Here is a 58,121-nt window from a genome sequence, read left to right as displayed (position 1 = left end):
GGGTTATGTCTATTACTTTCGTAGGGCATCTAGTATTTGAAGCTGAAATATCCGGACATGACAACAGGACAAGTAAAATGTGAAGTTTAGAGCACCCACTACCTCTATGTGCGAAGTCATGGGTTCGAGTCACCATGAGAGCAGGAGTGAAACCCTTTGATCCTCTTTAAAAAAAAAGAAGTAAAATGTGAAGTTTTTTCTCTCTCTCTCTCTTTAGATCATTATCTACTTTTGCACACACTTTTAGCGGTAAAGATACAGTTCATTTTGTAATTCTGTAGTCTATTAGGCAGCCGATTTAACCAGACAAAGTGTTTCACTCGGTTGACATAAATCGCCATGCAAATTTTTTCGCTCATCCTAAGATTAACTTTAACAGAAAGACGAAGGATCTGAGCAGTGGCGGAGCCAGAGTTTCATATCAACTGGGGCACTCAGAAATTTTAGAGAAAAAAAATTAGAATTTAAAATATATCCTAAAATTTTAATAAAAAATAATAAATTTGATAAAATTATAGTAAGATTAATATTTTTAAAATGACATATTTTATTAGTAAAATTTATTACTTTTAGTTATTAGACAATTTTTATATTATGGAATAACTTTAAAATTATAAGAAAAAATTGTGCTAATGTTCATAAAAGAAAAGGAAAATTGAGAAAACTAATATTTCTAGATAACAAGTGTGATTCGAACCTGGGACCTAGCACAATTCATGCAAGCCAACAGCCTTGCCACTGCGCCAAGTTGGCTTGTAGTGAAACTAATAGACTCTCAGTTACTTATATTGATTTTCATATAGAGAAATTAAAAAAAATATAGAAAACTCAGTGAGGCACGGGACCCACTGGGTCCCCACGTGGCTCCGCCCCTGGATCTGAGTATCATTTTATACACCTGCTGCAATTATATTCAAGACCTAAAATTTAATTAACATATGTGCTAATTTTGATGGTTAACTCAACCAAAGCACTTGACACTCGCAAAACCTCAGACCAAATCGATCTGACAATATAAAGTAACAATAAATAAAAAAATTATCATAATAATATATAGCAATATATACTAGCCTTCTTACACGCACATACGCGCGTGGAAGAGCTGCGCTCAAGCGTGCGAATTATGTTTTTGACCGTGGTATGGTTCGCATGTGTATCACATCATTCATTTCTAATAAAAGCCAAGTGCATGCCTGAGATTAACAAATATTCTACCAACTTCACAATTAATCAAGATTTGATAACTGGGCTTCTTTACATTCTCTTCGGGTTTTTTCCTTCTTTTCCATGCTTCTTCAACCGTTTCTTCTCGGCTTCATTTGTTCTCTTCTCATGTCTTTTTTCTCCTCCCCCTCTTCTTTTGCTTCTTTTATTTTTATTTTTATTTTTTTTCTCTATTTTCTGCAATGACCCAAATGATCTCACTATGAGAGGGATTTTCTAAAGGAGGATCAGAAAAAATGTGTGTTCAAATAAGCATTAATTACTTAAGTAGTGTATAATCATATTAAAAACAAAAGCAAAAAAGACATTACAAACCTGGTTAAGTCGAAGGATTATTTGTCCAAAAAAAGTCCAAGCAGGCATGATTATCATATATGCAGTTTATTCTTATATCAATTAATGAAGGGGCTACCAAGGCAGCAACTCCAAACCTCATAAGGCAATAACATAATTATGGCAGGGAGGAACCCCTTCCCACTACACTTAATTAAGGCTCATGAACTGAAATTTCGCCATAATGAAAGTTCAAAACCATCATTTGAAGAACACTAATTATATTGGAGTTTCCTATAATCAAATTGTTAACTTTCGTCAATAGAGTCACTTGTTGCTTTAACACTAAAACAATATCTGAAGCACAAATCAAAGCCAAAGTTAAAAAATATCATCGTTTGAGATGAAATTCGACACTGTTGGCACCACTCCTTTGCCAGTCACTACTTAGTTTTTTCATTTTTTATATGCTCAAAAAAAAAAAAATTCAGCAAAACCAACCTTATATGAACAATCTTCCTCTCCCAGAACCCTTGTGAATTCCAATTATCGAGACAAAAAAAAAAAATTGCGCAAGATCAGTTCAAGGATGATTAATCATCCCAATATAACAAACAGTTGAGAGATGATCACACATAGAAACCAAAAGGGAAAGAATTTCTTATCTTAAAGTACGTAGTTGCCATCAATCATTTCACGGGGAATTTGCTAAACACAATTGGGATGGAAGAGGTTAAAAGTACAGAGCTATACAATACAATTGTTACATGTAAATTAGATGAAAGAACCTAGAGCTTTTCATAATCTATGGTAACATGCACATCCCCCGTGGCAATGTTTTCATTCTATTCGATTATTTTTCTCGTTGGAGACTTCTATCGATTGAAGTCTACGATCTTGAGCGAAGATTGCTCAGGAAAGAAAAAGAAATTGTTTTCTGCTCGCCAATAACAAATCTTGAAAGGAAGAGAGAACGTACGTAAGAGAAGAAAACTGCAAATCAGTTTTTATTCCTCCAACTGCTTGTGGGAGAGAAGAAAACTACTTGAAAGTGGTTTATGTTGTTATCTTTTTACTCTTTTACCCTCTTTGAATAAATTTCTCTATATTAAGCAACTAATAAACCAAGGGCAATTGCAGGGTTTTTTTTGAAAATTTAACCTTAAGCCTTATTGGCTTAATTAATACTAATTTATAAAGGTTTTACTGTAATTTTTTAGGGGAAATGATCATTTACCCAATTTTACCTTAAAAATTGCCCACTTACCTAAACATTCTAAGAGATTATTTCCCTATTACCCAATTAAATATTTTTTTATTCTTTTTTATTTATTTTTGGGACAATTTTGCCCCCTTCTTTGTCACTTAGAGAGAGAAGTGATAGGAGACCTTGCCGGACTCCGGTGACTAGTGGTTGGACGCTGACTCCGGTGATGGGACTCCGGCGACCGGTGACCATAATCCCGAATCCTGCTATCGGACCGATTACCGGATTCTGGCGTCTGATTTTATTCCCCCCCAATAATATCCAGTAATCATATTATTGCCCTCCAATAAACATATTATTGCTCCTTAATAACAAGTTTATTGGGGATCAATAATGAGTGAAAACTAAAGATGTTTTGAATTTTGAAAGCTTTTGGAGGTTTATCCAAATAAACAATCTTATTATTGCCCCCCAATAATCTTATTATTGTCCCCCAATAAAAACATTACTGTCCCCTAATAATATGATTATTGCCACCCAATAATGTGATTATTGCCCCTTAATTAAGCATGCAAATACCAACAAAAAGCAAACCTCGTTGATCCAAACACTAACACCGTCTCAAATTTATTCACAGACCATCTAATAAACACTCATCACAATCCACTTAAAAAAACTCAGAGCTAGAAGCCAAAATCAAAAATAAACTCTTCTTCGTCTTCCTCACATCGCATTCTCTCAAACTCCCACAGAAAATGGCAGCAGCGTCTTCTCTCAATCATGGCGGACCTGTACGGAATGCCGCTAAACTCGGAAGAGGAGGACAACCGCCGCCATTGATGGCCTCTACTCGCCATTCTTTCTGGAAATTCTCCCGGCTCCGGCCCCTATGCAGCTTCGAATAACTCTTATGTTGCTTCTCCGATCGCTTTCGCTTTGCCTCCATTCTCCTCAAGCTCTGCAGCTCCTTCCTCTTCCTCCACTCATCCTCTGTCTCTGTCGAAAGCAAGCAAGTCCTCATCAGAGGCACCATACACGGCCAGGGTACATGACATGTCGTTGCCTCCTCCTCTCTCACTGGAGTCCTCGCCGCGGGCGAGAAGTCTGAGACTGAAGACGATCATTTGAGTTGCAGCCCCGCCTTGGCCTCCGGGTCCACCCCAAACCGACCGTTCAACGATAGCCCCAGGCTCAGCTCAACTTCGTTCGAATCTTGCACCTGCTCGTCAACGACGACTTTTCGAGATAAATCGTCGCCGGAAACAATTCTCCTCAACATATCTCCCTGAAAATTACTCACTGGAGAAAGGAGAACAGAGAGAAAGGAGAGAGAGAGAGAGAGAGAGAGAGAGAGAGAGAGAGAGAGAGGAGCCGGCGGAGTGGAGAGTGAGGAGAGAGAGGAAAAAGTGGCATCTATATAGTTTCTTAATCATACGAAGGGCAAAACTGTCATTAAATGTTAAATTGGGTAAATGAGATTAAAATTCTTACTGGAGTAAGTAGACAATTTTTAGGCTAAAATTGAGTAAGTGGTCACTGCCCTTTTTCCCTCACTTTTTCTCAATGGCAATAATTTAATTCTTTTAAATGACCCCGAGTTCATTAACTCTGGTCTTGTTCCAATTCCAGCACTATAGAGACAATACTCTACAACAAGCAGACAATCGTTTAGCCAAGAAAAACCAGCATTCACAGATTATATTCACATGTTGTCTCCATGCCAACTGATGCATATATAACTTCAAAGAGGTCAAAGGGCCCTATGATCTTGGAAATATGAATTTCCAACAAATCCATCATCAACAAACAAAACCATCTAATTTGTTACTACCGAGTTCTTTTAAGGAATATCTCCACACAATTGAACTACCCTAAGATGGACGATTATTAGTTGAAGCAAGCAGATATGTTCTTCTTTTCCCCACTTAACTCAAATTCAACTCCTGAAGGTTGAGCAACAGACTATCGGAGTTAAGATAAACTTTATTATCTGAATTGGAGATGATTTGTGCAATTTCTCTTCCAGCTTCAATCTTCCTTAGAGTGACAAATGCTGGGTTCTTGGCAGTGGCTTCACCTATCAGCTGGGCACTTTTTGCTTCACCCTGGAAAGCAAGGGAACATAAAACAGCAGACATTAGATTCAGAGGAGCAAACAAACCAAAACGAAACTCATAACCAAGAAATCTTGATGCATTTTGATAACCATTGTCTGGGGAATGGTATTATTAGAAACATTCTTTATCTTCCTCACCAAACAAGCAATTAGAATGAAAGAGTGGCTCATCAATACAGAGTGAAGTTGTGGGAGCGGCCATGACTTGGCAAACTAACTAACAAGCAAATGAGACAAAGGGGTTGACAATTGATCATGAGGTGGAAGGGATCCACCGTTTTCTTGACCATGTATTTACTCAATAACAAGCAATTTCTATTTACCGTGAAATCAAAGGGCACCGGACCAATGCTAACAATTACCATGATTTCTTTAAAACTGGTGCATTCTAAGTAAAATTAGAGAAATTGCAGATATCTGTACCAAACATATAAACAAATATGAGGATTAGCATGTCTCTGTCTCACCTCGGCTCTGATAATAGCACTTTTCTTGTCTTGTTCAGCTTTCTCCACAACATACTTGGCCCTCTCAGCTTCTTGAGCAGCTACTTGTTTCGCTTCAATTGCAATCATAAACTCCTTCCCAAAAGTCAGGCTGGTAATAGATACATCATCCATTGCAATATTGAACTTGGCTGCCCTCTCTGTCAAAATCTTCCGAATTTCCCTACTAACGGTCTGAAATAGAAAGAATACAACAAATCAACAATCACTGACGTTGTCCAATCTTCAACTTATCCTTCAGACAATGTACAAAGACGAATGTTACAAAACACAAAGACCCTTCATCATGGGTATAAATATAAATGATTTGGATGATAGAAATAATGGTATTAAAAAACAGGGTTATCTCACGAACATATATCTGGTCATTTCTTTGCTAATTAACTGAACTCATACCAATCATTTTCACTGAATTACCGTTTTGGTTTGTTAAAAGAAGGTAACCAAAGAAGAAAAAAGTCTGTAAGAAAATTGGTGATTTTTAACTGAACAAAAACAGTCCTATAGTTCAAAGAAACCAATAGGCCTTACTGCATACCTCTCTCTGAGTAATCAGTTGGCTAGCATTATATTGTGCAACTACAGCTTTCAAAGTTTCATGAATGATTGACTTCATGATCCTGTCAACATAATCCACACCTAAAGTACGATAAATTGTAGGTAATTGGTCAGGCACAGGACGGACCAGAACTCGAAGCCCTATTTTCACCTGCAATGCAAAACCAAGAAATACATTTACTATTATTTTCTATACCAACAATAAAGTGTATGTATCAAATACACCAGAGATTTGATCAAAATCATCTTCCACAACAAAAACATAACTGCTGCATATGTAAATTCTTTTACCAACATTCAAAGCACTCCACTAGAAGTCTCTAGGCACAACCAATTTTATTTAAGACAGGAGATATCAATTTCAATACATACAAACAGGATGAGATAGAACAGTTTACCATATATATATATATATATATATATATATATATATATATATCTTTTAAGAATACCAACATTTCATATGAAATCTGATATTTTTGAGGCAACAGATATGAAATCTTTGTACTTATATCATGATAATGATTTCATATGTTTAACGGTTTAAGTTCCATTCATATCAACATAAAGACCTTCATGTCAAGTGCTCGATGGTCTTGACAAAGAGATGCGCCAATTAAAAATCACTATAGATATTAGCCACCATCACCATTTCATATCAGAAGATTCATATGGCATAGAAGTTTGTATGCAACAAGAGTAAATGATTTTTCAGCTCTAACCACACCTAGCTGACTAAAGTATAAAGACGCAGTACTGCTCTAATTTCAGACTTTAAAGACATGTTCTTCAAAGTTTGTGTCAAAACTTTACATAAGGTAGTTGGAATAATGGTGTTTTGAAATGGACTGAATATTTGCAATCCGAGTATTTAAATGTCCAAACCTTATTATACAATTTTCAGAGTTTTTCCAGAAAAGGTTTATTCATACCATCTGGAGGTCACGGCTTCCAGCAATGCTGTCCACAAAATGGGGTCGTGCGCGGACATCATAGATGATTGGCCTCTCAAACCATGGAATTATTAGGTGTGTCCCTTCCGGATAGACCTGCAACTCTTAAGATATCAGTGGATTATATTGACATAGTAGATACAGAAAGTAGAACATAAAGGACTTCTATACTCATAAGTCATAACTAAGGACTAGGAAGGTATCCAAATATGCGACTGCAGAATCCCACATCACATGCATACTCGGTCAATCTCAGTTACAGAAGATATTACCAGGAATCTCATCATAATTCCTTTCAAGGTAATGTGTTGGACCCAAGTCACCCAACACATCCCTAGTTCGTAATAAAAATATTTATCAACAGCGTTCTAAAACAAAACAAAATCAATTCTCTACCACGTATTTCGAGCCTCAGTTGAGATCAAATGGTCATGATGTTTAAAAGCACGAGTTTAAGATAACAAATAGGTTCTTTCATGTGTCCACATAAATTTTACCCACAGATATAAGAACCTACAAAAGAAAAGCAATTACTAACAGCAACTTTAGTACAATAATAATCTGAGAAAAGCATAACCTTGTCTTTGACACCAGTAATGCGGTTGAACACAATAGCCCGGCTCCCTCCTTCAACATTGTAGAGACCATTGTTAAGTCCATAAACACCAAGACCACCAATAACTCCCACAGTAAGCAAAGTACCAATCCCCCGAACTGGCACTTTCGGAACTTTCATATTCTTGAAATTCATGTTTGTGAGTGCTGAGAATCTGCAAGATGAATGCCATTTTAAACGTGAGCAGAACAGAGATAATTAAAATAGAGAACAGAACATATCTCTTTGCCTTTGGATTGCTAGAAAATAGAGCAGAACAAAAGATATCGGTAATCACAATAACTCCCACAAATAGATAACCACAACTCTACTAAGTTCAAGAATACCATAGCCAACGAACTAAACGCTTGGTAGTAAAATTATGCAGGTAAAATATCTCTAGTTCTGTTTTCCCACAACTTTCTGTGAAACCAAAAATCACCCAATAACATCGAAACACAAAAGAACGAGCCCAAAATGTGAATCTGCTAGATGGTTTTCAAGAAATCAAACTAAACTTTATCAAAAACCGATGCTCATTCTTACTATTCTTAACACCAAGAAACAACACAGTAGTGTATATACAACACAATTGTAGGAGATCGACTTAAACAAATAAAGCAAGCCCAACTTGAACGATCTCTTTTTTCACCACGCAAACGCTAAACCCAGATAGAGAGAACACACCAACTGGTTTCAAATATTTGATCCAAATTGCTGATTCTTCCCCCAATTGCGTTGTGTTTTGTTTGCTAAAGAACTATTAATTTCACCACCCAAATACAAATCACAAGTAAATGCAGAAATCAACAACGAACAGAGACATTGCAAGCCCAACAATAAATCGAAAAATAAATAAAAAAGGCAAAACGAAAATCACGATACCCAGAATCCAATAGTCGCCAACAGAGAACTGTAGAGAGAAGAAGGGTTTAGGGTTTAACACTATTGATAATAAAAAAGCGAGAGAAGTTTATCTCTAAAAGAAATAGGGGCAGTATGCGTGAGAAAGGGGTTAGTACTCCTCACGTGCTGGCACGTGCCAACTTCTTGCTCTTTATCCAAAAAAAAAAAAAAATGTCGTACGCTCCACTGTATCCAATAAAACGACACGTCGTGTAGAGGGAGAAGAAGTTTTGGAGCTGACGACGCCGTTTTGCAAATTACAAAAGCCCAAAGTAAAACCACCCCACTTTCCCCATTTCCTTTTCAAATTGCAGAAACTTTCCCACTCTCTCTGACAGAGAGAGAGAGCTTCTTCTATGGCGAACGGTATCCAATCGCCGACTCCGTTCTTGTTGAGCCCGAACAACGACCAACTCGAACGCGCGCAGGTACGCGCCGCACGCGCGGCCGCCAATCGGCGCAAAGCTGCAGCGGTTACCAGTCTTCCTTCTCCGCCGAACGATCCTTGCCTCAGCGACGAACAGGTTGCCGAACTCTTCCACCGCTGCATCAAACTCGCCAGCGAAAATGTCCGTACACAGTCTCCCCTCTTTGTTTTTATCTATACGTATATATACACGTTGCTGCCGTATATAGAAATATGCTTAAGAAACTGTGGTTTCTTTAATGCTCAATTTGTAGTTTTAGGGTTTATTGCTTGATTTACTTGATAATGCTTCGTTTGGTTGACAGAAGAACAGAGCTCACAACTCTCATACTGAGTCAGTTCTTTTGTTTTTGTGCCTTTTTCTTTTCTGTATTGTAGAAAATAAACCAGAAGAACAGTTGGGAGCTTAAGCTTATAGATCATCTCAGCGACATTATTAAAGTCGAAGCGGGAAATGACTCAGAGACAAATTTCCAAAAGGTTTGGAGCATTTATGATGAAATTAGTTGGTGTTGGAGATATTGTTGGGAATTATTGATTTTATGATTGTATTGTTTTGAGTGGTCAGGCAAGTTGTACATTAGAAGCAGGGGTGAAAATTTACTCTCTGAGGGTGGATTCAGTGCACGCTGAAGCGTATAAAGTTCTGGGTAGGATCAATCGAGCTGGTCTTGAAGATGGACAAGGTATCTCCCTTTACTCATTGGTTTAGGTCTGTAGATGTTTTTGGATTATTGGTTTTGTCTCGCTCTTAGTTTTGGCATTTCATAATGTGGAGGTTTAATACTTTTGTTGCTTTGGTAAGTACCCTAATACGGTGCTTTTGTGGCAGAGACCACTATGGAGGATGGCAATGTCAGCGATGGGAAGGATAAGAGTCAGTGTAAGAAAGAGGTGGAGCGGAAGGTATGCATTTTCAATTAGATGAATAGTATAATCCGACTGCAAGTGCAAACTAACGGATGTGGTTTTTGAAGGTATCACCACTATCGACATTGGAATCGTCCTTTGAAGCTCTAAACTTGAAGAAGTTTGATGGTATTTTTACAAGATAGCTTATTATTCTGGTCATTGACCTGCCATTTTTTCTGCCTTATGAATTCTGAGTTATTGTTATTTCCTGGATTTAGTTGCATTCGTGGTAGATCCCCTATATCATCAAACATCTGCACAGTTTGATGAAGGTGGAGCCAAGGGTCTGCTATTGAATAATCTTGGAGTATATGGAAGATGCCAGGTGCTTTTTGATTCTTCAGAAATTCCAGGGAAGTGCAGATCATGTCGATTGAAAAATAAAGCCTTGGATTTGATAGATTTATCTTTTGAGAAAGGTGTGTGGCATTTCTGATTTTGACAGTAAAATCTCTCTGGTTTATCTGCCTAAAATACAACCTTATGCCCCCACTGTTTTTGGTTTCTTTGTAGAATCAATTCAGCAGATGGTGACTCACATGCTTGGAAAAAATGAAATTTCTCCTACTCTAAATGATATACTATGCCGTATTGATAAAGATAATCGACGACCAGCACAAGCTTTTAATATAACCCAGAATCCAGATCTTCCTGCAGATGCATTTGATGATAACGAAGTTGGGTTAGACTTTTCATCTGGGAGATATGACACGGCGACCATTGAACATGAACGTGGTGATGATATATATGTCAGTCATGAGGATGTAAACTTTGGAACATTTCAAAGTCATCAGGAGGTATTTTATATAGCTATTCTGAATTCATTTAGACCTTGATACTTGCTTGTCACATGTAACATGCTTCAATAGTTTTCTAATTCTCTATGGATCCCTGCTAAAAGGAAAAGATAATATGAATAAGTTTGCTAATTTGTGTAGGATAATAACTCGTACACATCAGTTGAAGCTGATATGGATGCCAGATTTGAGGAAGTTTCCACGTTTTTGTTACAAGGGTTGGCAATCACTTCCAAGAAAAATGCATGGGCCGGTCCTGATCACTGGAAATATTGGAGGCCTAAGGGTTGGTATTCAAACAAAAATGCCAATAAGGTTGCTATGTTGTGGGTAAACCTTGACTTTTCTGTCTTTGGTATCTGTTCTGTAGGTTCTGAGGATGCTCCTGCCACTCCAAGTACACCAACTAATAAGAGATCAAAGAACAAAAACAATACACAAGTTGAGCTTGTTTTCACAACATCTATAGACAAAGAATTTCCAGATATATTTTCTCCACCAAAAACTTTGAAGTCCTTACTCCTATCTGCAAATAGAGTACCAAGTCACAGGCTTCCAGAAGATTGCCATTATCCAGCTGACGATCTTGTCAAGTTGTTCCTTCTTCCTAGTGTTCTGGTAATATATACTTCTTCATGTTCTCCAATTAGGTTGTATACATATCCATGACAAAATTTGTAAATTAACATGGGCATTCTGATGCAATCATGATTCCACTGTTATAGGATCCCAATATGTTAAGCATACTAGATAAGCCATGGGTTTTGATGGCCACAGCATAAGTATCCACAAAACTATGGTTTGCTAGTTAAAGAAATGAATTGAATTATATCCTTACTTGTACCTTAACATGATACTGCTCAAAATTTGTTGACTTGTACAATGCCATGTACTGTACTGTTTTCATGCTTAATTTCATACAGAAGTAAGCGCTGGTTTTGGTATTTGCGAAGCATAGGTTAGGTTAAGCAGATTTTGAATTTATTATTGGGGGTAAAATCATATTGTGGTCTTGTCTGGTTGAGACACCCAAATGCTTAGTGTCCCCTAGCTGCAGGATATTTGCGTTTTGCAATTTTCTCGTGTTTTTGCATAGATTTTGTAGATGTGATTGAACCCCTGTACTGCTTGTTGTGGCTAAAGTTTAAGTTTTGATTGTAGTTGCTTGGGAAGAGAAGACGGAATCATATAGGTATCAACTTCTTTCCTTGGAAATGTTCTCTCTTCTTAATTTATTGGTGGATGAGCTATATTTTTGTGTTCTTCATAAAATCTAATCGAATGCATCCTGTCATACCGTAAGAATGATATTGAATCTTTATCAAATTCATGCATGTTGTACTGCTCTCTCTCTCTCTCGACTTCCATCTTGTGGCTCAATTTTTATGAATTGTGGCATGTTGTGCCACTACTTTGATGGTCTCTGCTATTTTTTCAAGAAGAAAAGGCTGATTTGTCCCATCTCTTTGCCTTCTTTGATATCATAGAAAGTATCTCTACGAAGATTTGGAAACTAAACATCCTAGCATTATTTTTTTTCAGATGATAACTCATGGGAACAAAGAAATAATTTTGATGAAGCATTGCCATCATGGGGCAATTTGAGTGTGGCTAGTGATCAATATAATGATGGATGTGCTCATGGCAGTGTGGAAGATTTGGATACACTAATCCCTCAACCTCGCCAGGTTGGTTTTTCTTCCTTATTGGTGAATTTAAAAATCCATCCCTGATCTCATTTGGATTAGGCAGTAGGCGTTCCGTTGATTGGGTGTAGTGTAAAATTTAGCATGCTTTGCCAAACTGCAAACTTCAATAATTAGTTAGAGAAACGAAAAATTTCACTAAATAGACTCTTTTTAAAAGTTTTTCTTGAATGTTATCTTCCTTTTAATTAGTTTTCCTGGGTTTACTGTATCATATATATATTTTTTTAATCTCAAAGTACAACAGGGTTGCATCTTTCTTTATTTTGTTTTCGGAAACGTAATCCTCAAGGAATTTTCAGTGATTTTTATCCATCAAGAATAATGTCTTTACTTGTGACTTCTGACATCTCAGGTAACCAGAATTGAAGTTCAGTGTGACAGAACTTCAAAAGGAGTTGATCTTCATGCATTGAAAAAAACTCTTTGGGATCACATGCAAGAATTTGTTAAAGGTCCTGAACTGGTGAGCATATTCTGTTAACTCATGAGATTTTTTTTTTTTTCAATTATCTTTGTTAAAAATGGTTTCAATCAATTATTCAAGTTTAGTTATTAAACCTGTGTACAAAAACCTCGAAAGAAGTTACTTGCTTTATCCTTCTACTTATGTGTTAAATCTCATTACTTTAGTATCTCTTTGCAAGCTCTTTAGTGAACTTTCATTTGTGTCATGTTGTGTTTTGATATCTACCATATGAAGTTTCTGGTGTGTGCTGAGTTATATTTTCATTACAATAGGAGTTGAAGGATACTATATCTTTCAAAGTTATCCTGTCCACCTTTCCCATCAACTGCCAAGCTACAATGCCTGAGGATATTTCACCCCATTTGTGTTTCATCTGCCTTTTGCATTTGGCAAATGAGCATGGGCTAAGCATACATGGCTTCCCCAGTTTAGATGACTTGAGCATTCATCTTCCCTCTTGTTTAAACTCATCCGATGGAGTGGTCCAGCCTTCATCATGGCCTAAGATGCAGTGTATATATTGATATGTAAATATTTGAAGGTAGCATGTCTTCACCTTATGCAAGTTGGCAGGGTCTCAGCATCTGTGAAAGCAAAGTAAGCCTATTTTAACCGTCTTGATCCACATATTTTGTTGCATGCATTTGTCTATAATGTGAGCATGCCACTAAACATTGCTTAATCTTATCCAGATTATGTATATGCTGTTCAATGTGCCTATTATGAGTATCTTTTAAGTATCAGTTTCAGCCAAACGTTGCTTCCAGTGTTGCCTTCTGTTTGATTTTGCCTCTAAGCTATCAACTTTTTTATCTACGCATCTAGTTTATTAAAAGCTTCTAACCATGTTTTGTTTAGCCAATTGTTGAATTTGATTCAAGGATAAGCTCTCTTGAAGTAAGCTAGGTTAGTCTTATCGGACCAATTATATGCGCTACAGCTATCGATCTCTGCTAAGCTCTCAACTAAATAGGCATTTTGCAGTCAATACAAGTTATGGTTGTCAATGATCTGTTGCTTAGTTGTATCAAAAGGATAAGGGAGTATCTAAGTTTGTTGGCAAAAGATCTGATGGTGCAATGCACGTTGAGCTTTGCTTTTATGAGATTTCTGTTTTGAGCCTCACATCTATTTGAAAGCCAGAAAAGTGAAATCGTCGAGCCTCCGGTCTATTCCAAGCAAAAGTGAATCCTATAACCTAGAAAGTGACTGAGAAAGACAAATCATATAACATAACTAGGCAAAGGACATTTACAGAAGGAACATGGGGGGAATGCTTTTGTTTTAGTTATTTTGGGTTGGATGCTTTGTCTGCATTAGAGACGCTATCTGATCTGGGTCCCTTATCTGTCTGCACAGTAGTATAATTGACTGGATTAGTGATCTAAGAACTTTGAAAACTTAGGGGTTACAGATTGTTTCACGTCTAAAAGGAAAAGGAGACTAAATGCTTTTGCCAAATTGTGGATAAACTTAAACCTGGAGATGGAAAAGGATTGCCATATCTCTTGTTCTTTTGGAGACATTGGGGTGATAAACTAGAAAAGTTTGGATAGTAAAATCATGTGCAAACATCATTTTCTTTATCCACCTTTTTATTTTGGGGGCCTTTGAATTTAATTTTCTTTGAATGGAGTAAAACCCTTTTTTGAGGATATACAAGAGAAAGGGACATATAAATTCCAAAAGAAAATGTGGGTTTCATCTTCAAACTAGTGGCAAAATCCAGACATTTTCCTGGAGCAAGACATAGAAAAGCAATATTAGCATATTAGTTTCTTTTGTGTGCCCATGTTTGAGTTGAGTTCTCTAATTATTGAGCGTTTTAATTATCAAGCGAAAGAAGTACTCAATAGTATCTCTAAATCCATTAGTGCTTGAAAAACTATGCTAATGTTCTACGTATCATATATACCGGTTTCATTCCGTTACATCACTCCGAATACAGATAATCCGATCAATAATAGGGCACGTATGCTTGTTGATACTTTGGCAATTTTTTTCTATACAAGTTAGAGAAAAGGAAAAAGTTTTGAGGATCCTTGTGGAGGACCACAGCAGAGGCGCACTAGTACCAGAAGAAACAAGTGGGATCGAAGTTGGTGATGAACGTAAAAGATTCTCAAAGGGGTCCAACGAAAATATTAGACCCCCCAAAAAAAAATCAAAGGCCTCTCTGGTGCTAGTTAGTTAGTTAGTTTATGTTGCCATCCGAAACAATTAGAGAATATCACGCTTTCCACCGACCCCATCAAAGCAGTGTCCAGTTGTATTCAAAGAATCTTTCTGCCCCTCTTGCATACTCTGATTCTGTTCTCTCGTCTTGCTCTACTGTTTCTTTCTCATAGCAACTTGAGCTTTCTTAAACCATGACGGCTAACATTTGTTTACAAAATTATGTTTCAAAACCGAAGCTTTATAAGATAAAATGAAAATTCATAATAATAGAATAATCTTGGGCCATTTACATTAGGATGATGAAAGTAATGCATGGTTTAAAACTCAAATGACTTCTATAAGGGTTTGATTATTTTCAACTGTATCAGGTGTTTGTAAAGCGCAAATTATAAATATGTTGAGCATGTTTATTTACAAAGAATGAGGACGGAATGAGTTTGAAGAACTCAGGAAAGCTCAAATACTCACCTAGTAAGCTATTTTGAGCATTTTTGCTTGCTTATAATGAAGAAGGAATGAGTTTGAAGGAATTATGGAAAGATCACATGTACTCGCTCAATAGGAATTCTTCATTTATTGTATTTAGAGCCTTTTTTCTACCCTTTTCTAAGAATTTGTATCACCAAAATTTTCTTGACTTTTGCTTAATTTAATTTATATTGAAAATGCCACGCAGGAAGAGGTGAAATTGTGTAGTGGTTAAGAACCTCATTTCCTATGAATTTCTTTGTACTTGTGTTGACTGATCTGTAGAGAATATAATAATATACTATAGTGCAGCCATATCATCCTTAATCCAAGACAAGTTGCATCTCCCTTACTCTTCCTATAAATATGACCACAGGCTCTATTTAATTTCTACTCCATTCCTCTCATTTCTCCAATTCTCATTCCCTAACTTCTACCCCACCACCTTTCCAGTACCTCATCAGCCACATCAAGCATGAAGAACTGTGAAAAATCTCAAATCCTAATGCTTTCTCTGATAGCTATTCTTCTCATCGTCACACCTCTTTTATCCTCGTCAGTAAGAACTACCTATCTCTACATCATCACTAACCTCCTCATCATTGCCCTCGGAGCACAGGCTGGTGTTCTCAGAGCCTTTTCCAAGCCTATAGATCATGAGAAGAAGAACCCAGTTTCTGTTCCTCAAAAACCTGTGTTGGCGGTGCCCTCAGAATTAGCCTCTACTGAGAAAAGGGTTGCTGGCCAAAATGATGAAGATCAAAGGGTTGCTTCGGAATGTTCCGAAAAGAATGGTGCTAATAAGGTTGTTGCAAAAAGCAAGTCTCAGAAGGTTACTGGCACTGTGAAAATGGAGACCGTGAAGAAGTGTCCTTCCATGCCTAGCCTTTTCTTCATAGGTGGTGGTGAGGCTGAGACTGAAGGAGCTCATAATGATGATGATGAAGTTGAGGACTTCTATCAACTAGAGGAGGATGAAGATGTAGCAGATCTTAGTGGTCAAGAGCTTTTAATCAAAGCTGAGACCTTCATCGGGAACTTCTACAAGCAGTTGAAGATGCAGAGGGAAGAATCATGGAAAAGGATTCATGGGATTTATCACAAAGCCTTCTAATGACTAGTAACCTCTGGCTAGCTGCTCTTCTTCTTCTGCTAGCTATATTCATATCTTATATTTGCTAGCTATATTCATATCTTATATTAGTTATATGATATATTTTCTTCTTTATTTTTACTTTTTTAGGGTCATTGGTTTTTGGAGTTGTGATTTGTCAGTGGGGAACCGTATCGTTCAACTATCATGGTTCTTTTCAAATACTGGTTTTGTACAGAATTAAGTTACTATCATGTGCAGGGGTTATGCTAGATTATTCCTGTTTTCACAACTGGGGGACTAGCTTGTCAACAAAAACAAAGGGGATATTGGTTAATTACATATAAAATTTCTTGTATTGAACGACTATCATTTCAACTAATTTATGAATATAAGTTTTGATTTATGTCCTTTTATTATTCTTGGATCCAAACTGCTTTTTAAGCTTTTATTTTTTCAGAAGCTAGCAATTGTTGTTGGTGTTGCCTTTTCTGCAATCCAAGAGCAGTTCAAATAAATATTAATTTATATTAATTTTTGAATATCAAAGGCAATTAATGCATCGGCATTATTTCCACCATCTGTAAAGGTGTTTCTGAATAAATGAATGCCAAACAGGTCCAGATGATAAATATCTGATCTGGGATTATCTATTATACTACCAACTTGCATTCAAAAATGAAGAAAGAAGAAAACCTGAATTCATTGGGAAATTAGGCTCATAAGTATATAGTTGCATAAAGAATAACAACATGTAAACCGATTTTAATGGCAACTCTATATAACCTCTCAAGTTGAATCACCACTTAACTCTCTTCATAGATTAATAAGAATGATTAAAGTACATGAGTGACTCGAGCTACTGGAAAAGTGACTTGTTTATCTAATGGTTATCCAACCTGGTCGATCATCTCATTGTTTACATTCGTGGATAGGAATTATGTAGTGTGCTAATTAGCACACTGCACACTACATAATTCCTATCCACGAATGTGCTAATTAGGGTTATAACCCTAAGGAAAGATAGCACTGTACTTCGATGCAGAAACTAAACAGTAACTAATACCTAGCCAGTTCCATCTTATATATGTTCTAACAGGAACAGATGGCGAGACTGGATCAGTGACTTTTAATTTGAGTTCTTCATTTACTAGTCACAAGACAACGTGGTGTGAACTAGCTAGTGCATGGATAAATGACGAGCAACGGGCTTGTTATGCTTGGTCGATCTTGAAGAAGAGAATTTAAACTTGACATCGCTACAAATAAGATCTCAATTGCTAATACTTCTTGCTTTATACAATTTATTTAAGTGATTGTTAGAATGTTAGGAGAACATCTTTCTTCATTAGAAATGCATATAATCGTTCGCTGTTACAATTTGGAAGAATCATAATTAGGTGACAAGTTGCAACCAGAAGTAATTAAACATGGTTATTCTTCTTCCCAAAAAGAAAGATAGATAGTACCATTCGCAAAGCTAGCAAGTTATGTCTAAAAAAACTAGTAGTTTCTCTCCACCTGCTCTTGGAGTGTTGTGTGACTGGAATGAACTTGTTGTCCAAAGATCTTAATGATATATATATATATATATATATATATATATATATATATATGTTCAATTTCATCATTTCTCTTTCTGCTTATAAAAAATTGAATCCCTTTTTTAAACCAAAAGAGAAAAGGGTTTAGATAGTCGAAACCATTTTCTCTTTTTATATGTGGTGGTAAGTGAGAGATGGAACAAGAACAAGAACAATCGTCATTGGAATATGTTTCTGATTATGGTCCTAAAGCATCTGTTTCTCCATACGCAGAGAATGGACCATTTGACACCACCAAGCTCCAGCCCTTGGGACTTTTATTACTTAGAACGCATATATATGGAAAAATCAAATGCGTAAATGAACACTCAAGCCTAAATATAAACCGAGATTCATTTGCATTTGGAAACCTTTGGATTGTATTCATGTACCCATCTTTTCTTTTTCTAGAAAATTACCAAGGTAATGCATCATGCACATACATGAATATGAATGATATGGTTCTCTTCCTAGGTTATAGATTTGACCATGCATAATTATTACACGTTATATAGATGACAAAATTAGGTATATAAAGCAAGATGTATTGTAATTGTAGGGAATAGTAAGATAGGCACGATATATATGCTCATGTTTATGGGAAACCTATAAAATATTATGTTTCCAGGTTTGTCCAACATAATTTAAACAAGAACAAGAAGTTCTACTGATCACAAAAATGTCCTACATAGGATTAGGTTATGGGTAGTTTTTTGTCAATGTGTAGTTTTGTATCGTATGGGCAATTCCTATATAGGATACCATAGACTTCCTTCTATAGAGTATGGCCGTATGGGTAGGTCTTTGGTCAATATAGGTCGGCAGCACTGAAATTCATATGTATTGAGCCATCATGATGTAATTAAATTTAGAAGCCTCCAACCCTTTATGTTAAAAGGGGCTCCCGATGGGTAGAAAATCAAATACATATTTTTTTATTTTTTTATTTTTTTTTTTAGGAAAAAGAGCAGTATAGATGTCCTTAGGTTTTAATCATTACTGAAACTTTAGAATGCAGAGAGTGGCCATGATACCTATACCCCAAATTACAACGAGAGTTTCAACAAAAAATATGTATTCTAACATGCACCAATTAAAGAAGATTGCACTTTTGGTTACTCCATTCGCTTTACAAAGGTGGTAACATACTGGAAAGTAAACGCTTACTTGAAGCCATAATATACTAATAACTAATAAGATCAGATTTCCCACTATGTTACCACTGGAAAACGCATCTGATGACACTTAGTTTGATTCTGCCACTAAGAGGTTGCAAGCATTCAACAAAGCAAGAAACTCGCCTCCTAACTAGGACAGACAAGGACAGAGCCCACACCACCCTACCACAACATGGTAGGGACTTATTGGCAGCATAAAGCCACGTATAATTAAAATAACAAAACAATCAAAATAAAGTATAAAATACTTCTTTGTTAAATAACTTTAAAAATTACTAGGAGAATGTCATATTCTAGGAGATTATTTTTAGAGATTCAAAAGCGTTTTAGAATTAATATAAAAATTTTAGATAAAAAAATTGCCAAAAAAAAGAAAGAAGAAGATTTGTGCCGTTAATGAGTTTTAGAAGCAATTAAAAGTTCTTTAGGGAGTGCTTTCTTGTAAAAAAACATTTGTGCCAAATTAAAAAAATGCTTTTAAACGCGCTTGTAACCTCGTGTTTGGTTTTCTTTTCCGTCTGGCGGCACGTCCTAGCGATGTGGTCGTCGGACGAGACCGGTTGTTGTGTGGCTTTCTTGGCTGCTAGTGTGGTTGGTGCTAGGACGTTGGGTTTGGACTTCGGGTAAGGATGGGGACGGTAACTTGTGATGCCCAGAAGCGAGCACAGAGTCAATGGTGGTGGATGGGGTTGAAAGGAGGAGGCAGGCGGCCTACACCGCGACGTAGCGCCGACACTCAATGGAGTAGTGGTTTGCCCGGCGAAGGGAAGAGGGGATCAGAGGTATTTCTGCCCTGGGGAGATCGATCCGATCTAAGTCCATCGGTGGTGCCCTACCATATCTGGTTTTGGGCCACCGGTGGTCGCATCTAAGGTCCGACGAGTCGTTTGGTTTTAACGGCGGGGCTTCGACGACAGTCAAGGCTCGATGGGGGAATAGGGATGGTAGTGCGACAGTGGGGATGCGACAGGGGCTCATTTGGGCCGGGTGGCTCGATGGGTTCTGCTGTTGGGCCTGATCTGGGCTGTGTTGCTTTTTGTTTTCAGTTTTTTTGTTTGTTTAATTGTAGTTTATTTTACGCTTTCAATAAGTCCCAAATACTATATGGTTTGGAGATGTGGGCTCTGTCCCGGCTTGCGCACCTTGTGTACCATGTCTGCTCTAAGAAGGCGGCGAGTTCCTTGCTTTGTCAAATGGTCACAGTCTCCTAGTGGCAGAATGAAACTTAGGGTCACCAGATTATATTTCCGGTGGCAATATACTGGGAAAGCTGATAATATTAGTAACTTATGGCTCCGCGTGAGCATTGTCTTTCCGGTTTGTCACCACAATTATAAAGTGAATGGAGTAGCCTATAGTGCACTCTTTTCGCTAAATGGTGCATGTAAGAATGCATTTGCTTAGGTGAGATGCCTGTTATTATCTCAGGTAATTCCCTTGATGCTTATTGTAATTTGGGGTTAAAGCACTATGTCCCCCCCCCCCCCCCCCCCCATGTATTCTATGGCTTTATTAATGGACAAGGCATATATAAGGGCAGCTGCACCAGCCCTTTTTTTTTTTATTTTAAAAAAAATGCTTTTAAACTTTTCAGAAGCAATTCAAATATGTCTTTTGTACGTATTAGAAAATTTTTACTAATTTTTTTTTTCAACAAATGTTGATTGTATGCAATAAATAAAACAAAATGATATATAATAACCCGCCCCATAAAAGTTAGTGAACTCACCGACTAAATGATTTCACCTACAACTCTGGTTGCAACACAACTAGAAATATAAAGCTTAAATAAATAGAGTTTTTTTTTTTTTTTATTAAGAGAAATTTCATTCCAACAAACTATAATTACAAATTGACCGCAATTGCAACACCAAATAAGGGATTAAAACCGAAGACAAGCATCAATAGACTAACACTAAGAACCATGGCAAGTGGTTCAGAGGATGCACTGGGTCCCACCACGAAAATATTCAAGATATGGAACCCCCACATTATACGTTCGAATGCTGGGTTGGTCATTTAGTGTTATTTACTAAATTATAAACGTGGCCAAATGAGAGACTGCAATACCCTGTTGTCTGTTCGGGCTCCTTGTGGATTAATCTCTGGGTCTAGAAAGCATTTGGTATACCTCGAACAATCCGAAAAGAGAGTGTCAAATGAAAAAATGAAAAAAGACTTGCTCTAAGCATCATCACTCTAAAGAGGAGAGACTAACATGTCAATAAATCCAACGACGAAGGCAGATTTAAGCAGCTGCCCGAGCTTAATTGACCAAAATAGGCAGCAATAATTGAGACAAGTGACCACAATAGATAACTATTATGTGAGCTATCCATCAATACAGGCTGGTAATGAAATGCACGGCCTTAAGCTGGCAAACACCTAGGTCCTATTACAAAGAACCAGCTACCCAACTCCAACCACTTGTCCACGTCCATTACAACAACTCTAACTCAAAAAAATATGGACTTATTTGAGATCTAACATAGATCCAAAAACTAAAAATGACTAAAAACGAAAAGAACACCTCCATAGCTCGGCAACCACCATCTACCAATTCTAACCACACCCCACTTCGTTGGAAAACGTCGGCGATGATCTGTCACCTCCAAGTCCCCAACCTCCATCACCATTATTTTAAGGATAAATTTCAGTTTAGTACCTTGTGGTTTGGGGGTAACATCATGTCAGTCCCTGCTCTTTCAATTTGATCAGAAACACCCCTGTGCTTTCAATTTCAATCAGCCGTGCCCAAATTTTACTGTTCCGTCCAATTTAAACGTTAACTTTGACTGGATTGACAAAGTAAAATTTGGACGGAACAATAAAATTTGGGCACGGCTGATTGAAATTGAAAGCACAGGGGTGTTGCTAATCAAATTGAAAGAGCAGGGACTAACATGATGTTACCCCCAAACCACAGGGTACTAAACTGAAAATAATCCTTATTTTAATTTGAATGGCCCCAGTTTGATCGAGAACAACACTTGCTGATTCACCTATTGCAAGAAGCTCATGCAGCTACTCCAAGAAAATCACAACGATTTGCGCTTGCAATTAAATAATTGAACTATAAATTAGTTAATTAAGATTTTCTCAAAAAAAAAAAAAACAAAAAAAAAAAAAAAAAATTAGATAAGCTCAGCATTATTACTTTGTGGCATACATCTTATTGAGTGCTCAAAGAGCGCAGTTGCATGACTGCTTCCTCTTACGACATCTGTAATCTGTTCTTACCCGAAGGATGAGAATGCAAGCAATGGCGGAGCTATGTAAGGACCTACTGGGTCCTGTGCCCCAGTCAAATTTTGATTTCTAACTACATATTTATTTGGTTCTGCATATATATCACAGCCACTCAACTATCAATTGTTATTTGTTAATCGATTTTGTCCTATGCACCTTCCTATCCTCAAGTTCTTAATCTTTATTGTTTCATCTTTTTTCCTGCAAGTAAATTATTTTGCATGTTAGCTAACTAGAGTTTTATTGTATGCATGTATTATTGATTCAATTAGTTTTGTATAATTGTGGGGAGTTCAATTTCCACAAAAGTGGTTAAAAGTGATCATGAACTAAAATAGAATGATAAACAATTTTATTTAATATTATAAGTTTAACAAAAAAAAAATTTAAGTGCTCCACTTAGATTAAATTTCTGGCTCCGCCCCTAAATGCAAGATATTGGATCATCATTGAGGAAAAAGATGGAGGACGTACATGTCACATGTCCATAGTCTGAAAGTTTTCTGATCAAAAACTCCTTAGCTGCCGCTAATTGATGACATCACACCAGCTATCGTATGGGTCTCCGACCCCGAATCGACCTTTGGTAAAAGTGCATTCTCTATAAAGGACTCATTCTCTAAAGCAAATGTGCATCCTTCTTACTATAATTTCAAATTTTTTTTTTAAGGGAGGCTTGCCGACGAATCATTTATTGACAAAATATGTCTAATATATATATTTTTTTAATCGGAAGCTTTCGGTGGCTAAGATTCATCACCACAACTGCTCAAGTGCGTATATTTATACTTCCTTATAGGAAGCTTTTGTCAACAAAAAATTTGTCGACAATAGTGTGTCCTATTTTTTTTTATTTATGTAATTTTTTTTATTGAAAGTTTCTAACGACGAAACGTTGGTTTGTACAAATGTATCCCTGTTTATAATTTTTTTTATTAAAGGCTTTTGCCGACGATAAATTTGTTGGTAATCATGTGTATGTCTGTCTATCTATCTATCTATTAAACATTTAAATGCTTAGGCTTTACCAAATATAAAAATACCTAAATTGCCCTATAGTGAATAAAAAATATAAAAAATTAACATTTTACAATTCCAAGCATCGAACTGAAGACTTATGACATTAAACCAAGTGGTCATGTTTGTAATAAATAACTTTAAGAGAGTCTTTCTAATGAGGACCACTAAAATGAGAACTAGTTGATGACTTTTTAATCAACTGTTTGGAAGACCCACTTTTCGATTACATTACGGCTAATCAACTATTAAATGTTTCTCATACATTAGATCCTTTTTGAAAACTTTATTCCAAATTGTTAATCGTTAAGGTATTGAACTAGATCAAATTAATAGACGAACTAAATATGTCAAACATGAACCGTTCATGTTTGTAACTGATAAATCATGATTATAATGTTTTAACGATTTTCAATTTGGTTGAAAATTTGCATAAATGATCTACACATAAATATTTAAACATCTAACCGTTGATTTGCGAAAATATGATTGAAAAGTGGGTCTAACACAAAGTTTTCAACTAGTCCTCATTAGAAAGGCTCCCTTAGTTTTAATATGATTTTTGACATACACGGGTCCAAGGCTAAGATTTCCAAAAAAAAATTATTTATTTATTTATTTAAAGTAGAAATGATAACTTTATTATCAAGCTAGTAACATACTAAAGAACTTGCCATGAGATATATTTAGTTCCCGATACATAATGTTACACATACATATGTTTATTCACTCATAAATACAAAATAATTACCAGTATAGAGCAAAATAATATTAGAACTATCATGAACTTTCATATGAAATTTCACAAAATTAAGAATAATTGGTTCAAATAGCGTTTTATTATCTTTCCAATGTTATTGTATCAAAGAGATAATTTTTAAAGATTTGAAATTAACAAAATATTGATCTCAAGCTTTACTAAAATGATTCAATTTCCTAAAATATGCCCACTTATTGTCCTAAACAAAAGCGTTGTAATCAGCGATAGGAACAGGCGATGACTCATCCTTAGCTTCAATAATAAAATCACAGTTGATGCTTGATGAGAACATATCATAAAATTTTCCTCCAGCAATCTTTTGAAATGCTAAATTCATCTTGGCTTGCTTGTTGTTTTCAGAGACCGCAAACTTTGCAACCTCTATTGCATAGGAGTCGCTAGCATTTATCTCGATCGGTTGCCAAGGTTTGAATTAGGCAGATACAACGAGAGGAAGAAGGAGCACAATGAGCGTAAGGAGGTGTTGAGGACTCATCTTTGGCTTATGTTATGAGTAAGATTAATCTTCGCAAAAAAAAAAGTGTTTTTCTATTGCAAATTAAAGTCTGATCGAGTTCTTAGTCCCTGGTATTTTTTTTTTTTTAACTAATATTTTTGCTGTCTTATTTATATGTTCCGCTTTCTCTCTCAACAGGATCTAGAACTTAAATACATGATGCAAAGACATTATTTCATTGGGTGAGATATAACTTGCATTTTAAACATGGATGAATTCCTGAACTTAATATGATTGAGGTCAGGATATGTTCTTTCAAACTTTTTTGAACTTTACTATTTCTGGACATTTAAGAACTTAGTAATTCAGTCTAATGTTGGCTTGATGCTTTTGTTCTTGGCATTACTCTTTTGCATGTCAACCAATCGAGGTGAGATAATTGTTCGTGCTATTTTATGGTTTACGAGAGAGGCTGCGTTAAAAGGAGATAACAAAGATCACAGGAATGCATTCATGTTTATGTGAGGAGTTGGTGTCTTTCTAATCACAGTCATTTAAATGTTTATGTGCATATGACGTATTCACTAATCTTTCACAATTAGATATGGTATGTGAGTTGTGTTGCCATGCATGAATTTGATGTGCAGGGGCTTGCCTTGGCAAAATGATTATGGGGAAAATTCCTAAGAAGATCCACAAGGCCGTGATGGAGAAACATAAGGGTGAGCATCTAAATGATATTTGCTGGAGCTGTATATTGCTTTTGGTCTTCCCAAAATTATTACTTTGCTTCAAGTTCAACTACCATTCATGATTTATGGTATATATATTTTGGTCATGTTGCCCTAGAGTCAAAAATTCAATCAATTTTCCCATAATTTCCAAATTATTGAAGAAAAATGAAGGTTTGCTAGAATATTGTCATTTGATATATATTTTTTTTTAATAGAGATTGATTTCAATAGTAATCAAGCCATAAAATAGGCCAGAGTCTAACAGAACTTACATAAGAAAATTCGGAAAAAAAAAAACCAGATAACCTATATATCTAACACTACTACAAAAAGGTCATTAGACGACAGTGGATTTCTATTGTCTGATGACCAAGCTCACCGTGGTCTAAGTGAGTGTTGTGTGATTGAAAAATCAGACAACGGTGATTCAACTATTGTGTGATAACGAATCACCGTTGTCTGATAACTGTTTGCTCAACAGAAAACATATTTCTTTTGTGTGAATTCTGCGCAGGCATGTGCCTGGCATGGCATGCGCGGGGATGCCTTGACACATTCAGACAACAGAAAGAAATTTTGCTGTTGTCTGAGATTCATAACACACAACAGATATAAGTCATTCTTTGTTGTCTGAGGTTCATAACACATAACAGATTTTACTCATTCTTTGTTGTCTGAGATATATAACACACAACAGATATAACTCATTCTTTGTTGTCTGAGATTAATAACACACAACAGATATATATAACTCATTCTTTGTTGTCTGAGATATGTAACACACAACCAAAGTTAAATTATCTCTCGTCTGTTGATCACTCTGACAACAGAGATGATTTATTTCTGTTGTGTGTTATGAATCTCACACAACAGAATTTTGTTTTCTTTTGTTGTTGGTTGTTAGTTCACACAACAATTATATTTGTTTAGCTATGGTGTGAATATCGTAATCAAATTGGCTGATGACCAATGACTGTTGTGGGAAAAGCCTTAATTTTGAACTCTTTTATAGTCATACAACACATTGTTTTGTATTGTGTTGTATGAATGAAACTTGGACAACAAGAAGAATATCCATATAAACGTTTTTCCAGAAATAATGCTCAATATATGACCATAGAAACAGTACTATAATCCTTATAATTCAAGCTATGACAATAGAGATTGAGTCCGTACTTGTAAAATGTTCTAGTTAGGAAGACCTAAACTACATAGATTACTGCTGCTTTCCTTTAATGTACCTTCATTTGTTCTTGCAGAAGCTCTCTTGTAGGCAAAGATGATCGATAAGCAGTCTTTCGATCTCTTAAGTCATCGATCCTACACATGATGGACAAGGACCCTGCAGAAGCTCTAGTATTGACTCCATTTCTGCTCACCCAATGACCTTACCCTTTGAACACATTCAAGACTCTGGTTGATTGAAACATTCTTCAACAAGTCCTAAATGCTCTGCCCACAGTGCCATTTTGTACCCATATATCTGCAAGTCTGCAACCATGCAGATTATAATAAATATTTACATTAGTTTCTTGTGCAGAGCATCTCCAAAGATCACAATCTGAAGTCAGGGCTGACATCCATTGCCCAAGCAAACTTTCTCAAGAGGGACTTTGGAAATACATGTGACAATAGTTCAATACCAAACGGTCAAGTTAACTTGCTCGCACCAGCCACGCTCATTCAGTAGATTGCTAAGTCTTATAACAATCACCATCAATAATTTTTGTATAGACCACATGTTTCATTCGAACAATTGAAGCATGTATATCTATTGGTAATACTATTCGTTTTAATAAGACAATGAGAGGTACAAGTCAGATAATCAGATTGGTAAAGGTGTTACATGTCATGGACTATCTAAGATCTCCCATATTAATCTCAATATTAAAATATTCAAAGATGTTACTAATTTTATTCCCTCTTCCATTACCTTAATTACCATTTTTAATCATGAGATCCTACGGATGCCAATAAGTCCTAGATAATTAAGGTCATACCTGAAGCTCACCGATCTTCTCCATTAAGCTATCAAATTGTGCACTATAGGATCCTGTGATATTGCGCTTCTTGTTCAACTGTCAAAAGTACAAAGGAAACAAGAAAGTAAGAATCGCTACAACAGGGGGATGATGACATACTATTTAAGACTATATATTGGAAGAGCAAAGATATGTGACAAAAAAAAATTAACCAACATATAACAGCTGATATTAATTAAGCACAGCCAAACATACAAGGTTCAAAATCAGTGATGGCAGCACTAAGTCACTGACTTATTATTTTATAGGATTAAATTTTGCTTACTACCTTATACTTTCAAAGGTTTATCAGTTCAATCCCTGCACTTCTAATTTAATCAGAAAAGTCCTTGCACTCTCCAATTTCATCAAATCGATCTAATCCGTCACTATTTCGTCAGTTTTCACTGTTAATAAGCTGACGTGGGACCTTCTTACAGGGAAAATTTCCAAACTACCCATCGCTAGGGAGTCCGCCGACCCGTTAGTATTGTGAATGCAGATGGGTAGTTTGGAAATTTTTCCCGAAAATTGACGAAGTGGTGACAGATTGGATCAATTTGATGAAATTGGAGAGTGCAAGGACTTTTCTGATTAAATTAGGAGTGCAGGGACTAAACTGATGAACCCTTGAAAGTATAGGGTAGTAAGCAGAAATTAGTCCTATTTTATATATCCAATGTGACAGACACATTGTATGCAGGGCTGCACGCAATACTTCCGCTGTAAGGCCGGACATCAGTGCCTTTAAATGTGAATTCAATTTACGGGACTTGACCTTTCATCCAGGCTTGATTGCAATAGAAAGTATGTATCACTGAAATTAGATATCTATTTCATTTGCTAATTTGAAAGGTGGAGAGGTGTGGTTTACTTCTGATGGTTTCTTCTGTCTCTGAAAGAGAAACTGTTATGGTGGAAAATGATGCCTTGTTTAGTTTTGAACACTAAAAGCTTGGCTTAGCATTCTCTCGTCTTGGTTATAGGTTTGTGTCAAACAAGTGGTTTGGTGCTATTATTTGCAGTGGAATCTTATTGGGAAGACTTTCATCATAGGGGTAAGATTACATTTAGAATATTTACTCGAGTCCTCTATACTCCTAGTATGCCCTCTTCTCTTAACTACAGTTCTTCATTTTTTGCTTCGAATGTGACAACATTATTTATATGGCCAAAGTTCAGATGATTTATGGGGTACTGCTTGTTGAATTTGCAAGGAAGATCCCCAAACGGAGGTAGCAAAACCATAGCTATGCAGCAATATGCTCATCAGCGGCTCAGCGCCTTACCCTGAGATGTGGATTGTCCGGCACATTAGTGTGACGTACTTCGGTGAAGTCTTCATCAAGGGGAAAAAATAAAAATTACCTAAAAATTTATAACAAAATGTCACCTTTATAGTGTATATACCAAGCACAGGCACCGGTAAAAGTCACTTTTAGCACAGTATGAGTGCTATATTCAGGACTTGGCCAGAAATGTGAATCTCTTTGCAGGGCAGAAAATCTGCAACTATGCTTTACAACAATTATTCAACTTTGATTTTTATGTAATCGTACAGGCCGACCTTAAAAAGGAAATGATTACTAGCGGCTTCCCCACTCAGTCAGCACAATAGGAATTCTGAATTAGGGATGGCAAAAATCCCCATCGGGTAGGGTACCCATTGGGTATTCAACCCTAACGGGTAGAAATTCGGGGGAAATCGGGTAACGGGGATGGGGATCCCCAGTATTCGAATTTTGAAATCGGGTATGGAGCGGGGATGATATTTTAATCCCCATCCCCATACCCACCCAATAAGAATTATCTGAAATATATATATATATATATATTATTTATTATATATAGTTTTGATATTATTTATATATAAATAGTGATGTAAACTTCATATTTTTATCCATATTTAAATTCTGTTAATAAATATGTTCAAAAAAAAGAAAGATTCTTTTAATAAAATATCTTTATCAACATGTCAATTTTTCTTGATTGAAATAAAAAATTTATTTTATTTTGATATTTGATTGTAACTTCATATTTTACAATCTAAAATTATTTGTATGAATTTTTATATAGTAAATTAGTAATAGGGGAAATGATCAGTTATCCAATTTCAGCTTAAAAATTGCCCATTTGCTCCACTGACAGTTTTTTAACCTCATTTACCCAAAACACTCTAAGGGATTATTTCCCTAATACTCAATTAATTCTTTTTTTATTTATTTTTGGGACAATTTTGCCCTCTCCTTCTTTGTCTCTTAGAGAGAGAAGCGATAGGAGATCTTGCCAGACTCCGGTGACCAGTGGTCGGGCGGGACTCTGGCGACCGATGACCGAAATCCGGCGAACGGTGACCGAAATCCAGCGACTGATGACTGAAATCCGCGCGACCGATGACCGGAATTCCAAATCTGAATACCGGACCTGTGACTGGATTCCGGCGTCTGATTTTATTGCCCCCCAATAATACCCAGTAATCACATTATTCTCCCCCAATAATCTTATTTACCCCCCAATAAAAAAGTTATTACCCCCAATAACAAATTTATTGAGAATCAATAATTAGTGAAAAATGAAGATGTTTTTAATTTTGAAAGTTTTAGGAGGTTTATTCACATAAATAATCATATTATTGTCCCCCAATAATCTTATTATTGCCCAATAAACATTTTATTGCCTCCCAGTAATCTTATTATTGCCCACCAATAAACTTGCAACAAGACAATTACAACAGTTCAATATTAGTACAGGCAGTTGTAGATCTACCAAACAGATGCTATTCTACTACATAACTGAAATTAAAACATTTTTTCTGCATATTTTCTCATACTGGACAACTTGTGGCATGTGGTCTGCCCAAAAAAAAAAAAAAAAAGGAATGGCGTAGCCATCATCGATCTCGGAGGCCGAATCGAATCAGTACCTGAAACTCAAAACACAAATCAAACAATTCAAATCTACCAAAAACTTAACCCTATATCCAATCACCAAATCAACGTCCGAATTCCCTACCGGAATCTCTCGGGATTTTCTTGAAGGACTCCCTGCTCTGCCGCCATTGTACACCGGAGCTTTGCTCAGTGCATAACCTCCAATCGAAGCTCAATTTCTCGCCGGAGTGCTTTGCGCCGAGTCCCGCTCCGAATGCGTCTTTCCTCCTCTGCCTAAAACCCCAGGAGTTCTGAAGCTGAGACCAGCACTTCCGGCTTTATCCAAAGCTTCGAGTCTTCTCTCCGATGACGAAAACCTACCGGATCTAATCTCTTCGAGCTTCGGATGTGATCCAGCGAACCGCAGATCGGAGATTGAGGGCAGAGGGACGACTTCGAGCTTTGGATGCGATCCAGCGCACCGCCGATCGGAGATTGGAGATTGAGGGCAGAGGGACGACGGAGAAAGATAAAGAAGACGAAGTACTCGGACTTGGAGGTGGCAGAGGACGTAATCGGAGACTATGTTCCTGGAGAGAGAGAGAGAGAGAGAGAGAGAGAGAGAGAGAGAGAGAGAGAGAGATGAGTTTTAATTTAATTAATAGGGGTAAAACTGTTACTAGTTATTACATTGGGTAAATGGGTTTACAAAAACTTTTAGTGGAGTAAGTGGACAATTTTTATGCTGAAATTAGATAAGTGGTCACAGCTCCTTAGTAATATTGTTAACGGGGATTGAGGCAGGTATAGGGACATTACCCCAATGGAGACGGGGACGGGGAATCCCCAATATTTTATTACGGGGATTGGGGCGGGTAAGGAGATGAGGAATGAAGTCGGGTATGTGGGTGGTAATTTAATCCCCTTACCCTACCCTCCCCATTGCCATCCCTATTCTGAACCTCGGAGTTTAAACAAATTTTGGTAGACTAAGGTACCAAGAAACTAGCACCTTCTTTCTGTGATATAAGCACCTCTTAAATGTGCAAGTTACACCTTGTTTCCTGTACTTTGTAATTAAATTCTACAGAAATTTGATATCAAGACTTGATGTATTCTAACACACTTTGTGTAATATCTTCAAGAAAGGAAACAAAACCCATAACGCTTGTTATACCACTTCTGTCAACGTCCTGTTCCTCGATGAGATAGTTTTCAAAAGCTGTGGCATCGTCCTGCCCTCCTCTGATAAATATGAGTTTAGGGGTAATACATCTCTCTTGCTTTAATTTATGGATCTCAGTCCACAGCAAACCTAAAAACATCTTGTATTAGAAGTGAAGCAAATAAACCCAGAAAGCACCAAGCAATGCAGAAAACTTACAATCATGGGGTGGAGGAAAAGGTAGAGTAGGGTCTGCCGTTGAAGAATAGAACACAATAAGAGCAGTGAATGCATCAAGGAAAAATATCGGACTACCACTGGTAATCAGTACAGCACGACTCAATGAATGGCGTGGGTATGCTAGTTTATCGGGAGTAGAATATGAGGTGAGGACTGGATACACGGCACGATGAAGTGAACTTGGTTCAAGTGCACTGCAAAAAATAAATAAATAAATAAAAAATCAGAGAACAATAATTGCAGAGTTCATGCTCCATCAGAAAAGAGAGAGAGCATAATCAATTCTCCAAACATCAAATTATGTGGCAGAAGATATTTCAAGACTAAAGAACCAAAAATACATATTAAATTAACCTTTTGTAAGACAACTATTAACTTAATTAGACAAAGAAGTCATGTCGCAAAATGTGGCAACAAGTATACAATGATGAGTAGATGGCAAAATAAAGCAGAACAAGCTCAGTATTTCATCTGATAGTTCATAACTGAAAGTTAAAACCCTGTAACAGAATCCTGGAAGATTTTTGTTAATGACAGTTTGACCATCAAATACCTGAAAAGACACTGTAGGTAGATTCGGTAATCGGGGTGAACACCTTCTTCATGAAAAAGGAGCAGAGGATTTCGAAACAATGCAAAAACTAATCGGGGTAAAGGCTGCAGTTCGGGGCATTGTGAGAATGCAACATCAATTTGGGCAGTCAATGAACTTCTGTTCTTGTAGTGAACAAGTTTATGAGCTTCATTGTATTGAACTGTCAGAATCACAAGCCAATCGTGCAATAACAGTCTTCCTTCCCGAACCCCTTGCTCCAAGGAGGCTAATATAACCTATAGAATTCACAAATTTGTAATAAGCAATTTGTTACCAACTTATCTCCTACGCATTATGTTAAATCGGTATATCTCTACCTATAAAAGGCTCTAGTATGATCATGCCCAAAATTTGGTCAATTCTCTCGTGACAGTATATTTCTTTATAACAAAAATTACAGAGCCTATCTCTCAAAACTGGTACCATACAAAAAATTTCCTCAGTCAAGGAATAATGAATTGAACAGAAGTATTTTACATCAATCAACACAAAAGAGAAAGAGCTTTTGCATCAGTAAATAGTCTCTCAAATGTGAGTTATTTTTTTTTTTTTGAGAAGAAACAGCTTTTTATTAAAGAAGCAAAAATCGAGATACAGGGAGGCGGACAAGGAGTCCGCTTCTCTCAAATGTGAGTTATTAGTGTAAACATATCACAACTTTACTTTCCAGCCTCCAAATAAAAACCTTCTGCAGGATCGCAGGAGATTATATCTCCAGTTAGGAGAGCAAGAATGAACACATCACATACAGAAGAAATTCAAGACAATAGCTTATCATTTTTCAGACGTTAAGCCTCCAAGCGTAAGACATTTTAAAACATTCATATCCCATTCAAAACATCATGTATAATATTCCACACTATGCCAGTCGAAAGCATAATAATATTTTTATTTGGACCCATTTGGAGAAATATTAAACTATCCTTAAAAATGTAAATATCCGTATAATATTCCTAAGCTAAACTACACTAGAAATGTAAATCAGGAATACGATACAGGATATTATCCTGTATGAATTATTTATCTATATAAAAACCTTACTAACTCAGACTAACTCACTTATATTCAAGCTTGACAGTCCTTTAGTCAACTTTAAGAAAACAAAAGTAATGGTTATATCAGGAATTACATTTATACTTGCATGGTGCAATATGATAACAAAGGCAACATGAACACAACAAAAACTATGGAAAAACTGGGAGAAATACCTTGTGAACAAGTAATGAGAGAACCACTTCAGGATCAACACTGTCATAGAGTTCATTCATGTTTTGGGCGACTCCACATTGCAAAGTCCAAATCCTTAATCGTCGTTTAAGAGAATGCTTGCCTCTACATTGAACATTCAGCAAGCTCAGCCCAAACGGTAGAATCCAAACAGTTAGAGAAGCATAACAAAAGTGTAACTGGCAACATAACACAGCAAGGCAGTCATTCTGGATGGGAAGAAAAATAGTGAAAATGCAAAACTAAATGTTCTGGAGAGCAAACTATAACAAAGGGAAAATCATTTGTGGCATTTGCCCAAACAAAAAGGTAGAGAAGCAATAACATAGAATGCTTCAGAAGAAAGGAATAAAATTTCGTAGAAAGCTTTCATAAACAAGATGATAAAAGCCTTCATTTAATAGAAGGTTTGTTCTCATATTATGTTTTATATCACACAGAATGCAAGTCAGAGTTCCAAACATTTTGGTCTGAACATAAGATATCCTAAGATCTGTATTTTAATCACACCATTTCTCAAGCACCATCATAGTTCTTTGGCATAATGCAATCCAATATTGGATGTCAACGGAAACACATTTAACTATATCAGTCCGCCATTCCCATTTTTTGCTGTAATTCACACCTTCTCAGAAGTCAGATCTGGCATACGCCAGTGCAAAAAGGTCCTTGTTAGGTTCCTATCATATAGATCTATTTGATTAGGCTCACCCTTAGTCACGCCAAGACATGTTGCTTCTCATCACTCCAGGAAATGTCAAGCCACGTGCAGCTAAACATGCTTAATTACCAAAGCTAACAAAAACATGGGTAAGACACCTTAAATCAAGTGCAGCTGAGGCACAAACCCATGCACTTTTTCTTATAAGAAAATCATTCAACTGCTACATTTTAAATGACAGCAGATTTCACATACCCGGCACATTCCTTTATCTGTAGTAGAAGTTGATAATAAGAAAATGCGTTTAGTACAATCTGAGCAAACGATATATTAAAGTCTTTCATCCTAATTATGACGACGCTAAAACATTTTAGTTCTGTTAGAAACAGTAGCATAATGTCTAAGACCCAAAGATACCTAGAACCTGTCCTCATCTATTGAAATCTTTTGTTTAAAATTAGAAGCATAGCTCAAGGCATTCGAATTCTTGGATCTGGTGTCCACGATGACTTGGGAATGTTGATAGTTGGCAAAATGCCACTTCAGAGCAATTCTTCAAATCAGAAGCTTTAAAAAGAACCACAACAGAAACTTGGCATTAATCAAATAGAAGCATCAGAGAGGTGAACTTCTAATCAGGTAATCAGTTAAAATACATAATGGAGACCACATTCACTTTAATATGTAGGAAAAATCTACCTAATGTTAACATTTGAATCATCAAAATAGAAAATACAATTTAATGTCAGAGATAGGTTGGTCCATTTATTGGAAGAAAACGAACAATTAACAACTCATATAGTAAAACAACCATACCTAACTGAGGAAACCAATCCTGAATCCGTGAGCTCCTCAGGAGGCAGAACGATTGTGTATTGAAACGCAATCCGTATAATAGGAGGTTCTGATCCATGTCTGCAGTAGTACAACAGTCACCCAGAAAGGGATTAGAGAGGCAAAATCAAGAGCTTTATATCAGTAAGTGATACTATGCATAATATGGCTTAGTAATTAAAAATACAACCATGAGACAGAGACGACAGAAGCTGAAAAAATATCAAACCTAATGGAAATCCCACTAAAATCAAAGAATCTATTTCTGGAAAGTAACAAGGTGACTGAAATACAATTGTAACTATCTAGAAGAAATATCATCCACTTTCATATAAATGATTCTTTAAGTTGTAGGCAAATATAACAAATTTTTCCTTTAATTATTGCAGAACTGTTAAATAATCATATTTCTAAATGGATGTAATGGAAGCTGAAATAAGTTTCTTTAACATCACTGTCTTTCAAAATTTGATTGTTCGTTAGAGAACCAGCTTGTACATTAGCAAGACCAAATTTTGTTGGGTAGCGAGAGTCAATGGTGGACCATATAAAGGAAATGACCTTTCAAATAACAGAAGGGTTATATCTGCAGAGTTAATGGTGGGTAGCGAGAGTCAATGGTGGACCATATAAAGGAAATGACCTTTCAAATAACAGAAGGGTTATATCTGCAGAGTTCTTTTTCCCTCACACAGGTGATTCAATCTTATCTACCACTGTTTACACCAACCCATAAGAAAAGAAGACAAAGCCCTAGTACGTACTACCAAGACCAGATTACCAATTATTATTGAATAACAAAATTGTGCAACTTCTCAACAAATTTTCCTCTTACAAACTTGACAACACCAACTTATATAATTAGAGGCAAGAAATATTTAATATTATAAACAAAATAATTTGGCCTTGACAGAGTAAATAACTAGAAATTGAACATAGTCAATGGTCTTTTGAACTAGAAAAATATAAAGCTGCACAGTAAGCTATTATCCATTACTGGATGCTTCCTACAAACAGAGGTGGGCTGCTGTTTGGGATCTAAATGTGCTTCCAGAGCTCTTTAAAGTGACAAATGAAGAAAGTAGAAATCATGGAACATGCATGATTCTCAAGTATAGCTTTCAATATGAAAATTAACCTAAACCAACAGCACTGGAATCCCTTAGTATCTTCCAACTCAAAATCATATATAGTAATCAAGCATTATTTTGTTTCAGTCAAAAGGAAGATACCATGATGGCAATCTGAGCTACGTACTTACTTTGAAAATTCCTTGGTAGCTTCAAACTCAAAGTCATAAGCATATGTGGCGTGGCGTAAGAATCACAACAGATAATGTGTTGAACATTCTCATACTGTGGATCTGGAAAGAAGTGACCATACTGCAAAATAATTATAATAATGAATTATGTTATTATTACTATTATTATAATAATAAATGGTGCATTACTAGCAGTGACTCTGACAGCAAACAACAGGACACTTACAGAATGACCAGTTTTGAATTCAGATGATGTCCTCAATCCCAGTACACAGCCAAAAGCATATGGTCGACTTGGCATCCGGTACCTGCAAATCATGCATCTCAGTCACTAGAACCTAGATATGTTCTGTATGCTTAGAGCATCTCCAATGGCTATGTCTTTTAGCCTTGGTCAAATTTAAATTTGACATATGACATGGCAAAATTGACATGTTAACATTTTGACTAATTTTAGCTCCAATGGAGATGTCAAATTTGAATATTATTTTAATATAGATAATTCTATTTATGTTGTTTTCCCTTCTTCTTTTTTTTATCTTGTAAATCAAAGATCATACAATGAATGCTTCCAATAAGAGATGCAATTGAGATTACGAGAATTTGAGATATGAGAATACATAGCAGCAACCTAAATAGATGAAGACATAAACATATAATACTTCAGTAATGGAAACCAAAGGCACTGATACAAACTAAAGAAACTAGAAGGCTTTCTTGATCCCCATACAAACTATTGCTTTCTGATACAAACTAAACTTCTAGAAGGCTTACTAGAAGGTCCATTGAATTGACCTAAAGACTTGCACAACCTTTCTTTTCCTTTATCTTGGGTAATAGAAACATGACAGCAATAGAAACATGCTTTATTCATCTGCATTTATCACTGTTAAGGATATAGGACTGGAAAGTAAATACAATCCTAATTTAGGATTGGAATTCGATGACACTCCTTATCAAGATCTCAAACCTACAGGATTGAAGTTTGGTAACAATCCTAATAAGGGATTGAGATGCAATACTGATCCAAGACTAGACAATATGCAGGTCTCTGCTCACATCAGTGTCAAAGCACAACCTTATGCTCCTGATGTAAATGTGATATTGAATTCAGAGAAGAAATACACAAGAAATTCTCTCAAAACACTCCTGTTGTTTACATTCTATCAATCACAGTCTGCACAACAGAACCACAAAACAAAATCTTCAAGGGTTTGAGCAGGAGTGAGGGCACCTGAGTAGTACAACCATAGCACATTAGCTATTAGTACATCCATGTTATACAGACAGCTTCAGAACAAATATGTAGCCTCAAATGATGATAAAATTATGTATGTTAAGCCAAAACCGAAAACATGTAATCTTTAAACTGGTTTATTTATATCTTCCAAAGACTAGGTACTTGAATTGTTTATTTATGGATTTTCTTGAAGCAATATCATATCACAATAAGGTTGTACTACGTTTGTATCCTCTGAGGTTAAAAGAAAGAGCAGACCAAATTGGAGGAAGAAGGAAGTATGTGAGGAATATTACTCCAACAGTTCCAGTAATCACAACAGGATCCGCTGATGAAATGGTCTCGACAGTTGATGAAGCAATGGGCTTTGGTGGTCTGTCCTGCTGCATCACCTATCGTCTGGGACCAAATATATCACGCAATAAATATACTGAATTCAACAAACGGGTGAACAGTCAATCTATTGCCAATACATCAATTTAAAATCTCAATTTCCCCACATTCATTAGAGTAAATGAAAATAGTTCGAATGTTCCACTAGTGATAAATGAGTCCACCTTATAGTTATCTATTGCCAATATACTCATGTTGTTTACATTCTATCAATCACAGTCTGCATAACAAGATCTGAAAAATCAAAAGAGCTAAGTGAGGCATTTAATCAAATACCTGCAAACACTAAGGGCACCCAATCACTATTTGACGACCCATCTCCAAACTTCACAACCCATTCAATTTATACCAACCTATGCACCTTTCGATCAATATATTCATGCTTGGTGACCTTGGGTTGTTTGACAAACCATTATTCAATTTCTCTTCTCCATTCGCAAAGTTTTTGATTCTTCTAAGCCGCCGGAAATCACGAACACGGTGACTGACGTCATACCCAAAACATCAATTGTTCAAAACTCCAGCAAAATCAAAAACTAATGATAGAGCACGACAAGAGGATTAATTTTCCTACCTCATGCAAGTCAATCGGTGGCCGGAAACCGCCACGAAGTCACCGGCGCAGTGGGGTCTTCTCGGCGTTGATTCTCTCTCCAAACTCGAAATTTTTTTATCCATGTTCCTGATATTCAAGAAGAGAGCTTCAAGTTCTGGGTGAGAGGAGAGGAAGAAAGACGTGAAAGGGAAAGAGAGTGAGAGAGTAAGAGAGAGAAATAATAAATAAAATAAATAAAAGACAGAAGGAGAAGAAGCTGTCAATAATCCACGTGTAAAAGGCCAAAGTAACCGTTGAGGAGAAAGTCTTGCGTAGGGCCGACGTGGCACGGGTTGGCCAATCAGGTTCTTAGAAGGGGGTGTTTTAGGTATTTAACTTTTAAAATCAGGGGCAGTTTCGGAAATAAAATTTCCTAAATCCTAATCAGCTAGGGAGTTTCCTAAATCCTCTATATAAAGACCCCCGGTTTCCTTCTCATCCTCAATCTCTCTCTGCGAGTTTCCCACTCAAACCCTCAAACTGTCATCTCCGGTTTCCTTCTCATCCTCAATCTCTCTCTCTCTCCGAGTTTCCCACTCAAACCCTCAAACTGTCATCTCCTGTTTCCTTCTCATCCTCAATCTCTCTCTCTCTCTCCGAGTTTCCTATTCAAACCCTCAAACTGTCTTCAAATGGCTTCTTCTTTCATGAGCTTGGAAGAGCTTGATGTGGGGGTTGTGAAAACATTCCACCCCACTGATTCTGATTTAGTGGGAACCTATCTCTACAACAGAATCAAATCCCCAATCCCAATTGGAGGAAAACAAACATTCCCTGAGATTGAAATATATGGCACCACAGGTTTAGCCCCGTGGGATATATGGAGAATTTATGAGGCTTCCAAATTTCCACATCAAGATTATCTCTATTTCTTCTCCCCGGTCAAGAAGTTGGGTTCCCGCTGTTTTCGCAGAATTGGCTGCGATGGGGGCACCTGGAGCGAGACTGAATCTGCTAAACATGTCCATGTCAGTGGAATTGAAGAGCCTTATGGGAAGCTAAGGAAATTTAGATACGAAAACAACAGAGACAAAGGCTGTCAACACCATGCTGCTTGGTTGATGGATGAATTCACCATCAACCAAGCACCTGATTTGGCTTTGTGCCGGCTCAAACTCAATGACAAAGGAGGAGCAAGAAAAAAGAGGAAGAAGAGTTCTGATGAGACTAATGAGGATGAGAATCACAGAAAGACAATGTCTTTCAAAAACCGAAAACTTGAACCGAAAAGAGTTCGAGTTCAAAACAACATGTGTGAGCAACAAAAGGGAAGTGCCTCATTTAGTAGTACTAGCACTGCACAGCAACTGCCCCCACAACGTGATGATCATGCTTACTGTATGGATGAGAACCTAGTGTTCTCTCCAACAGGCTTGGTTGATGATTATGATGACATTTTGAATAGTGATCAGTTTCTGGCTTCTCTTGATCAATGGTATGAGGAACAACAACCACAGTTTTCAGATTCTTCACTACTCGTGCCGCAACAACAAGTAGAACCTAACAACAGTTCTGAGGAACAACAACAGCAACAAGGTGAGCAGCAGCTCTGTGGTGGTTTTGATATGACGGTTTATGGTTATCATGACCTTGATTTTGATCTCGATACTCTACTTACAGTCTGACGAGTTTAATGGATTTGATCAAGATCAGCCTAAAGCACTGTATTCTGACGTTTTGTAGTGACAATCTTGCTTATTTCTACATATAGAGTTTCTTACAATGGTCAGCATCAGTATTTGGATAATTGACCACAGGCATTCCTCGACTCCAACTTTTTCCTCCCCTCGAGGCAACTTCTTTTGGTGACCGAGTTCAATGTATTGGCTGGACTACTGCTTGTATATTTTAGTTTTAGCTAGGGAGATCTTTGTAGATTTCTTTTTTATTCTGACTACACTGTAATCAATTACTAGTTTACTATACTACACTGTAATGTAATTTCTCTTCAAGGAAGTCAAATACTTTGCATTTGTTTTTCACTCTTTAGTTGGCTGTTACACTTGATCTTTGTAATGTAGTCTGTACATGTACTGCAGCATCTTTGTAAGATTACCGTCCACCTCCGAGGCTTGTTCTCGTAGAGTTTTGAAATGAACAATAACAATCGGTTGAAAAAAAAATATGAACACCTCTGCAACCATTTCTGTATTAAATTTTGACCAATGTATCGTCAGCATCATCAAACCTATTGTTTTCATGTTATCAACCAGCAATTTCAATCATCTCCATCAAACCTATCGTTTTCCTTTGAATTTTTGTCAATTCAAAACCTTTTAAAGCCTTTGTTTTCATGTACCAAAACCTTTTAAAGCCTCTGTTTTCATATACCGTTGTAACCATGTAATGCAAATGTAAATTCACGACATTCCCATTTCTTACTGTGACAACAGAAAATGTACTCTTTCATAATACTGTAAATCTATGTGTTCCAGTGATTCACTAAAAAGACTTGGCAAATGATTCTTACAAGTTACAAACAATTTTGTTAGTCATTTGAAAATCTGCAATCTTATGCCAACCCATATGATGGGTACATAAAAAGGTACAAATGAGAGGTGAGATATACATCAGACTATTTCGGAAGCTTCCTATTGCTTTTTATGCAGTCTTGAGTTAGGGGAGTTACAACGCAAGGGTGAGAGAGGTTGTCTTGCTGATTCTTGGTCACTGAAATCGATCTTCCCCTGAATCGGGCTGCTGCTCATCACCTTAGAGCTAGATTTTCGCTTGTTTGACTGCAAAAGGGGAGAATGCATAAAATTAGATCCTACTACAATTTCATGGACATGAAATGCCAAGGAAAGTATAAGAGCATAGTAAAACATGCAATCAAAGCTATTCTTCTCCCTTTCTCTTACCTTCGTTGATACATCAGTATGCTTTCCATCAGAACCAGAATTGTTTCTTTCCTTGCGGTACTGCTTTAGTAATCTTTTGTTAGCTTCATCTAACACTTTGTTTTCTTCGAAAAGCAATTTGACCTGCATTCATCATAATATATATGGGATATCATTAGTTCATTACACTATATCAGGTTTGACATGGAAGTGGAAGATTCAATATTAGAAAACGTTCTGCTCTTCTCACCTCCTCTTCAGCAGAAAGAAGATTGATCCTTAGATGTTCTTCATCCTTCTCAAGTGTTACATTATTCTTCTGAAGTGTTTTCAACTCAGCAACTAGCGATAAAACTTTTTGAGATGACGGCGTCAAGCTGCCATGTAAACGAAAAGAAATTTTAAGCATTCTTTGACTTCAGAAAACAGAAATTGACACCCATATATCAGCAGCAGATGAAAGTAGACTGGGCAATTCAAAATGTTGGCAGTAAAACAATAATCTGCCACAAAAACGACTCAAAAAGGAAAAATGCACAGTGGTAAACAAACTCACCCATTCCACATATTTAGCAACCTTTGACATGACTCATTTCAGCTATTGGCCTCCAAAAATGCACATGCCGCCCCAGTCTCATCTTTGGTCGATGTTGCTAAAACAGACTCCACTGGTTTCTCTTCAACAGGTGAGCCTTCAGCAGATGAATCAACCTTCAACATAGAAATATTCATCAGCCTTTGCAAAATCACAGTGAAAGAGACTCGGACTCATGATACCTATTTTTCTATATCATCATCAACAGGAAATACAAAATCTGCCAAAGAAGTGATTCTTACTGATATTTAAGCCTGTTTTGTAATTACAAAATCCAATCTTATTTGATTGATAAAGTGATAATAAGCTCTACATGACCTTTGTAACACAATACCTAAATAGGTTAACCAGATTTGCAGGTATATTATGTCACGTAAATTGTAGCTAATAATCAACTGCCCATATGCAGACATTGCTAACTGTCACTAATACGTTCAGTGGGATAACAATTGATATTCTTCATATACATTCTGCATGATCTCTCATTAATCATTATACAACCAATGAGTGGCATACGGTGGACTCAGTGACTTACATTCTAAACCAATCTGCAATTAGATTCAAATTTTTTCCAAAAAACAACAAAAAAGCATGCATTAAGACAATCAAATTAACTTCTGACTTCATGTTTTAAAAAATCGGAAAATAAAATTCATGAGAAGCGAGTTCAAGTTTTCCATAAATGCTAAAATTTTGTTAAGAGTGAGATAGAATTATAGAATGATACATCTTTCTAGAATCCTGGTCCCAAATATACACAGTTGCAGCACTGAATCTGAAATGGAAGGGACTAAAGCTTAAAGTTAGGTTAAACTGCCAATCTTATACACACAGTTATGTTAGAATCCTGGTCACAAATATATACAGTAGCAGCACTGAATCTGAAATGGAAGGGACTAAAGCCTAAAGTTAGGCTAAAGTGCCAATCTTATACACACAGTTTATATTAAGCTTCCCAAGTTCCACATCTAGCAGCACTCTACTGAGATGGAAGGGAGTAAAGCTCAAGTTTGAGTGATAACGCAAGTTGTCAAACTCTGAATCCTATACACAGTGTTCAGCAGATACCCCTAACTGGCTTCACATTTACTCTCTTGAAAAATTGACAACAGGTTAAGTTTTTACAAAGGATTGAGATAAAGAGGGTACCATTAGGCATATCTCTTCAAAACCAATTACCAATAAGGCAATAAGGCAATAACTGATTACTACCCCTTAGAGCAAAAATATGCACATTGAACTTTTGCAATAGCAACAAAGGAACATGAGAACTTCTGATTCATGGCTAGACACGTCCTACATTGAAGAAAACTAATATTTTGGTACGACTTGATGGCTTCAGTTCATTGGGCTCATACTTTGCCTTAAACACTATTATTCCCATCAAGATCAAACCAAGTTTACATACAATGTATTGTAATAAGTAATCTAAATGCTTGAAAGAAATTGGCCAAGAAAACAAGAATAGAGCACCGGGTGTGTTTTTAGTGGAGTTATAACTTTAACCTTAGAATCTGAATATCAGACAAGTTGAGCAAAAGCAGCAATCAAACAATTTCTCCTGTCATCCAATGGAACATGAGTTGCCGCACATAAAAGATTATGTAGCACAACTATCCAAATTATTTAGATTGTTCTAATTCAACAAATGATAAAAGATTATGTAGCACAACTATCCAAATTATTTAGATTGTTCTAATTCAACAAATGAATTTCGTAACAGCATGCCACAGGAATCATTTCAACAAGCACAAAGGAAGAACAACAGAACTTGAGTTCTCGAATAACCTTGCACAATTCACAGCTAATTACCAAAGAATCAAATCAAACAAGTCCAATTTCATTCAATCCATGAAAAACTAATAACTAGACAAATAAAAGATAGTCAGAAAGAATTACCGAAAGCCTCTCGTATTCATTCTTGTAAAACTTCAATTCTTCTCCCAGTTCATCCTCCAACTCAGCCTCCTTGGTCTGCCTCGTTTCCAAAATCCATGAAAGCCTCTCGGTCATGATCATTCTCCAACTTGTTACACTGACTCACCAGATGCGCACACTCTGCCGCTAGTCTCTGATTCTCCTCCACAAACTTCCTCAAATTAAAGCCTGAGCGTTCATACAATGTAGGTACAATTCTTGTACATATCGTATTGGCATTCCCATACAAAACTATGACAAAGCCCTTTACTGATCTCGGAGAGTCACAGGTAATTGCATCTGCATTTGCCTGGGATTGCAACGTGTGTTGCAATCCCCGAGTCAGCTGTCAGTTTTATGTGGAGTCCGATTTTGGAAAGTAGGTTTTAGGTTTTATGTATTTATGTCTTTAAAAGATTTTTCTGAGTGTTAAAATCGTGGTGTTGATGCCCTAGGGTTTTTAGGACTTGTCTATTCCTAATTGATTTTCTTTAAGATTTATTGGATTTCATATATGGAAAGTTACTTTCCTAATTAAAAGACAATTAGGGTAGAATCTTTGCTGTAGATGTTTTGCCGTTGGTGGTTGATATATATTCAGAAAATATGCACGGCAGAGGGTGGATCTTTGGAGGCAAGAATTTTGATAGAGTCTTGCATGGTTGTTTGAGTTTGTGTCTTCACAAAGAGCCAAAACACTTGGTCCATGTATAAGTGTTTGTGATCATAGTTTCATATGCATAATACTCTCTCGAGATCAGTAGGGAGACTGTGAAGAAAGAAGAACAAGATTTGAAGATCGTTCAAGTGAAGGAGTTCTAGAAGGAAGACAAACTTTGTATTAGATTTTGTGTGAATCTTATAGCCGAGCTAGTGCTATTCAAAGTTTGTAAAAGAACATATCCTTTTCAATATGATGATCTTTATTTTGGGTTCTCAAGAGTAAGAGCCCCGCAGTGTTTTTAATCTCATACTTGAGGTTTTCACTGCGTAACCAAAATCTGGTGTTTGGTTCGTTATTTCTGATATCTGCCCAGTAAGGATTGATCAGTGCACTGCAATCCCCGTTTTCCAGAAAATCATATTCTGTCCTTGTTTTTTTCACTTGGCATCAGAGCAGGTTCTAAAGCTTTTTTAGTTGATCCGTGGTCAAGGATGGAACGTGAATATAACAGAGCCTCTAGTTCTATAAATTGCCCGCCTTTGTTTGATGGTGAAGACTATTCACAATGGAAGATTATGATGAGGGCTTTTCTCTACTCTCAAGATGAAAACATGTGGAATATAGTTGAGAATGGATGGGAACACCCAACCAAGGCCGAAGAATCAAAGAAAGTAGAAGGGTCCTCTGCAAGGGTTCTCAAACCTAGGAAGGAATGGACAGAAGAAGAAGTTCGTGATAGAACTTGTGACTTTAAGGCAAGGAATTCACTATTCACAGCTTTGTCCAAGAAAGAGAGGATGAGAATTAGCCACTGTGACACAGCCAAACAAGCTTGGGATCTACTTCAGGTTACTTATGAGGGAAACAAGAAGGTTAGAGGTCAGAAGCTTCAAAGACTCGTATTGGAATTTGAGAACATGACCATGGGGAAGATGAATCAATTGATGATTTTCATGCTCGACTTCTCAATGTGACAAACCAATGTTGTAGCCTTGATGATCCATTTGAGGAGCATCGAATAGTCAAGAAATTTCTCAGAGCTCTTCCTTCAAAATTTCAAGCCAAGCAAATTGCAATAGAGGAGACTCAAGACCTGGACACCTATTCTCTTGACGAACTTATAGGTAATCTCAAAACCTTTGAGATGAGGATCAAGCCCGAGAAAAAGGTAAAAAATATTGCTTTCTCTTCTGTTAAAAAGAAAGATGTTGTTGATGATTATGTGGATTTATCGTTGTTGACAAAAGAGTTCAAAAATTTTCTGAAAAATAAAAAATCCTTTGGAAACTCTTCGAAAATTTTGCCTAACAAACCTAAATGCTTTGAGTGTGGTGGAATTGGTCACCTTGCTGCCGATTGTGGCAATAAAAGGTATAATTTGCGTGGAAACAAGGCTCTAAAATCTACTTGGAGTGATAGTGATGAAGGCTCTCAGTCAGATGGTGAAGAGGTAAATCTTGCTCTTACTTCCTCTCTTAATATTGATGTTTCTGATAATTCTGACTTAGAAGATGATACCCTTGATGAAGAAACAAATGTCAAGTGTAAGCAATTATATCATGCTTCGAAAATTGTTCTTCGAAAAAATTATACACTTGAAAAAGAAGTTGATTCTTTAAGAGAAGAAAAAGAGAAAATTGAGCTACAATTTGAAACTTCTCTAAAAGAATGGAATGTTGAGCGTACTAACCTTGTTGATAAGATAAAAGTTTTGCAGGATGAGGTTAAGTCTGAAGTTGGGGACAAGGAACATGGTGATCTCATTAATAAAATTAAAGTTTTGCAGGTTGAAGTCAAGGCTCAATCCACTTTAAATGTTTCACTAACCCTTGAAAATGAGAAATTGCAGGATGAGTTGCTTAAAGTCAAGGAAAGCTTCAACAAGTTCTCCATAGGGTCTGAAAAGGTCTCCAAGATGATAGGATTTGGTAAAACTCACGGCAACAAAGAAGGGTTAGGGTTTGAAGGTGAGTCGTGCAAGCCTATGACCTTTGTAAAAGGTGAAAATTCGTTGAGTCAATCACATGCATCAGATGACATTGATTCTGGTCCCAAATTGCCCAAAAGACTAGAACGTAAATTAGACCTTCAAACCTATCAAAAAGTTGCTCAGGTAAGTTCTGACAGTCACACCTCTGTCTGTCAGCCCAGGTATGTTCATAACTCTAAAAGGTTCATTCCCACTTGTCATTATTGCGGAAAATTGGGACACATACGTCCTAGGTGTAATATGCTTCGCAGGGTTACTCAAAATCAAAGGAAAACGTTGAGAATTAACTCACCTGCTTCGCTGCAAGCTGGGTTGAAAGAAGGTCTGAATCTGATAGCCAGGATTGCAAAGCTGGCTTCAATCCCAGTGGATCTGGAAACAAAAACGAAGCAGAAGCAGATCTGGATTAAAAAAGGTTCTAATAATCGTTTTTCTACTCCTATGGATAATCTTGATAATATGCTTGAGCGTGCTTTTGTTCCTACTGATCAGAAATTGGCTAATTCGTTTACAAGGCCTTTAGACATAACTCAATTTGAATCACTTAGAAGCACCGTTGGTGGATGCTCTAAGTATTGATACTCTCACTTCATTTGATCCATTTTGCATGCATTCATGGTGTATGTCTTCATGATAGTATAGGTGCATTTTCTTTATGTTTCTGCATTGTTAGGTTCAGTTTGTGGAAATTTAGGATTGAAAAATAGTGGTTTGTATCCCTGAGTGTCTGACAGATTATTTTGAACTTAGATTGACAAGGGCCATACTCTTTTCTTTAAATATGCGTGCAATAAGGTACCTAGCACGTTTTGAACTTGTACTTACGTCACTCTGTATTTGTGAGCTTGAACAACATATTCTCTACAATCTTGAAACCTCACAAGCACACATACTCTAAGTGGTGGTAAGTCTTAATTGATGGTTGGCTTGTTCTCATTGCTCATGTATGAAATTACTCTTGTTGGTTGCTCCTTGATATTAAAAAAAAAAAAAAAATGTAGTTGGTTAATGGAGCATGGCCAGGCTATTCCCAAAGTAAACAGGCCTCGGTCGTGACGAACGATATGAGGATTGGGAAGAAACGGGAATGGTTTGGTCACCCCGGTGGATTGTGAAACTATTGACTCGAGTAGATGTGCTCTTTGGGATGTCCTTGTTACATCTACTACCCTAAAGTCATCTGACTTGGGAGCTGCTAGCATAATACTCGTTACATGGGTCGTAGTCTTCTTGAGCAAAAATGTTACTTTGTGTGAAAGGCAAAAAGAAAAAATTCAAAATCATGCCCACACGGTGTTATAAGGAGGAATAAAGTTTATGTGCTTAGATGTGTTTCGTATGTGAGCTTTGCTTTTCAGGTTTCCACAAATATTCCACACCCCATCTTGAGATATGTTCACTCTACACATCAAGAGGTATAGAATACTCGATCATTCTCTCTCTTACCCTGTGGTTGTCGGAATCGATTCGCATGTGTGAACTTATTTTGTTGCACTCTTGTTTATGGTTAAGTGGTATTGCTCTTGTTGGAAAAGCTATGCTAATTCAATCTGTTCTTAGCATTTGGATACAAACCCACTCATTGTGTGTTTTCATTTCATTCTTGCATCTTTCATAACATGATCACACTTAGGGGGAGTATTAATACTTGGACTATCTTCCTCTGATTCGACTTGGGCTCGTGTCTATTGTGCACCATCTATTTGTGATCCTTCTACATCGCTTCCGCTACGTACGTTGCCTTTGTCATTCCTATTCAAAAAGGGGGAGAAATATATGATGTTAAATGTGTTGTGTAATCTGTTGGATTTACATGCTATGTTTAATCAGTGGTATCATTATTCTATCTTGTGAATTCTACCAATTGTGTGATAAGTGTTTCAGGAAAATTATGGATGATGAATTGTGATGTCTCTCTTGTACTTGTTGAGGGAGAGTTTGCATGGATTAGATGTGTTTTGTATAGGAATGCCAAAGGGGGAGATTGTAGGTACAATTCTTGTACATATCGTATTGGCATTCCCATACAAAACTATGACAAAGCCCTTTACTGATCTCGGAGAGTCACAGGTAATTGCATCTGCATTTGCATGGGATTGCAACGTGTGTTGCAATCCCCGAGTCAGCTGTCAGTTTTATGTGGAGTCCGATTTTGGAAAGTAGGTTTTAGGTTTTATGTATTTATGTCTTTAAAAGATTTTTCTGAGTGTTAAAATCGTGGTGTTGATGCCCTAGGGTTTTTAGGACTTGTCTATTCCTAATTGATTTTCTTTAAGATTTATTGGATTTCATATATGGAAAGTTACTTTCCTAATTAAAAGACAATTAGGGTAGAATCTTTGCTGTAGATGTTTTGCCGTTGGTGGTTGATATATATTCAGAAAATATGCACGGCAGAGGGTGGATCTTTGGAGGCAAGAATTTTGATAGAGTCTTGCATGGTTGTTTGAGTTTGTGTCTTCACAAAGAGCCAAAACACTTGGTCCATGTATAAGTGTTTGTGATCATAGTTTCATATGCATAATACTCTCTCGAGATCAGTAGGGAGACTGTGAAGAAAGAAGAACAAGATTTGAATATCGTTCAAGTGAAGGAGTTCTAGAAGGAAGACAAACTTTGTATTAGATTTTGTGTGAATCTTATAGCCGAGCTAGTGCTATTCAAAGTTTGTAAAAGAACATATCATTTTCAATATGATGATCTTTATTTTGGGTTCTCAAGAGTAAGAGCCCCGCAGTGTTTTTAATCTCATACTTGAGGTTTTCACTGCGTAACCAAAATCTGGTGTTTGGTTCGTTATTTCTGATATCTGCCCAGTAAGGATTGATCAGTGCACTGCAATCCCCGTTTTCCAGAAAATCATATTCTGTCCTTGTTTTTTTCATACAAGCCTCGGCCTGAAACCAAAAACACATAAGCAACCCAACCAAATCGGTCCAGAGCTTGATCCTTCTCCTTCAATTTGGCGAGTAGAACCGTGTACTGGTCGCGCAGCCGTCGCTTCGCTGCTTCCGAGCACCGGAGCTTGTTCAATTCGAGAGTCTGTGCGGACACGGGGAGGCCGAGGGTGTGGTCAATCGACTCTCTGATGTAATCGTCGACTTCTTGCGGAAGAGGATCCATTCTTGATATCGGAAACCCTAGACCGGCGGAAAAGTTTGAAAATTAGAAGAAAGAATGAGAGAAATTGAAAGCCTAAGGGGGTTGAGTCTGAGAGTGAATTGATGGTTCATTTTTATTTTTGCTTTCCTCAAGCCTCAAGGAAATGTTTGCCCACTCCCGTGTATCTTTTTATTTTTTAATTTTTTAATTTTTTTATGGTAGGCACTAGGCACAATGTTTTAGAGTATGATCAGTTGATGTCCTTTGGGCTCCTAGAGGTTACGACTTACGAGCTAAAGTTTTCCAAACCCAAACGACTATTAGAAAGAAGAGGAATCAAATCCTTAGGATATCGCAAAGATGAACCTGGTCATTTTGGTAAAATAGGGTTACTAATAATCCAGAAACCATTGTTGTCAAGGATTTCAAAAGAATCTTAAGTCAGTTGAGAACAATATTAATTGTGGATTTCCTGGAACCATATTTGAGCCTTGGACAATGCATGTGGATATGCCCTAACCCCGTTCCCTGAGGGAGATTGATGGAGCAATGTGGATTATTGGGTGGTTTGGCTGCCTCCTTCTATCTTCAAGGTCTACTTTCTTCCTCCTCTGCACCATGCATTGCCATTAGCTTTAAGTTGGCTAGGTTTTGTCCTCGATCGGGTATGGATCGGATTTGGCTATCAATAAATTTGTTGCAATAATCGCATATAATTTCTTATGTGTTACCTATCCGTTTACTATTACTGCTTCATCATTAGAATGTTGGTTGGAGACGCACTATCTGTACAAGTTAGTCGTTCTATCTTGTGCTATTTCATATGGCATTCCAGGCTTCTAGCTGTGGCATGTGAAGTAATAAAAATAGTCAGAGCTTAACTGTCATTTTTAGATTATATGTATCTGTATTAGTTAATGAAGAACTTAAAAAGAAGCAAAAGATGTCTATGTCGAAGGTGATCGAATCATTAGGCAATTAAAAAACCTTGAGCTAACAACCAATATTACATATACAGACAATATATATATGTTCATGCGACTCCAGCAGAAGCAACAACAAATTGATTAAGAAATGCAGCTCACGTTGCTCGATCTATTATATTATACAAATTATATATTAATAGTATTATAAATTATTAGAATTCAAACAACTTGATGGCTGCTGGTTAACGATGTGGAACAAAAAATGACTCGCAAAGTCTTTGAATTAGTAGGCACTTAAACGGTTACTCTACAAAACAGATTAGTATGGTTTGTCGAGGTCTTCTTCTTGTTCATGCCATACACAACTTAAATTCTTCGAAAAGGAATTTCAAGTCAATACAGGATGGCCAAAGAATCGAACAAGGTGATGCTTGGTGCAAGTTCAATCATGATTTGCCTTCTTACCATTGGTTTGCTTTATGCTGCATTGACCATAAACCCCTTTGAGACATGTAAGTATGCAGATGATCATTTCTCTAATTGCGACTCTTAATGTGATGGCAATTTTATCCTTCCTTCTCTAACCATTGAATTTACTAATTTTGAGTTTGAAATTGAAGGGAAGCACAAGCTATCCAATTTGGATGGTAAGAGCGTTGGAGGGGAAGAACCTCTGAGATTTTTTTTCAGAAGACTGGTTAGAGGTCTAGTCCTTCTTATACATGACCATTTTGATCATTTACTTGCTTCCAAATACATGTCACTATTGAGTAACACAGTTGCAAAAATGGTTTCTATTTTGGTTCTGTAATTTATGTGAGGATCAATACTAATATACATCGATGCATACTGCAGGAAAAGATCGAGTTCAGCTCGATACCACTGGGTTGTCTTGCCACTCTGACCTTCACTTTGAACTGTGTTTGACTAATAAACCAGTCATAATTGACAAGAATGCATCAACAGTTTATATACCTTCCAAAGAAGCCAAATCTGAATACAAGGTTAAGCCATATGCAAGAAAAGAGGATGAGACTGCAATGAAGATTGTCACACCAGTAAGAATACTACATGGTAACATTACACCACCAGCCTGCGATTTTATTCACAGAGTTCCAGCAGTGATCTTCTCCTCAGGTGGCTTCACAGGAAACCTATTTCATGAGTTTAATGAGATCATCATCCCCTTGTTCCTCACCTGCCACCACTTTCGATCCCGCATTCAATTTGTTATAACTGACTTTAAGCCTTGGTGGGTGGAAAAGTACAGTCGAGTTCTATCCCATTTGTCCAGTCATGATGTTATAAATCCGGTTGAGAATGGTAGTGTTCACTGCTTTCCAGGAGCTGTCATGGGGCTGAGATATCATGACAACTTGGCTCTAAATTATACAGAAATTCCAGGAGGGTACTCTATGCTTGATTTCAAGCAATTCCTTAGAGAGTCATATATGCTGAAAATGAAGCATGTCTCGGAGATGAAAAGGCAAAGGCCGGTGCTAATTCATCTCTCTCGTCGCGAAACAAGGAAGTTTCTGAATGAAGATAAAATAGTGGAAATGATGGAAGCATTAGGCTTTCAAGTCATTGTGGCAACGCCCAATCAGACATCAAATTTGGACACATTTTCCGGCTTGGTGAACTCATGCAGTGTCATTGTTGGAGCTCATGGTGCTGGCCTTACAAATGCAGTGTTCTTGCCAACCAAGGCAGTAATGGTGCAAGTGGTGCCTCTGGGGTTAGATTGGGCTTCGGCTGCCTATTATGGAGAAACGGTAGGTACTGGAATGGGGTTGGAATACTTGGAGTACAAAATTAAAGCAGAGGAAAGTTCCCTCATTGATGTCTATGGTCCTGATCACCCAGTCATTACTGATCCCGAGTCTATATTCGCGAAGGGCTATGAGGCTGCCAGGGCTGTTTATGTTGATGGCCAGAATCTCAAGATTAACTTGGTCAGGTTCAGGAAAACCCTTGTTGAAGCCATGAAACTTCTAGGACACTCTACTTCCGAAAATTGAAGAACCATGTAGGATATTTTAGGATTGTAGTTGTTCTTCATGTGTCAAATGTCACTAGCAATTTAGTATCACTTGCTTCCTGCTCTTGAAAAGGAAATATACAGGCATCAACTAGTTGGAAATGTATCTTTATTGAATGAGCACTTTGCATTTTATATTTTAGGTGAAAACCCCAACAATAAAATGAAGAGAACAAAGGAGGCTAATTTTTTTTTTTTTTTTGTGTGAAAAATGGAGGCTAATTGGATCCAAGAATCAAAGAAAAAAATATATAACAACTGCAATAATGTCACAATGTGAACAGGTCCAGACCATCAGTAAACTACAATTAGCACAATCCAAATGTTACAGGCTCTAATCCTACAAACAAATTAGTTTCCACCAACTGTGGCTATTGTTGCAGGCTGTTACATATAAAGCTAGAATATTGGGTCTTGAACCTATGCATTGATATGTAGCAGCTATAAACCTCTACTTCTCCCTCCTCTTCTGATTTCATTCCCTTAAGAACAGTCAGGCTTGGCTTATAATAAAGTTTCAAGATCTTCTTGAGGATGTAATATATCATCATAGCCCTGAATTGTCTGGCTCTTCAAATCATTGTAAATCAGTTGAGGTTTAACGGTGTTAATGGTCAAGGTATCAAAATGTTAGGAAGGAAACTAAAGTATGCAAATGCAAAAATTTGGTAGTTGGGTACGAAAATGAAAATAGCCTCATAGTTTGGAGGGTATTTTGTAATTAATCCTTGATTTTTGTACCCTGAGGCTCGTTCGTAAACGTGAAAGATAGAATGTAAACAACCGAGGAAATGTTGCTACCTAAAGGGGTTGAAGATCATTTTTTCCATTTCCAGCTAAAGAAAATGAGTCTGATTGTATAGTGGAACCAATAACAAACATATCCAACTATGGAATTATCATGGCTTCCAATCAGGATCAACATGTCAAATAGGTCCAAAGCATCCATGAATAAGAAACACAAACCAAATGTTTCAAACTTATAAGCACCCATAACAGTTTCCCTCTATAACACTGGGGGTTCTTCTAGGATAGTTTGTCCGTTACATCTGAAGTTACACCACCAATCATTTGTATAAGACTCCAGAACACAAATACTCTCTCAGTCTTTGACAGTGAACCACGTCAATTCAAAATGAAATTCTTCAACTTAACACCCCTCACCCTCTGCGTATCACCGCCATTACCGGAAATGAAACACTCATTCAGGTGATGGCCGTGGTGCGTAGAGCTCAAGCGTTGTTACAGTAAAATTTCCATGTTGAATTGGCAGTGTTCATTGGCTTGCCTTTCTGATGTGTTCGGACTGTTTAACAACATTAGATGTATCAGTCTTGCAGACGGCGGATCATCAAAGAAGCAGCAGAATTCTTCGCATGTTTCAGTCTCGACTTTTCATCTCCTGTTACAGATAGCACACCATCTATAGTTACCTTGGATACAAACTTCTTCACGTGTGGAGGACCTTCTTCATGCTCAATGCTATAATAGAAAAATAAATATGGATTTACTTGACAAAACATCTCAAAATCAGCTTATTAGTTTCTTAATATGGAATATTATATTAGCAGTAATCACGTACCAACAAGCATTACAGTTGTACAGACCCAAATTACACAACTACAAAGATTTTTTTCTCATACCTATAGTATCAATGAAGCTCCAGAAATGAATTAGAGGTCACAAATAAAAGAAAAAAAGGAAGATCAAACAGACTATCACCAGCTTATCAAAAGAGAAGTAATGGCAACATTGTCACTCTACTCTTTCTAGGCTTACTTATGCCATATGGAGAGCAATGCCCCAGCCTGCAAACTACTAATCCTACCGTGTAGACTGCAACCCTCTCAACAACTAAACAAATCTAAAAATAAGTTTGGATCTGACCATGCCACACCCACAGAAAGCAAGAACCAACATTACATGGTGAAATTATATGAGTACTAAATCTAACATTTATCTGTTAAAAAAAAAAAAAAAATCAATCTCCCAATCCCTTTGAATTCTTAACAGGACAGGGCTGAAACCTTTTGCATCTTGCAGGCTGAAACAATAGTCCTACCAACTTGCAATTTATACAGAGAGTAAAAGCAATTGTCCAAACCCATAATTAATTCTGTTTTATAATGTTTTCAGTATGGTTCTAATGTGCATCAGCTAGACCACATACATATCTTCGAGACTAAGCTATACTATAGGCGTCATGTGGGGCTGACAAATTAAATCTAATAGGAGGCGCCAACAAAAGAAAGTAGCAAGCATATCATAAAATCAAATTCATTCACAAGTAAAGAGTCATACGTGTAAATTGGTTTAGGCCACTTCTTCTTGGCACAAAGATTATGCAACTCATTTTTTGCTCTTTCAACAGGAAATGACCCATCAATTCCAGCAGCATCTTCAACCGACGCATCATTCGTGCACATCGATTGCATCAAGTTACACAGAGCCATCTCAGCAGCACTGACCTCAGCAATTTTTTTCTGTTCAGAAGAACCCGAGGCAACAAACATGCCATCAACATACACATTCGCAGTACTCTTGGTCTCATCTCTCTCGCACTCGATCTTGGCAAGCTTCCCGTGCTTCTGACAAAACTGATGCAACTTTGTGACGGGGTGAGGTTGTTGCTGCAACTCTTCAATAGTAACTATAGTCTCCAAAACATGCCTAAAAATCTGCAAATGTAGATCAATAACTAGAACTAATCAATAGGTTATAATCCAAATCACTTCAAAACTTAACAACTTAACAAAGCTTCTTAAACAGTTAAAATTCTTATATCAAGTTAAAGGAAGCTCGATCAAGTACATACCTTCCAAAGTTTTTCGAGATCAAAATTCAAGTCAACGTAAATAGCACCAGCCAGAGACTCCACAATCTCTGCAAGAACTCTGGAGGCTTCTACAGAACCTCCATATACCGGCGTCTTCTCCTCTTCTCGGCTTACAACTTCAGTAAACTCCCTAACCTAATAAAAGTTCAACACAAATTTTATCCAGGAAAAAAGAAAAAAAATTCAAGTTTGTCTTTTCAAAATGACCAACAAAAACCAAAACGAACTGATCATAGACACACATATATACCTGATCATCGAGAGCAGCAGTTGCAGTGCGGCGAACGTAGGTATAAAGCCCATGTCGCACAGCGACACGTGCGAACCTCTCTTTGCTGACGTTAGCGGAGCGTAGCTCAGTGAGGCCACCTTGGTCAATTCCAGGGTAAACATGAAAGAGGTAATTACTTACAGCGAGGCCAAGAACGGCGTCGCCTAGGAACGCCAGCCGCTGATACGAAACGGCGTCGCTTGCGCGGAATGAGGGGTGGGTGAGAGCTTCCTCTAGAAGCTTCTTGTTGTTGAGGTCATAGTGTACGATCCGCTCCACGGCTTCCACCGATTCTTTCATTTCCGGTGACGGCGTGTGGAGGTCGACTGGTGTCACGGTGGGGATTTTCTCGTAAGATCCTCCGTTCATTTTGCAAACGTTGTTGGTGGATGAGGTTTTCAACAACAAAAGGAAAACGAAAGACATGAAGGGTCTGCAATTTATTCGTTGTTTTATCCAAAGGTCTTCATGCCCCACTCTTTTGTTTCTGTTATTTGTGCTTCTTGTCGATTGTTTCTTTCTCGGCTGCTTCGAGGAAGATGAGTGATGGGCGAGAAATTCCAAAGGTAGGTGGGGAATGACATCTTTCCTTTCTTCCGACTACACTTTTTTGCAAGGAGAGTATAGAATTGAGAAGGCATCTTTGGAAATTTAAAGACCGCAGTTTCTGCGTAGTTTCACCGAAAATTTGTATGCACCGGTAGAACCTATTATATAATCTCAGATTCTCAGTCTTTCATATTTGTAATCAACTTTTTTTTTAATAATCAAAATGTACACTAGATTACATAGCTGACTAGCCGTCCATTCCTGTTAGAATAAGTGCACATCGGTGCTCTGAATCTCTTCCTCAGTTCCACGTAATTCTTTTTTTTGTTTTTTCTTGAATTAACTTTCATTAATTCAAAATATTACAAGAGTGAATCTCAATTTCTCCGAACAAAAAATATAACATATTGATTACCTTAATGCATAAGCGGCAACTACATATATCAATCATATCATAAGCCGATATTTCGATAGAGCACAAACTCTAATCACCATAATAGCCTTTACGTACATTTGAGCCACAGATAATCTACCTACCCTAGGGCTATGTTTGGTTGGTGGAAAGGAAAGGAATCAATTTCCTTTCCCATGGGAAAGTGAATCCGGAGGGGAGGGGAGGGAATGAATTTCCTCCACTTTTTCCCTTCATTTGGGAAACACTTTCCCTTCCAATGGCTGTCCCAAACACAGGAAAGGAAAGTGTTTCCTTTCCCAATGCCAATTTTCCGGTAAACAAACATGGCCTAGGAGTTCAACCTATATTTCTTTTTGTAAAAAAAATATATATATAAAAAAAATAACTCCATGACCTGTTTCTTAGCGACCAAAACCTCTGGATCTGTGTTTTGGGAAACTTTTTGGACTTCATGAAACCTCAAGGAACTACTCGTATCCTCCTTGAGGATTGTCCCTAGACCTTCCAACTAGGCTCCAACCACATCCAATTTGCATAATCATCGAGACACTTGTTATCTCAAAAGCAGGCCAATAGAAATATTTTCCACGTTAGGAGAGGACTTACCATATGACTTAGATTGTGACAGTAATTAACAAGGGCCAAAAACATATTAAGAACTGAAAGAGTCAGTAATATAAAGTGATAGAGACAAAAATACCTAGAATGAGACTATATATATATGTACGAAACATGCAGCTGGGAATGTGAATAGAAAATATGAGTAAACGAAATCTAAAGAGCAACATTAGGGATTTTAAAGGTTTGTTTTATATTTTCCTCACTTTACTCCTTGAAAGGAAAATATTCTCTCACTTTACTCGGTGGAAAATCTGAAATTATTTTTATATGGCCTCAGTCATATATTGATATATAGCCATACTGCCATACATCTATTGTTACAAGCAGGTGGTTAGTTTGCAAGGAAGGGGAGCAAACCTGCAAAGAAGCAAAAGAGAATTTGACAGGAGGATCTAGCAACATTTGTTGCTCTAGCATACAGCTGAGAGCTAAAAACAAGATTAGTTATATCGGCACTGTGCTACTAGAACTATTAATGATTAACAAACGCTTGCTACTATGCCTTATTTATTTAGCCATAGCAGTGAGGGCTAGCTAGCCACTTATACTGTCCGGCATTACTTTCAGGCCTCGTTTGTAAAAGAAGTAATTTATTTGTCTTTCTCATGAACTTTCTATTCGAAATTAAAATTTCTCATGAATGAACTTTCTATTATAACTCATGAACTTTCTATTATAATGTTTGGTAATATAAAAAAAGTTATTAGAAAAGTTGTTAAAGAATTTGTAATTAATGCAACAAAATATTTGTTGTGAGTAATAAATGTAAGGAAAGAAGTGAGAAAAATTAATCATTGGAGCTACAAGTCCTCCTTATTTTCCCTTCCTTCAGTAAAGTGTTTTCTTTTCTTTTGCATCCCAAACACAGAAAAGGAATAAGTTTTCT

The 58,121-nt window shown here is 37.0% G+C and overlaps 6 protein-coding genes and 1 pseudogene across 10 annotated transcripts; 3 read left to right on the top strand and 4 right to left on the bottom strand.

The window, feature by feature from the left end:
- Positions 1–4,340: 4,340 nt before the first annotated feature.
- LOC112167402 (prohibitin-1, mitochondrial) lies at positions 4,341–8,446 on the bottom strand. The gene is made up of 6 exons (XM_024304418.2): positions 8,318–8,446; positions 7,415–7,607; positions 6,817–6,933; positions 5,865–6,035; positions 5,288–5,500; positions 4,341–4,809 (listed from the first exon to the last, which is right to left on the bottom strand). Exons 2-6 carry the CDS (start codon positions 7,586–7,588, stop codon positions 4,630–4,632), a joined length of 855 nt encoding a protein of 284 aa, XP_024160186.1. The 5' UTR covers positions 7,589–7,607; positions 8,318–8,446; the 3' UTR covers positions 4,341–4,629.
- Positions 8,447–8,656: 210 nt separating this feature from the next.
- Positions 8,657–13,431, top strand: LOC112201939 (condensin complex subunit 2). Of its 2 annotated transcripts, XR_002936990.2 has the most exons (14): positions 8,657–8,907; positions 9,144–9,245; positions 9,334–9,451; positions 9,598–9,671; positions 9,743–9,803; positions 9,896–10,096; positions 10,191–10,474; positions 10,616–10,760; positions 10,845–11,092; positions 11,636–11,666; positions 12,017–12,162; positions 12,536–12,646; positions 12,922–13,246; positions 13,342–13,431. XR_002936990.2 is itself a non-coding variant. In XM_024342866.2 (13 exons), the coding sequence occupies exons 1-13, from the start codon at positions 8,695–8,697 to the stop codon at positions 13,171–13,173; spliced, it is 1,986 nt and encodes a 661-aa protein (XP_024198634.1). In that variant the 5' UTR covers positions 8,657–8,694; the 3' UTR covers positions 13,174–13,418. The 2 variants fall into 2 exon arrangements, 1 of the variants encoding a protein (XP_024198634.1); XM_024342866.2 differs by having other exon boundaries at positions 12,922–13,418.
- A 17,821-nt stretch (positions 13,432–31,252) lies between these two features.
- LOC112202492 lies at positions 31,253–38,624 on the bottom strand (annotated as a pseudogene).
- A 476-nt stretch (positions 38,625–39,100) lies between these two features.
- LOC112203719 lies at positions 39,101–40,093 on the top strand. The gene has a single exon (XM_024344644.1). It carries the CDS (start codon positions 39,101–39,103, stop codon positions 40,091–40,093), a length of 993 nt encoding a protein of 330 aa, XP_024200412.1.
- Positions 40,094–40,918: 825 nt separating this feature from the next.
- Positions 40,919–43,996, bottom strand: LOC112168376. 3 transcript variants are annotated; one of them, XM_024305498.2, is made up of 5 exons: positions 43,803–43,996; positions 41,865–42,019; positions 41,559–41,685; positions 41,330–41,452; positions 40,919–41,206 (listed from the first exon to the last, which is right to left on the bottom strand). In XM_024305498.2, the coding sequence occupies exons 2-5, from the start codon at positions 41,873–41,875 to the stop codon at positions 41,060–41,062; spliced, it is 408 nt and encodes a 135-aa protein (XP_024161266.1). In that variant the 5' UTR covers positions 41,876–42,019; positions 43,803–43,996; the 3' UTR covers positions 40,919–41,059. The 3 variants fall into 3 exon arrangements, with proteins under 3 accessions (XP_024161266.1, XP_024161267.1, XP_040363360.1); XM_024305499.2 differs by having other exon boundaries at positions 40,919–41,197; XM_040507426.1 differs by having other exon boundaries at positions 40,919–41,452.
- Positions 43,997–50,138: 6,142 nt separating this feature from the next.
- LOC112166864 (alpha-1,3-arabinosyltransferase XAT3) lies at positions 50,139–52,523 on the top strand. The gene is made up of 4 exons (XM_024303786.2): positions 50,139–50,169; positions 50,790–51,014; positions 51,123–51,206; positions 51,358–52,523. Exons 2-4 carry the CDS (start codon positions 50,906–50,908, stop codon positions 52,521–52,523), a joined length of 1,359 nt encoding a protein of 452 aa, XP_024159554.1. The 5' UTR covers positions 50,139–50,169; positions 50,790–50,905.
- A 314-nt stretch (positions 52,524–52,837) lies between these two features.
- Positions 52,838–56,263, bottom strand: LOC112168374 (ribonuclease 3-like protein 2). 2 transcript variants are annotated; one of them, XM_024305496.2, is made up of 4 exons: positions 55,630–56,263; positions 55,359–55,514; positions 54,845–55,221; positions 52,838–53,945 (listed from the first exon to the last, which is right to left on the bottom strand). In XM_024305496.2, exons 1-4 carry the CDS (start codon positions 56,074–56,076, stop codon positions 53,939–53,941), a joined length of 987 nt encoding a protein of 328 aa, XP_024161264.1. In that variant the 5' UTR covers positions 56,077–56,263; the 3' UTR covers positions 52,838–53,938. The 2 variants fall into 2 exon arrangements, with proteins under 2 accessions (XP_024161264.1, XP_024161262.1); XM_024305494.2 differs by having other exon boundaries at positions 52,843–54,025.
- Positions 56,264–58,121: the final 1,858 nt, after the last annotated feature.

The sequence above is a fragment of the Rosa chinensis genome, chromosome 5 (genome assembly GCF_002994745.2).
Source record: "Rosa chinensis cultivar Old Blush chromosome 5, RchiOBHm-V2, whole genome shotgun sequence".
Lineage (NCBI taxonomy): Eukaryota > Viridiplantae > Streptophyta > Magnoliopsida > Rosales > Rosaceae > Rosa > Rosa chinensis.
This window is presented reverse-complemented; position numbering and strand designations above follow the sequence as displayed.

Coding starts and splice junctions, on each gene's coding strand:
- LOC112203719 (XM_024344644.1), top strand. CDS start 39,101: ATGGCTTCTTCTTTCATGAGCTTGGAAGAGCTTGATGTGGGGGTTGTG.
- LOC112166864 (XM_024303786.2), top strand. CDS start 50,906: ATGGCCAAAGAATCGAACAAGGTGATGCTTGGTGCAAGTTCAATCATG. Junction 51,015..51,122: donor CATAAACCCCTTTGAGACAT/GTAAGTATGCAG, acceptor TTGAAATTGAAG/GGAAGCACAAGCTATCCAAT. Junction 51,207..51,357: donor TTTCAGAAGACTGGTTAGAG/GTCTAGTCCTTC, acceptor TGCATACTGCAG/GAAAAGATCGAGTTCAGCTC.
- LOC112167402 (XM_024304418.2), bottom strand. CDS start 7,588: ATGAATTTCAAGAATATGAAAGTTCCGAAAGTGCCAGTTCGGGGGATT. Junction 6,934..7,414: donor TTACTGGTGTCAAAGACAAG/GTTATGCTTTTC, acceptor TAAGAGTTGCAG/GTCTATCCGGAAGGGACACA. Junction 6,036..6,816: donor GAAGCCGTGACCTCCAGATG/GTATGAATAAAC, acceptor TTTGCATTGCAG/GTGAAAATAGGGCTTCGAGT.
- LOC112168376 (XM_040507426.1), bottom strand. Junction 41,453..41,558: donor TTCTTTCTGCTGAAGAGGAG/GTGAGAAGAGCA, acceptor TGATGAATGCAG/GTCAAATTGCTTTTCGAAGA.
- LOC112168374 (XM_024305494.2), bottom strand. CDS start 56,076: ATGTCTTTCGTTTTCCTTTTGTTGTTGAAAACCTCATCCACCAACAAC. Junction 55,222..55,358: donor ATCTCGAAAAACTTTGGAAG/GTATGTACTTGA, acceptor CTACATTTGCAG/ATTTTTAGGCATGTTTTGGA. Junction 54,026..54,844: donor TGGCCTAAACCAATTTACAC/GTATGACTCTTT, acceptor TTTCTATTATAG/CATTGAGCATGAAGAAGGTC.
- LOC112201939 (XM_024342866.2), top strand. CDS start 8,695: ATGGCGAACGGTATCCAATCGCCGACTCCGTTCTTGTTGAGCCCGAAC. Junction 9,672..9,742: donor AGAAAGAGGTGGAGCGGAAG/GTATGCATTTTC, acceptor TGGTTTTTGAAG/GTATCACCACTATCGACATT. Junction 12,163..12,535: donor TAATCCCTCAACCTCGCCAG/GTTGGTTTTTCT, acceptor CTGACATCTCAG/GTAACCAGAATTGAAGTTCA.